Below are 71,359 nucleotides of genomic sequence, written 5' to 3' on the forward strand. Positions count from 1 at the left end.
CAATGTTTTATTTTCTTTATGAAGGTCTGACTCAAACTTCTCATGACTTATTTGAAGCTGCTTGTGCTTACCTCAGTTATAAATTTGGCTTGTTGACTCTTCAGTCACTAAAAATTGTTTCAAGCCATTGATCAAATGATGATGAGTTCCAGATAAGGTTATGCTGAAGAATGTGCCTCTTCATGGCCATTTAAAATCTAAATGGGATATTACGAAATCAAATGGGGCAGAAGGTATTTTAAAGGGGGAAATTTCAAGTAGAGGATGTGACTTTCCAAGACGTTTTTTTCTCAGCAGCTGTGAAAGCTCAGAAGAACTTCTTAGACCGGAAGATATGAGGACCCAGTCTTTTGTGAGCCAGTCAGTGAAGACGTTTGTGGGGAAATGGTGGATGCAATTTGATTTCCAGAATATAAAAGGGAAAAGAAGCCCCTGTTAGAAGGGCCTGTCTAGTTACTAAGTTGCAGAAATTATATGTTTTTTCATCTGTTATTTTGTAGTAGGACCTACAATTAAATTATGTCGGCCACAGTTTAAGAAAAATGGCTATTATAACTGATGATTAATTTAAAATACCTTCTTACCATCTAATGCCAGCAGGACAGCAGGCTGCAGTTGTACTAATGCTGAAAGCTGAAAAAGAGCACAGTCCCCCTTTGATTAACAGCATGTGAACAAAGGCTTCAGCCACTGAAGAGGAGATAGCAAAATAGGAACAAGGCTGTCCAGCAAGTGGTAGGGAAAGAGTGAGCCAACATCTATCAGTGGCATGGGTGTACAGAGCTTGGGAAGGTGCAGGCAGGTGCCTTGGCTGTGCCCATCTATCAGGTGATGCTCTACCTCAGTTTCCTGCCCTCTGCTTCTTACTGTGTGGTCCTGACACTTCCCTTGCTGTGTGGATCTGGCATTGTTCTAATGCAACATGAGCCAGTCCATCTTGTCAATCCAACAGAAGTAGAGTGAGTCACTCTTTTTGTCAGTCATTCAGTTGACATCTGTTGTCTGACAATAGAGGAAAGCTCTTTAGAATGAGAGTGGTCAAACACTGCAACAGGTGCCTAGAGAGGCTTCCCCCTCCTTGGAGATAGTGCTGGAACGGACAAGGTCCCAAGACACGTGATCTAACTTTGGAGCTGGACTCAGTGTTGAGACTGGGCCTGCTGTGAACAGGGAGTTAGAGCAGCTGGCCTCCAGAGGTCCCTTCCAACATGATTTGTTTTATGGGGCAGTCATGATTCCTGTATCTTGTATTATTTTATATTGAGAAATCTCAGTGCATCCGTGTCCCTGGCTGAAACTTTATCTGTCAAACATCAGGATAGTCCTGTCACCTTTATGCAATTTCAGTGTATGAATTTCTATGTTTGAGTTGTTATGAGCAAAGGGATTTCAGGAGGAAGTCAGTCCTTTTCAAATATAAATACCGTAAGGTTAATCCTATTATTAACTAATTAACTATAATTAACAAATATTAACTAATATTTGGCTAAGCCAAATATTCTAAAGTCAGGTTATTGAAGGTAAATTTATACTGTAAAACTTACTAAAGTAACATGTACACAATTAAAGTTTACAAGCAAGCTTAATTTTATGTTAAAGAGAGACTGCAATAATCATATAATAATACACAATAAACTTTAACTGATTCATCTCAGTGGGTGTTAAAAACATACTCAGATTCTGTCTCTGTTTTGCCTCTCTGGGGCATGCCTGTGATGCAGTGAGGCTTGTGGATTTTATAGGACATATAAAAGTTGTTATTGTGCTTAGCAGTTGGATATTTTTATGGTAGCAAGTCATATTTACGTCCATAGGGAGGCCCTTTGACATTGGTAAAGATGTGAAAAAAGGCCCTGGACTAAAATGAGTTAAGGCCATATATATGTAATTTAAGGAATGAAGGTATGAAATCCTTCAACAACAACAACAACACCAAAATCCCTAGTAATAAATGGAAAAGCAAATACATCTTAAAAAACCCCCAGAGTCTTATTCTGAATTGCATATCTCACCCTCCATAGCTGCTCATAAGTTGGCAGTGTAGCTGCACAGGGTATATTTACTTCCAGTTAAATGTTCCTCAACACTTCTAGAGTGGTGCAAAAGGGCTGTATTGTATTTGTTTCTTCTAAGTTGTGCAGCCAGATTGTGAAATGTATAAGCCAGAACATACAAAGGCTATGCAACAAAGCCATCTAAATCTTTTATTAATGATTTGTTATGCCAAGGAACTTTATAATTGTTTGAAATGGTTTTCATTTATTTCTACAGACTGACAGCACTATGGATTCAGGAACATCTGTCTTTTCTGCAATCCATAAGGCACCTATTTTGTTTTCAGTGGTTTACACAGGTATGCTCAAATAAACTCTTGAACATATTTTGAGACTCTTTCAAACAGACTTTTCAGTAGGTATGTGTTTTATAATAGTGCTTCAATGTATTTTGATGCTATAGAATCCACAGCTATAGAATCCTCATTGTGTTCAGAGAGGAGGGCAAACCCCTGTGTAAATTGTCTGGCTTTGGACCTGAGAGGTGCTGAACAGATTCTATGTGTGTTACGCTACAGTGCCCATGAAATACACATATTGCAGATAAATTTGTCTCAGGGTACTTGCCTGCAAAGGTTGTGTCTACCCAGTGAGAATCTGTACCACACTGGTAGTGAGTGCAACCTGTCTGGCACTACATGTTCTTTGCTGAGAGATTTTTTCTATATTCAGGGAGTTGTTCCAGGAATGTACACAATGACACTTTTCTGGGATTCCCTGTGATTTTCTTTCTCACAGGATGCCCTGTGACACATACATTAAAAGTAGTAGTCTACTGGCAAAACTTATGAAAGATCATCAGGAATTGAGGCAGATGGGACCTCCAGTGGAACTCAAAAATTCCAGTTTCATTCTTTGAATTGATGTGTAGGACAGCAGTCACCAACATAAGTTGTGAATCAACCATTCTTTCTTGAAACTAGATATTAAAAAATAAGGTTTTTTTTTCCTTCATTTTCAAAATCCCAGTTGTCTCTAAAACATGCTGGGTCTAATCACTGGTTTAGAGCAACTTAAGATCTCATTTTTCAGGAGTGGATCTGTGCCGCCTCACAGCTTCTATACTCAGTTAAAAATTATGTCTAAGTGGGAGTCAAATGCTGGCACCAGAAAGCAGGCAATTGCATCTTGGTGGTATTCTACATTTGTGAGTCCCTCTTGTGCCAAGTCAAAGCATGTGTGGAAGAGGAGTGAACTTGTAAGAGATTCTGTCCATAAAGCTCCACATGGAGCAGAGCCAATAAGAATCAAGCTTAGTCTTATCAGTACACAGACGTAATAATCCAGTTTATTTTGGATGATTGATTAATAGGGACATTGCTCATATACCCAATGCATGACATTTCCTATTACTTGTTCATATCATTTGAGAGTTAAAGGATATAAATACTTAGTAATTTCCCCGCAGTTGGGTTGCCACCTGTCTGCTAAACACATTAAAGGGGGAAAAGGGTGAGTTGTATTCCCTTTATGAATGCTGTAGCTATCTGTGTGACTCTGAATAACGTTTCTAACACTGTGAAGGCAAATTTTTCCATAGCAGTCTCAATACAGATTCAGCAATAGGGTCTTTTCTCCCTGACACAGCTAGACATTTAAAGGATGTTAACAAAGGCAGAGGTAGTGGGAAGGGAGTGATTGTCCTGAAGGAAGTTTACAGCATTCTGAAGATCATGCTTCTTTCCATATGACAAGTCACAAGAGAGCTAAGACTTCTATATTGGCAATCAAAATGAACATTTAGCAAACAGCTGTCAATCTCTGTATAAATTCATCACTTCCTTCATTAATGTTTATACCTGGCATTGTAGCACTTAATAAATAGCTCATTTGTGTGAAGAACTGGTGATGGTAAAAACAAAAAAAAATATCTGTAACAAAAACACATGCAAATTCCCCACCTGCATTTCTTTTAGTGAAACACCTGTTGAACTGATTGCAAAGCTATTCTGTGGCATGACATCATTCAGTTCTATGAAATGACTACCAATGTGTCGCTCACAGCACCTATAATTAGCTCCTTACCTCTAAGTTTCAGTGATTTGAGCAGCACACTGATGTAAATGTTTTAAATCAGCTCCTGGAAATGCCTTTGAAATCAAGCAGCACCTAACATGGGCATCAGCACTACATGTGTATGTCAGGCTTTATCCTACAGCTTAACCTGGGCCTTAAAATTGTGGAAAATACTTGGAGAAAACTCCTGAATATTCTATCTGTAAACACATAGCTGTGGATCTCAAGGGATCCTGGAGAGGATGAAAACTCTATTTGCTCTAGGTTTACTACCCCTGAATTACTTCATAGCATAATTTAGCATTTTTGTAGAGATATGCCCCAGTAGATTAAAAAAAGGAATGGTCTCTCATGGGGAGGAGGAGCCATTCAGGAACTGGTAAGCTTTAATGTCCACTGCTCTTGGGTCTGACAATAGAAGTACTGGAGACAGTGCAGGAAAGGGGCACAGACACCTTCTGCTGCATGCAGAACCACCCTGCACAGCCTGAACAGGAATGGTTTGTAATACCAGACCATACATGAAGCAAAATATTTTGTATAGTTTCTAAAACTCTAGTCTTAGTTTCTGGTTCTGGGGGGACAATATAGTTTCCAGTCACAAATGCTAGAGGGAAATCCTGAGACAGAAGTTCAAAAAAGACTACTTATTTAAAAAACAGGTAACTTGATTTCGGTGCTAGTGTTTCACAGAGCCCATTTCCTTCTTCCCTTGGATCAGTCTTGTCTGACATTTGTTTAGCAGTCTTGTAAAATTAAAAAAGAAAGAAGAATCCAGTGTGTGGGGTTTTATTATGACATAGGGGATATACATACACACCCCCCCCCCACCCCTGCCCCAATCTTGTACTTTAATGCTTTTGCAAACTAGTCAATATTTTCTAATTTTGATCTTATAATTACAGCTAATCCTCCAGATCTTCAAACAGTTGCCACAAATCAATTATGCTTTCAAGTCAGAGATAATTTGAAGCTTACAACTGTGTTGTGTACACGTGTGTGTGTGTGTGTGTGTGTGTGTGTGGTGTGTGTGAAGGAGAAAACCTGATATTTATGTGCATTTGTAGTCAATCTTCTTGGTTGTTAGATTTTTTTTATATGAAAGTTTGAGAACTATCAGCAGTCTGACTTGCAAATTTAAATGTCATTTCTTCCAGTGATGCCAAGATCAAAGTGAGCAGTGTTACAGGCATGTGCCTGACTGAGGACTTTACCAGAACTTCTAAGTCTCTCATTTTAATTGTTACCTAAATTACTCCAAATACCTGAGAAGCCATTCCAATTTGCTTTGAGTTACCAAGAGAGAAGCATAGGGGTATTTACAGTCATTGTTTAGGTGTCAATAGTACTTTTCAAAGAATCTCACAAAGCATCAGGTTGTGTGAAAATAGAGAAAGAAATACAAGAGTATCTGCACTTTTTAGTGGGTTGCACCTGGCCTACCTGATAGGCAAATTTTTGCAAGCTCAGTGAAGTAAAATGCAAAATTTGATCAACCTATTTTTCTAAATGCATGCATAAAAGTAACATTCTCTAAAACCAATCTACCCATGTGAGTCAAACTGTGGTAGTCCCAGTCATGTTAAAAAAAGTGTTACCTGTTATTGTTCTTCCCCTTTCATCTACCTGGAGCCATCTCTTCTCCAGGCTGAACAACCCCAGCTCTCTCCAAAGGAAGGGAAAAGTTGGTGGATTTTTTTCAGGAGATACTGGTGGAATGGGAGCTCTGGGACATGTCAGGATAAATTTGGGAGCCATGAAGTAGGGAGCTGACAACAGGTTAGGGGATAACAGTGCTCTTTTCAGTGTATTTCTGAAACAACTCACTTTTATTGCCCCTGCATGGATATGGATGGGTGAAGCAGGCAGTCTGTCAGCTGCCAGGAACCTGCTGCATATTTTCCTTGTTGCACTGAAATTCCCTGTGAATGAGTGTTACCCAGGAGTGGATCCATAATTTACATTTATGACAAATTAATGCAACACTTTTTGCAGTGCAGACTTGATCCTGTAAGTAACTCCTGTTCACATGAGCAGTCTCATTAAATACAAACCTCATTAAACACAAATACAAGGGTCATGGGCAGCTACAACACCACAGGAAATCAAATACACTTAAACACAGTTTGAAATCAGAAGTTAGCTGGTATGATGCTGACTTAAGATAGGGTGAGCAGTGCAGGCCTGGACAAAGTGCTGTATGTGATGCTCCAGCCCTTCACATGAGGGACAATGGCATTTCTGAAAGTAGTCAAGGTCATCATGGAAGTCCTCTGACACAGTTACAGTACAGATCCAGCTTGCCATACAAGTCCTTCAATTTTTGCACAAGCTATGCAGAAACCTTGTTTATGCCCTTGGACCAGACAATGGTATCAGACTTAGATTAGTAAATGTTTTGAATGTGAGCACAGCCCATGCCACAGAATCTGGGGCTGGACAAAAGTGTTTAAAATGAATTTATGTCTTGTGGAAAGCAACTAAAAATGCTCTTAGCAGAAAAGCCAGTTACTTGACTGGCTCTAGTAGCTATGCATATGCAGACATACTTGTTTGCGTAGGCCAAAGGGGAGTAGCATGTTGCAAAACTTTTTAAGACCAAAAAAAGAGACTGAGCTGAAGTGGATTTTTAAACCTCTTGAGAATGAACAATATGCCTTTTTAGTAAACCAGTTGTGCATAGAGATCAATGTACACAATTAAAAGACTAATCCTGCTGTAAGTTCACCTCAAGTATTTAATGAATTTCACATGATCCACCCACTTTTTTTCTGTACCTCTGCAATTACCATATCAGCAGCAATAATTCTCTGTTGTTCAAGTCCCAGATACAACATGGCTCTCACATTCTGGAACGTGGCATATTGTGCTGTTCTGTTTTTTTGTTGTTTCAGAACAAGATTGAATTTTGCTCACACACCTCACTGAATTTTAACCTACTCTTTGTTATCTTCTTGACCAGTGATTTGTTTGTCTTGATCCTTGGCTCTCAGTTTCTTATATGTAGTTTAAATTTTGTATGAAATCCATGTTATTCAAATGACTTTTTGAATCATTTGTAGTTTTCCCCTCTGATCATATTTGAAACTACTAATCATATGTGTGAAGCATAGGATCATCTTCTTTTTCTCCCTTCCACAAGCTAGAAAAGATGAATTAGCTTCTTTCCAACGGCAGCCTAAATATTTTCATGCAATATTTTAATTTACAGATCCTCTTCAGCAATATAAAAGCATCATGAGCACTGTCTTAATATTTTGCTTATGTGGGAAAGTTAGTTTGGCTATATAAAGCAGTAACTTTTCTGCCCGTGTGTATGCACAGGACAAGAGCTGATTATTTCAAATTATACTATTTTGAGTCCATTTTACTTGAGAAGTATATTTGCAATAGCTTAACAGGAAGAACTCCCCTATGACTTCATGCATTTGCAACTACAGAAGGCACTCATCTTGTCACAAAGTAGAATTTAGCAACTACAGAAGACACTCATCTTGTCACAATGTAGACTTTAGCAAATAGGAGAGTCACCCCTTTATCAACATTTAATTATACAGTGTTTAGGAAGTAGTTGCAGATCAGGCTTCCAATGCACTGTGCTTTGTTCAAACACTGATTAGGTTTTAAAAACCAACTTTCAAAGAACATTTGTTTTAAACAGAATTTTCTTTTAATCATACCAATGAGGTGATCAATCACTGTACATTGTGCTGTTCATGTGTTTACCAGGTCTTCCAGCTCTTTAGCATATATAGCTGATTTCTCTAATGTAAGAAAAAAATACAAACCAACAACAAACTGGTATACTTTTATCCTAGTCATATAAACAACAATAAGATGCAGAATATTAGGTAAATAAACTTTTTTTGGGTCACTCCTTGGTGACAAATACTTTAGCTGGTGGGTTTAAATCACAAGTTAAAGGTGTTCTCTGTCTCAGTGTGAACAGGGTCTACAAACTGAAAGACAGAGAATTGCTTCTATTTCCAGAAACATTTCTTGGGTATCATATTAAAGGATGCAGAAAAGTGCAATTTCTCTATCAGTTCCATAAAAAAACCCCAAACCCCAAGGAATTGAAAGACAGGCTGTTCTTGCACAGTCTTTGCCCCATGGCAAATGAGTTAGCATCTCTATTAAAGCAATTAACGTCTCAGTACATTTGGAAAACAAACAAGAGGATATCTTAACTTTATCTTTGCTTTCACATCTATACATGAACTCATCTCAAAGGCTCTGAATCTCTAAAGACTGCACAAATTTACAGTGGAGCAATTGCAGTAAAATGCTTGATACCAAAAGACTGAAAGTTTTATTCTTATTTCAGGCAGGATTTTAGAGGAACAGATTTTGAATTGCCTGAATTAACACATTGACAGATCTAGGGAGAATAATACCTTGTTGGGATGTGTTGAAATACGAGTACATGGTACAAAATCACCCTGTGAGTTATATCTCTTTTTTAGTCACACTGACATAAGCAATGATTTTTAAGCTATTGCCTGATTGCTGAACTCACTTTATTTATCTTCCTCAAAGTCTCTCTGGATCTCAGAAGCACAACCCTTCTTTTAACAAATATTACAAATTTAATCAGGGACCTGCCAATAGTTATTGCAAAAAACAATATGTGACACTGAATGTAACACAAGGTAGGATTTCCTTGGTGTACATCACTATGGTTTAAATGTTTAAATTGCTAAAATTAGTTTAAAATGTCATAATCTTATGCTTTCTCTCTATGTGAATATATATAAAAAATAATACTCAGTTCCATTCACAATTGTTCTTTCTGCCAGACTCCCACTCAGCTCACATGTCCAAATTCATCCCGGAGGACAGCAGAGCCAGAGTGGAAAAGCAGACTCAAATGCATAGTTTGAGTTCTTCCCTGCTGTCATACAGAAGCTCTTAAGTGCTGAGACAGGGAGCTTGTGTTTTACCCGGGTCAGAAGCTGAGAGCTCTGCTTCTTACGTGATAAAAAGCAGGATGCATAGCGTGGGGCAATCTAGTGGGAAGAAAAGATGCAGCTATAACTTTAATTTGCTGGTTAAAAGGATTCTGGCCTTTCTGAATCAGCACCCGGGCTCTGTCTAATCTCCTCCCTCCACTCATGTTGCAACAGAGAGTTGCCTAAGTGAGCTATGTTGGCTCCTTGCCACTCAATATTTCCCTTCACCGGGGAAACCCCCAGCTGGCTTTTAAAACCAGCTTTATGGCCCAGGATAGTGCCAAAGGCAGTATGAGGCGCCTCACCACCTTCTGGAAGAATTTGAAGGCAAAGGTGGGGGTCACATAATAGGAGACAAGCCCATAGCAAGCTATTCCTTCCACTTTATTAGCTGATGCCTCTTGTTTAACACACTGATCATCTCTGCTTTTTTAAAACTATTATTTCAAGGGGAGGTTGCCAGAACTGATTCGTTGTTTTTGGACAAGCAAATAGGTTGTGCAAAATACCTTGTCTGTGAGAACTGAGAAGCATATAAGCTTATAGAGAGGGAAGAAATGCTTTGGAAATGTGCTTTGTCTCTGCCATCTAGCACGCATATCCCTCCAAGAGGAAGGTCTGTGATTCAGGGGGAAAATCCCATGACAAAGCCTTCAGCCCTAACAATTGCATGTGAGAGAGATTAAGTCATGGGAAACTCCTGTGAATAGAGTTGCATGAATAAAAAGGAACATGCAGCAACACGAAACACACCAAGCTTCAGCCTTCACCACCAGCTGGAAACGTGGGCATGCTTAAGAGAACTGTGCACTGTGGTATCTGTGTCTTTCCAGCAAGCACAGACTTCATTTCAAGGCACACACACGGGACGATGGCCTGGCTTTTCATCAAGCATTCAACATGCGATCGGTGCCTTGTGTCCCCATGAAAACGGGAAGGAACTGGGCATTGTCAAAGGATTACAGCGACTGCTTCTCCAGGCTGGGGGAGCTCAGTAGATCCAGGTGGCCTGGAAAATTCGGCTCTGTCTTCAGGAGCTTTTAGGAAAAAGCAATGCAAATAAAAACAAAACTTAAATTTGCTGTTGGATTGGGTTTTTTGTTTGTTTGTTTGTTTGTTTTGTCTAGCTCGAGACAGCTCATGCGTAAGCTCGGAGCCGGCAGCTCCGGCCCCACCAGGCCCTGCTCATGTTTCTGGAACCATTGGGGTTGCCATGGAGCGACGTGAGCGTTAGAGAAAACGCAAGCAAGCAAACAAACAAACAAACGCGAAAAAAGACCACAAAACACCAACAAAACAACAAATACAGCTGTTGCGGCGAGGCAGGGAAGCGGTCGCAGCCTTTGGGAAATGTAGTCCGCCCGGCCGGCGACGCGAGGAACAGTGGCCACGCCGCGCCTCTGCTGGGCCTGCTGGGAGTTGTAGTTTTTCCCGTCCCCATCAGGGCGGCGGCCAATAGCGACGGGGCCGAACAAGACTACACTTCCCAGCATGCACCGCTCTGTCGGCGCTACGGCGCCCTTCGGCTGTAAACAAACATGGCGGCGGGTGATGGCGGCGGCAGCGGGAGGTCCTGAGGCTCTGTGAGCGCCGGTGTCCGCCGGGGCTGCGGGCGGGCGGGCGGCTCCGCCTGCTCCTCGTGCAGGGGCTGCGGCGAGGCGGATCGGGGCTGGCGGCACACATGGATGACAGTAAGGTAAGGGGCTGCGGGGCCCATCCGGGAGATGGAGCCGATGGTAGCCGGTGAGACTCTTGGTGCAGGGAGCCTTCTGAAATGTGCTCTTGAGGGGCTCTGCTTGCTGCAGCCGCCAGGAAGGAAGGGTTGCCCCCTTAGATCTTGCTTGCAGCTCTTCGGTGCTACTTCTGGCGTTTCCTTAAAGCTCCAGGCGTGGGCCAAAGGCTGGATTCCACCAGTGGTGTGGTGCTGTGGCCTGTGCTCCCAATAGCACCCCGAACTTATTAGATAAATAGCCACTTTGCACAAATGGTGAGGTACGAGGGAGGCAGCAGCAGCAGCGTGGGTTGCAGCCTTGTACTGGGTGCTGGAGCTTGGATTCTTCCAGCATTGGAAGAATCTCATGAGAGCAACACAATTGCATCCCTGAAGGTGCGGGGCTTCCAGCTGAGCAGAGCCGAGCATGAGAAGATGCACAAGGAACACATCTTCCCCTTGCTTGTACCTGAAGCAGGTCCTGCAGGGACAGCTGCTGTGCCCTCTCAGGGCAGCCTGTTGCAGCTCAGACTCTCAGCCGAGTTTGGGTATTTCAGCTCTCTGTAGTGCTGGTTATGGGTTAACCTGGGGGTCATGCTGGAGACACCACTGGAATTTTACTAGAATAAAATTACACAGCCCATGATGATCTGCCTTAATTCAAAGGGGGGAAAATACTTGACACAATTTCTTATGGAATAAGGAAATTTAGAAGCGAACAGTAATTTGGCAATTTATAATCCACAGAATTAATTGTAAGGCTATGGAAGGTTTATGGTGATCTGCTATTTTAACAGGTATATTATTTTATTTTATTAACACCTTGTCTGAAAGCTGTGAAGGAGGTCGGGGGAAATCTGCATCACTGATGTCTCACAACTCTGGGAACTGCATGAAAGTTTGTGTAATTGGAGCAGTTGTAGAGAAGATCCAGAAAATTTAGTTCTGGAAGCATATATAGTTCGTGAGCATTATATGATTTTTATTTATTTTTGTGTTCTCCTCTATGAGGCTTAGGCTGTTTCTACTACCCAACTTCCAGATTTTCATTAAATTCCACTGACTCACACTTTCCTCCTTGCTGAGGGAATTGCCTGTGAAAGGACTGCCCCTGCAAAAACTCAATCAGCTAAATTGTGTTGGTAGTGTAGTGAGCATTCTATAACTGCCTGCAGCCAAGTTCAGTGTTTTCCTTTGTGTTTGTCACACAAAGTTTTCCCTAATTCATCATGCACTTTAATTTAGACTTAATCAGGTTTAAGAGAGCATTAGAAGAATTTTTCTTGTTTACACATTCCTCAAAACTGGAAGGAAATAACAAGAAAAAAAGGGAGAGGTAGAATACCTTAACATCAGATCTAGAAAAATTTCATGTTTCATTTTGGAAGGATGTTCTTAAATTATTCACACACACAAAAAAAATCCCTAAAACATTACCTCCTTGTCTTGTATAGAACTGCTTTAAACTAGGGTTTAAAAGTGTTCAGGTACTGGCCTCACTTGTTGCTGTGGTTTGAGTGTGGAAGGGAAAGAGTTTAGTGATGTAGCTGTTCCTTGGCAATTAATTCCTGTTAAAACAACACTTGTGCATCTGTGAAGTGTTTGGACAGAGGAAAAAGGAGAAGCTCTGTTATGGTGGCTTCAGCCTTTAAAGGTGAAACTTCTTGGCTAGTTTACAAGACAACATATAACATATTATGTACTTTTTATGTGAATTGGGAAGCAGACAATAGGGACTAGGGTAAGAAGTTGATAACTCTTGTTAGTCAACACTGAGTACAGTTTTATACAGCTAACTGCAGTCTTTTGTTTTAATTACAGAGGTTTTTATAGGTGACACTGACAAGACTTATTTGGGTAATTAACTTTTCAGTTTACAGCTAGAAATGAGAAACAAAAGTTTGTAATATCAGATCGCTTTTATTATTCCAGTGAAGTCAGAAACAAGCAAACCAAAACCAGATCACCAAAAAAGGTTGGGGTTGCCCTCTTTTATTACAAATATTCTTGCCTTACAGAGAAAAGATATTGTATTACTATATTTGTGGAATCAGCAACTGTTGATGTCTTGCTGTGGTGTTCTTGCAGCTTTCCTTTTCGAGGGAACACTTGGTGTTAGAGCAGGAGAAGGCTCTCAGCAAAGGGCTACACCCATGGAGCTGGGTTGCTTTCCACACAGTCTGGCTGTGAGACATCAAATACTCGGTCCTGTGTGGTCCTGAGTCATAATTATGGGGATGCAGGTGTCCCTTGGAGGGAGTGTGGGAGCAAGCCAGGTGTGAAATCTGATGTTTCAAATATAGAGCTTGAGGGGTCTTTGGATATGAGCTGTCTTGTAGCCTGTGACCTTCAATGGTGGGGCTGATGGGATCAGGGGGAGAGCAATCTCCTAGGCAGTCCGGGAGTCAGCTCTGGGTAATGCTTTGAATGCCACAGCAGGGACAGAGCTACTGTGGAGATGACCTCGGTTGTTAAGGTGTGGGCTGTTATGTTTTCACCCTTCAAGGCTTTTTCAGAGTATGCAGGTTCTCAGTGTGCTGGAGAAGTCTTCCATCTAGGATCATGTCTGTGAGAAACGATGTCTCACTTTTTAAAATTTTAAAAGGTTTATTGAACTACGGCAAGGGACTGAATAAGGAAAAAGGGACTTCGCTGGGTGTTTAGCTGCAGCCAGAGGCACACTGCCCACACCGTTAACAACCCTTAGATATGCTATTGATAAGCCAAGCCTCTCCCCGCTTGTACATATGTCACTCCTCCGACCCAGCTCCTCCTTCATCCCGCCTCTCGGAGTCTGCAGTCCTTCCTGCTTCAACCTTCCCGGTGGTCAGAGATAACTTTCAACATTATAAAACTCATGTATATATATATAAACAGATCTTTAGAAAACATCTTTCAACCTTATAATATAAATTCAATATTCACGAGAACCAGCATCACACTATCCATTTATTACAATGTCCACACATAAATTATTTTCATTGCTGCTTGCTTGGAAATACAAAACCTTAACAGCTTTGGTTATAATTTGATATGAGCAATTCAAATCATTAAATCTTTTAAGAACCTCCTGCTCAGCATTGTTCAGATGACACATATTTGCCAGGAGTGAGTGAAATTGAGGATATTAAAGCCTCTAAACCAGCTAGAAGAGTTTTAGTTCCTTGTTACAGTGGGCTGGGAGGATACACATGGTAGAGTTAGCTGACCATTCCTGAACCCAAGTTCTATCAGAGACAGGTTTTAAAAAGTGTCTGGTTTCTGTTAGTGTGAACTGAGAGAATGTGTAGGGCACAGTGGTGGACATAATTCCTGTGTGAGGCTCTGACTCCTTCCTTGGGGAAGAGCAGGGCTGTCACCAGTGGAGTGGCAAGGTGGTGTCTGAGTGACTGCTGCCCTGAACTTCAGCACTTACCCATCTGGGTGCCTGCATAATGCTTCATGAAAACTTGGTATTTAGTCCTAGCTCAGGCTTTTTAAAAACAGACATTGCAGCAAAGACAGACAGTATTCTTTATCCATCTGTGCTGAACATGGCATTCTCAGGACATGAAGCACTTTGTATGGTGAGAGTTTTAGGATTCATTTCTGTTGACACATCTGCTTAAGACTTAGATCGTGTTTGCTCACTACATAGTATCTTGCATTTTTGGATCATTATTGGATGCATATTGTCTGCCAGTGAAAGTAAAATAATTGTTTTGAGCATATGAAATGTCATGAAATGGAGGAATTACAAGCATGCTCTCTAGCTGGGCTTTTTACTGCTCCTGTGAGTGGTATGCTTTGAACTGGAAAATCAGAAAACTTCATCTGTATTAGCAGACTTGTGTCTGGCTTCATTTGCTTTCTGATTTTTGTAAAAATATATGCAAGTGGAAATAGATTCTTCCGCTCTCTACTGTAATGCAGCACTTAGGTTTTATTTCTTACCAGTCATTTTTATAGTTCTATATAAATTCTGTAGATGATGACCAGTTCCATGCTGTGTTAAGTTCTGCAGATGTATACTTTCAGCTGCCAGTGCAATGAAGAGTCTGCTTAAGATGGATCTCAAGTACTGGTTGATGGAGCTGCTTGTTTATTGGTAAATGAACTCAGAGCTTCTGGGAGATGCTGACCTGGTCAATGTGATCAGCATTGCTGGTCAGTGGTGCTGAGCAGTGCCTGGAGTAGTGTTACTTTAATCTGCTAAACTGATTCCAACTTGCAGATGTCATGATGAGGCCAGCTTTATCCCAGTCTTCTGTCTGAGGGGGTCAGCTCCTCAAGGCTTTGAGTGCTAGTGGCTGTATTATGTGTGCATCTCCTTCCTGAGGAGGACCTCTCTGCTGTGCATTCTGGCAAGGATTTTGGAGAGATCTGAATGTATGCTTCTAATAAAAAAAGTCCAGAAGTCTGAGGAATTTTCTATATCAGGTCAAGTAATTGCAGCTATTTCCAACTCCAGGTACTATAACTTTGTGCCTCAACACTGATGGGAGGCAAGAATGAGATTATGATCTAATTAGGGTATTAAAAGGAAACTGTGGAATCACAGAATAGGCTGACTTGGAAGGGACCCATTGGGATCATTGAGTCCAACTCCGGCCCTGTGCAGGACACCCCAAGAACCACGCTCTGTGCCTCAGAAAAGAGTTACGTTCTGTTATCTGAAGTCTGAGTGAACTGAAATGGGAGCTAGGTCAGATCTCTAACTAATGCATGCCTTTTTAAATATTTCTATGAAAAGTTTTATGATTCATCTTGTGATGAGTCTTGACTGTGTATGACTCCCTGAAAAAAACCCCAAATCTCCACTGCTGAATGCTAATAGATCACATCCTTTTATAAACTCCAGAGGAATACAAAGGGACTAAAAATGTTTGCTTGGTCTGTTGCCATGTTCAACATCAACTATCACTTCTGCTTTGTCTTCTTTCTGTCACATCAGCATAGCAACTGAGCAGGCAAACAGGACTAGAAGCCAGGGAGATACGGTAATGCTGGATGGGAGCAAAGGATTTCTCAGGACTTTTTTCCCAGCTGGGTTGCTTAAGGTTACAGCAGGAACTTCTAAATACTGGTGAGGGAAAACTGACGAGGTTTCAGGATTTGATTAAATTGCTTAGCATTACTGCGTTTGCAGCGTGATGTGTAATTGTGTGGTGAGCTCCAGGAGCCATGAAGACTAAAGTATGAAGCTTTGGGGATAGTGTGAAGGCAGATTATTAAGGTGTTAGTGCTTAGAGTCAAAAAGGAAGGAAGCTTTTCATTGTCTCTGTAGGCCTGGTGGTTAGGGCCTTGGCAAGTAATCATGGTTGAATGGTTGAAGAGGTACAGGCCTTTTTCCTGCCATAAGGGAGCTTGTGTGCAGGGCTACTGCCGTGATAAAAGATCTTGGAGGGAGGGCAGTTGGCACACCTGTCTGTAGAAAGAACCCTGGAGTGACCAAAGGGAAAGCAATTTGTGGATAATGGTGGATCCAGGATGCATTTGCCCTGTGCTAAGCAGTCTTTAACTTGCTGATTGTGAGAAATGGTGTGGTGGGAACCATTCACCTGCCTGAGGCCTTGGGGAGAGGGCATGGCTGTCAATGCTCCTGTGCAGGATTAGGACTCAAGGTACTTCTTTATTTACACAGCAGTGTGGGGCGTGTTGGGGCCCCAGCCTTGAGTGCCAGCTCACTTGAGTTCTAGAGGGTCAGAACCCATAGTGGCCAAGGTTTTTTAAAAGAGCTGCAGTGTATGTCTCTACAAGACCTTATCTAGCTCTTGAATTCAGAGATTTACTTTGAACTACCTTGCATTAGGACAGAAAAGCCTCAGGTGCTAAAAGTCTTCGGAAACTGAAGTACTTTGGCTGTAGTGTGTATAATGTAATATCCATGAGTCTTCCAAGTGCAAGTAATAAGAGATAGCAAATGGTGAATGCCTACAGCCCCACCTGGGAAGATTCTGTGTGGTTCTACCTTCTGCTGAGCTGGGAGTATGGATCACAGCAGCCATAGCCAGGAGTGTGTTGCTATGAGAGGACAGACCTTGTCATGCCTGAAAGAGGACAGTTACTTTCCCTTCTTTAGAGCTCCTGCTCCCTGCCTTGGCTACATCTGGTTAGTTTTATCTCACTTTGAACTACATTAGATTTTCTGGACTAGAAAATCTTAAGGGGAGTACCTTGATAAAGTAAAGAATTATTTAAACTGTATTCAGCAGTTCAAGTGTAAAAGGGCTTTATTTTTTTTTCCTTTGCTTTTCTGAATGTACTCTGTTTGTTTCATTATCACAAATGTCCATTAAGTACTTTCTGTTCTTTCATTTGCTTATGGCAGGCAGCTACTCCTGAATAAATCAGGAGGGACAATACAGAGAGGGTAGGATTATGTTGGCATGTGATTGTTGACTCACTTTCCAAAGAAAGAATAGGCTCAATTGTATAATCCTTATTTTCCCCCCTCTTCATTCTGGCGCATAAGTTCACTATGTTAGTGTTTTTATTGCAGCTTGCTAAGTTTGCAGAACAAGTGACTTCTTTGAATGTTAAAAATTACTTATTTTGTAGCTCTTCACAGTAAAAGTGTCTTTTTTTAATTATGAACTCTAGTATTTTGAACACTGCTTAGTAGAAAAAGTCTGTCTGTATCAAGGATGGTGAAATACTAAGGCAGCAGTGAAATTCTTATATGCAGGTGTTTGTGTTAGGTGTATTTCTCCACACCTCCTCCAGTCAAACAGTGTGGTCAGAATGCTAATAAAGAGAAATCCTCGCTTCAGAGGAGAGCTGGGGTGTGTGGCTGATGTAATGCTCACTGGCTGATACTGCCCAATGACCAGTGAACTAAGCTTCACATCATATTTAAGATTTTCTTGTGCCATGCCCCTATGTTTAGAGTAAAATATTTAAGTGGGGAAGCACAGAGTAAATACAGAGGAAACTTGTTTTGTTTTGGGGTTTGTATTATTATTTTTTTTAATTTGTAGCAAGACAAGCTCTCAGACCTGTAAAAAGGGAGCCACAAAGGAAAGGGGAAGGTGATTGCAATACCTGCATTCCATAGGGCAGGAAACTAGGGAGTTACATTTCTGCAAGGGGGATCTGCATTAGGAGCAGGGAGAGTTCAGCACTGACAGGTTGTATGAGGAAACTCACCAGGCTGTGGAGTAATGCTTTGAAGGTGAACATGGCCAGAGTGGTGATGTACTACTGGAGCAGAGGCAACAGAGATAGGACTCAGTGTGACTGAGTTCCATGTTTAGTAAAACTCCTCAAGATTCCTTTGAAAGAAATCTAGCCCAAGGAAGCTCCGGTGGCTAGTGAATAATTCTGAATTTAGAGTAGGCTCCATCTGTTGACTGCAGCAAAACTAAGTTTTGCATTATATTGATAGAAACAAATAAATATTTTTTCTAAATTGAAGTGTTAATTTCTATAATATTTCTATATAATATTTTGAGACCTGCTAGAGCAGGGGCTGTAGGTGATGTGGAAGCAGTTTCACTACAGGCTGATTATGCCTCCTCAATACCCAGATACCCTCATAGATACCTGAGGTAGTGTGTTCAGGTCTGGGCTCCCTAATATGAGAGAGAAATAGAGCCACTGGAGGGAGTCCTGAACGCTTCACAGCTCAGCATTCTTATTTCCTATGTTGCTTCAGGATGTATATGCAAGATTTTATACTTGAGACTCCTAGTAGTTACAGTCACATGGTTCCAGCATTACATTTGCAGAATAGGATCTTTATTGTGCCCTTCCTTTCCAGGTGGTTGGAGGCAAGGTAAAGAAGCCAGGCAAACGAGGTCGTAAACCAGCCAAAATAGACTTGAAGGCAAAACTTGAAAGAAGTCGTCAGAGTGCAAGAGAGTGCAGAGCCAGGAAGAAGCTGAGGTACCAGTACCTGGAAGAGCTGGTTTCAAGCAGAGAGCGAGCTATCTGTGCTCTGAGAGAAGAGCTTGAAATGGTAAGGAATTATCATATAACCCAGCCTTCAGTATTATCTGGGACCTGTCCTTGTGAACACTTGTTCTCGGGACTACAGTGACTGACAGGGGCATTTGGCTGGCCAGGAGGTATCAGAACATCAGATGCATCCAGCTGTTTGCCTGCTTTGGTGTGTAGAAGATGAATTCATGTCACAAGTTATCTGCTGGTTCTGAACTGGAAGAAAGTGCCATTACCTTTGAGTCTGTTGTCTTTGAAATGTTTGGTTTTGAAAAACCTTTGACAGAGGTAGATTGTGGGATGAGGTGTTGAAATATCAAAGGGCAAACATACATCCACAGGGTGTCATTGCTTCTCTGTTGGGGAAGTGGGTTCTTGCAGCATGCTCTCTGTGTAGGTGGTTCTAGGATGTCTAAGATGGGGGTCTTGGCCAAATAAGCAGCATTAACCAAGAAGGTTTCATCTGGAAATACAGATACAGCGGTGTCATTGAAATATCACCAGCACTGAGGACACCGTCTTGACCTGGCTTTAGGTTTGTTTGAATGGGCGGGGCTAATCACTACAAGTCAGCAGGTTTAGGATCGGGTGAAAAGCCAGCCAACCAGCCACAGGTTTTTGATGTGCTTCAGGGTTTGACAGTGAAGGATTTAAGATGAGGAGAGTAGGAATAAGGTACATGTGCTTCCACCGTGCCTTGCACAATGGGAAAGGACCTCTTAATAGTCCATCAGCCCCAGAGTCATGTGAAATATTTGTTTTTTTATAGACCATGAACTGGAACGGTGTTTTTGCATGCCAGCAGCAAGAAATTGCACAGAGTGTTCCATGTTGTTTAATAATTACAGTATTCTGTCTATTGCTGCCTCTGAGTAGCAGTTTATTGACTGCAAGAGGCTTTGCTGAGGCCAGGTATGTGGCCATGGCCCACGTGCTCAGCTCATTAGGGCTCTGAAGTTTCATAAGAGGCTTCAGCTCAGTACATTCAGACCTTAAATGAATATACCGGAATGTAAAGATTACAGCCCTGTTTTGTCTGCTAATGTGATCCTGGCAGTTTGCTAAGGCCTAATGTGTTTGCATATTTCAGTACAAGCAGTGGTGCATGGCCATGGACCAAGGGAAAATCCCCTCGGAAATAAAAGCCCTGCTAACTGGAGAGGAGCAAGGCAAAGCACAGCAGAACTCAACCAAACTTGCCAAGGCTGCAAAGACAGAGGCAAACAGCAGCAATCCCTGTAAGTATCCAGCCTGTGATTAATTCCTGTTTTGTTACATCTTTTGTGGTGTAGGAGGATGGCTGTGGTGTAGGAAGAAACATAAGGATGTGCTTTTGGGCACAAATAGTTGATTGAAGCAAAGAGCTTAGTGGGTGGTACAAAGACTCTGTGTAATGTTTACATGGACAACACAGAAATTCCACTATAGAGGAAGCTGGGCAGTTATTTTAAAAGAGGACTCTTTGTGTATCATCAAAGCCTGTGGAGACCTGTGAAGACCTTAATTTCTTACAGCATTTTCTGGTTTTTTTTTTTTTTTTTTTTTTTTTTTGTTTTGTTTTTTTTTTAATGCAAGCTAAATGGAGCACATAAAACATAACTGAACTTTAAAAACTTTACCAAGAAAACATTATTCTAGCTGCAAGCACTCCAAGAGAGAAATGCTGGATGTGGGATTTTCTATGGAGTTTTCTTTCTGACTCCTTTGTGCAGGGAATAGAATAGATTTCTTCTGGGAGATGGAAAGTGAAAAGACCATGTGATACAAAGTCGTATTCTTGATATGTATATGCAAAAGGAGAGAGTTCAGGTGTAGCATGGGCAATTCTCTATCTTCTAATTTTGTAATAGCTTGTGCTACAGGCTACAATTACACTTCATTGAATTTTTTAAAAAGTAGGAGTTTCTAGCTTTATGTTTTCAAGAATCAACATGAAAACCACTTTTTCAACCATAACAATCTTCCCCTGCCGGTGCATCATTCTCAGGAGGCTGATGCAGAACCTTTCGCACTGCAGCAGAGGTGGCTCGGGAGCTGGCAGGAGGAAGAATGCTGTTCTGAAGAGTGGATGCATCTCCAGGTGCAGGGGAAAAGGTCCCAGGCTGTTCTCTTCTCTTTGCTCCTCCTCATGTGAAATTCTTTGATTGTGGTGTTCCTAAGGCTTTGTGGGGTGGGGCTTTTGTGGCAGCAAGTGTTGGTGTAAGTTGGAGCCTTGTTGTTCCTTTCACTACACTGCCCTCCCTAAATACAGCTATGGCAGCTTGTTCCCAGCACAAGAGTGGGGCTGCTTTTATATCAGAGCCCAAATTGGGCTGGCTTTGTGTTTGGTGGTTATGTGGTTGTTAACTGCTGTGGGACTCTGGGAGGTTCTGCAAAAGAAAAGCAAGAGAAGGATCTCGTGACAGCTTTGCTAAAGCCAAATCCAGCACTGTAGGTTGAGAAGAAGGAGCTGGATCAAAAGCTTTCAGTAAGAATATTTGTAGCAATGTCAGTTGTAACCTAAATGGAGTGTTGCTCTCGGCATCCATCTGTAATGCAGCATGTCTTTTATGTGACTGGGATTCTTAAAGAGGTACTAGATCCATTTCCTGTGTGTCCTGGTTTAGGGCAAATTGCAGAGGAAGCTTCCAAAAGGGTCCCTTTAGAAAGCAGATTCAAGTGGACCCTCCCCCAGCTGATTTGGCAAAAGATTTCCTTGGAGAAAAGTGGAAAAAACCATGTTTATTTAACAAAGTATTCACAAGCATAAGAAACCAAATAATATTGAACAATAAAACCTCCTGTTGTTCTGAAGAGATGGCAAATTCAGAAAGTCCTTGTCATGGGGTGTAGCTCACATCCCAGGCCCTGGTGGGCCACATGTGTGAGCTCCTATTGTTCTTCTGGGTTTTCAGTCCAGAACAGGTTTCAAAGTTCCAAGACAGAGAAGCCGCAGTCCAGGGAACTTCTCTGCCTCAGCTAGCTAAAATCTAACTAAAAGCAAAAGAGAGCTCTCTCCCACTCCCTTTCAGTGCTGCAGGCAACACAATCCAGGAGAAGGATGCGGGTGAGCAAGTGAAGTTTCTGCAAACAAACTCTGCTCTTCTTCTTCCCCTCCTTGTGCTCAGAACCAGTGTTAAAGGTGCAGGACTCAAAAATATCCAGCATAAACAGAACAGACTGGGGATACAAGCATCATAAAGTCACTCTAGGACACTGCTTCTGCCCATACTTCTTCCACCAGGTACATTTTCCACCCCCTATGCTCCCGGAAGAACAGTCAAGGCATGTCCCTACAGCCTGCTTCCAGGAGGGAAACGGCAGCCATTCCTTCTCACCACTGGGTCCTGATACCTTTCCATAGCTACCAACATTTTGAACCCTAGTACCTCTCTGGATAGCAACTTAATGTGAATTCTGCTATGCTATCCTGGTTTCCCAGCCAAAGACAATGTCAGGAGCTGGTAGCAAGGAAAGCAAGTTGCATCAGTTTGGTTTTGTAGTAAGAAAGGTGATGGCAAAATTCTCGTGGGCTGATGTACTCATCCCAGTTATTGGCAGATAACCTGCCACTTTCCTCAGACTGCTCTTGCTCCCGGATTTGCTTTTTGTATTCATATGATGCAATGTGGAGAGTGGAGCTCAGGATTTTCAGAGGGGGTTTGGCTTGCTTATTCTGTTTTGTTTATGACAATGTCTTTCTCTGTGTTTTATGAAATGCATAGAACGTTTTTTAATCTTATGTTTCAAGCATTGTTTCATAGAATAAATATTATAATGAATTACTTTGCTACACCGAGTGTTGCCTTTTTTATTGAACTAATTGGGTCTGTTTAGCATTGTCTCAATTCAGGATGGGATGAAAGCACTGAAAGTAATCAAGTACCGTATTTCAGTGTACAGCACAATTGTTTCTAGAATTCTGTTCTAAGTAGCTATATAGTGAACCTTAACACGTGGTTTTAGGTTTAGTCTTTAGACCGTGCAACCAGCTACTTAGTTAGCAATTGCTAAAAATGTTGCACAGACACATAAGACAACATGTTAAAAGAGGTTTAGTCACACTGAAGTAGAGATGGGGAGGATGTGAGGGTTCATGTTGTGTTGTCCGTGTCTTATCCTCCCCATCCCCATCTGAAGGTCTGCACTGCATTTTGTCCTGAAAGATAGCAATAAAGTCTACCCATAAATTTGGGGATTTTTGTTGATGCTCAGTCCTTACCTGATCCTTTTCCTGGATTTTCTGGAGGAAGAAAAGCCTTAGGCCAAATGATCAGAGCTATATTCTGCCAGCCTTGTAGTTGGACCTTATAACATACCAGAAGTGTAATGGATTATTTTGGGTTAGAATTAGTCTTACACAGTCCATTTTCAGGTGTAAACAATGTATTGTAATTAGACACATACTTCAAATGTTATGCAGATACTTAAGTGTCTTTCAGAATCAGGGATGTAGAAACCAGGCAGAGGAGTTATGGGTTGTGATCAGAACAGCTCTGCCCAGTGCTTGGTAATGACAAATGCAGCTCTCATCTTGCCAGAAATACCCTGCTTGCTTTCTTCCCTCTTTCTCTGTTTCACATGCTGTGATACTGAACAAGAAGCCTCTCAGCAGAAATGTTTCTTCTCTGGATTAAATGGAGAGTTGGAATTTCTCATTGTGAGCAGGAGTTTCTTCTGTTTGTTATGGTGGCCCCTGCTTCTTGGCTTAGTCAGCACTTGGCATTACAAGGCTGTGTTTGGCAAGCTGTGTGGCACAAATAGTGTATCCATGTTCTGACAGGTTTCTTGTGCTTCCTGCAGATGGACAGAGGCCTGTTACTGCCTCCAACATCCTTGATTGTCCTGCAAGCAAAAATCTGTGACACATAGTTACAGCTCCAGCTGCAGCTTTTTCATCTGCTCTAGATACTGTAGTTCATTACAAAATGTAGGATTCCCAGCAGCAATCATTCAATAAAGTTCCCTGTCTTCCATCATAAAGCAGGCTGTGCTGTGTTACACATTTTTTGGCCTTAGCTGGATTCCTGGGAGTCCTTTATTTTGAAACTTGAAGTTTAGCAGTTCCCCTTGGAAACCAGCAAGTGTTTGTGATTCAGGCTTGTTTGCTGCTCTAATGCTCGTACTCTTCATCCTAGTTGGGGTGGCTCCTAGGAGTGATACAGCCAAATCCTCTGGTCATCTAGTTCCCTAGACAATGTAGGTTGGTATAGTCTTACCCTCTCTTTGTGTAGGCTGGGAACAGCCTTTCACATGTTTCTCGTCCAGTGAGTGAGCACAGCTGGCTCTCTCTCACAAGTACTGAAGAAAGGAAATGAGCCTGGAAATACTTCATTTTCCCACTTGTCATGGAAATTTAATCTTCAGCCAGACCCATTTGTGAGCTAAAGGTGGGTATCTCTTGGAAACTGTCCACTATCCACAGTCTTAAAAAAAATGCTGTCTATACTATTTGGTGTTTACCCCAACACCAGAACTCCTGATAGGGTTAAGTGTAGACTGAACTCACTGGATGATGATGGACTAAGCACTGTACAGTTGTACCAATCCTTTTGGGGAGTGTAGCCCAAGGATGGACCAGATAGTGGCAGCTTCATAAGAAAAACATGCAGTAGGTCTTGTCTTTTTGTATGCTGTATATATGCTGCATGCACAGAATCCTGCGGTGGACACAGTTAGTTGACTTGTCACTTAACTGAGAATATTTTGTAATTACGTGTAAAAAAAAATATATATTTTCTTTTCACAATCTGCTTTCATAATCTGATAATAAGTGTTTGTCAAAGAATTTCCTGGTAAGTAACTTCTATCAGGGTTTATTTTAATGTATTAGACAAATTTCAAAAAGCTTTTCTCTTTCTTGACAGCTGAAATCTGGCCACCTTTGAGAGTGCTTGTGACTGATTGTTTTTCCTTTTACATTTTAGGGTGAAGACTAACCTACATCAATAATGAATCTAGTTTTTCCTGAAGAGCTGGAGAAGATTTGGGATTATAACTCCATTTGCTACTTTCCAAGAAATTGTAGTCTCTATAATTGCCTATTAAATTACTGTTAATATAAGAAGTACATGTTTGAGTCTAGTCTTAAAATGCAGAGAAATCAGAGGAAAAGCTGAAGTAAGAACCATAGTCCTCCTCATTGTGCTCAAAAGTTACAGCATGAGTGGCAGAGAATGGGCTAATGTAGAAATCCGTGTTGGAGGTAAGCAGGGCAGCATACCAGTTTGTGAGTTCCTGCTCTTTGTGTCACTGAGCATTAATTTCTCCAAAAGTTACATCAATAAATGGATTTCTTACATGACTCTATTGTGAATTTGTATGAGAAAACATAAGCTTCTAATCCACAGTTAACCCTGAAATGTCCCACAGTGAATAGCACATCAGTGGACTAAAATTCAACTGATGCTGTATTTGTGCGATGTTCAGATTTTTGTATGTAGGTCTATTGTGGATTTCCAGTGCCTGAGGGGAACCTGCAAGGAAGATGGGGAGGGGCTATTGACAAGGGCCTGGAGTGGCAGGACAAGGGGCAATGACTTCAAACTGACAGAGAAGGTTTAGATATTAAGAAAAAAATTCTTTACTGTGAGGCTTATAGCAGATTGCCCAGAGAAGCTGTGGATGCCTCATCCCTGAAGATGTTCAAGATCAGGTTGCATGGAGCTCTGAACAATCTTAAAATTGCAACTAGAAAATGCTGTCATTGGTCAGCTAATGATTTTCAGCAGCACTTTGTCAAAAAAAAAAAAAACAACTAAAAAAACTGAACTGCTTTTTCATGTTTTTTGTTCTGTTTTGTTTTTCTTTCCCCAAAAAACACTTGGAAGGCAAGAGTTTTGCTACCATAACTAGTACAAGATTAACTCTACTTTTTTTTATGTCAGCCTGTATCTCACAACTGGCTTAATCAACACTGCCAGCACTAACTATTGCTTCGAGCAATTCTATGTATGATCTCTATGTTTGGGTGGGTATTGGTGACATTCCTAACTGCTGCAGCTGATTAAATAAATGTGTGAATAAAAGACTACAAGTGGATTATAAAATGTGCATCTTCATGAGACAGGCTCTTCAGTGTGAATAGAAATATCCTGTGAAGCGTTACTTATTCCCATACCTTCTTTCTCATGGTAACTTTCAGAGTACATTTTGATCAAGTTTAACAGTGCTGCCAGCAGCAATTCTGGGTGTTCCTGTGGCAGTGCATTCCAGCAGTGTCCTCCAACTTCACCATCCTTATGTGACATGCTCCGAGTGCCTGCTGATGTAAGAACAGTCCTTTCCTGCTCCCTACCAAACACAGAGCTGGCCATGTTGCTAAGTCAGTGTTTTCTGGTTTGCGTTTCTGAGCTTTTTCTTTCCTCTCCCCTTTGAAATCTCCTTTTTGGAATGCATTCCTTCTTTGGTACAGGGTAAGACTATTCTGTGAATCTTCTTTCTTTCCCAAGTGGCCTGGCAGCTATTTTCAAAAGGTGTCAAGGGTTCCTCTTTCCAGAGGACTGTGCATGAGTTACTCTGCTGTTTGTGCCTCTGCACTTCTGTACCACACCCACCAGCTCGCTCTTCTGCAGTTCACACTCTGTGACATCAGTGTAAATACCCCTTCTGCACTGTCCTTAATAATAGCATCACCCTTTGTAGCTCAGGACCCTCTTGATTCTCAGCCTAGCACAGGCAGTGCTGGAACTGGCTCACCCCAGAGTGGTTTTTGCTTTCTCAAGCATTCTGATGAGCTGTATGGTCAGGAGGAAGGTGACAGCATTAGCAGACAGCAGTGATGCTCATGTTGTGGGCATGTACTGAAACAGTTTTGCAAAGTGTAATTCTTCATTCAGTTGAAAGGTTGGGATTTAGATGATTCTGTTACTTGTATTTCTGTGCAGTTCTAGGTTGCCCAGCATTTTCAGCAGTGGTTTCAAATGAACAGGCAAATTCAGTTTAGGATGACGTATCTGAAACAGCCTGTGGAATTAAGGGATTAATTAAAAAAATTATGGCCCGAAGTCATTTATCTCATGAACATAGCCCAGAAAAGTTTTCATCAAAGTAAGTACAATAATAGTGTTAGTTTTCCATTTAAGTCTGGAATCGTATCTGGGATCTCAGATAGCGAGAGGGAAAGGAGGTATTTTCTAGCTTTCTAATTAGTTAATTATTCTTGTGACAAGTCTGTGTGTAAACCTTCCCAAGGTGATGGTGCTGCAGGGATCTCTTGATGAGAACAGTGTTATTATTCTCAGCTGCATTTCTCATTACTTTATTCTTAGGGTTCCTCACTTTCTGAAATAAAATAGTAATTAGCTTTTTAATTACTGGTACATCAGTGGAGCCAGTGTTGCTTGCTGTGGGTGTTTGAGAAACAGCCAATTAGCTGTTTCTGCTTTTTGGATTTATGTAATTTTTTCCCTATTTTTTTTTCCAGTATTCACTTAATGTCGTCATATCAGTTCAATGCCACTAAATGAATGGCTTTGTTAATGGAAATAATATTGCCTACACATGCTGGCAGATAAAAAAAGGCTGACTGACAGCTGGAGAACAATTACAAAGGTTGTCTGAATTAATCCCTCTGCCCTCAGTTACATGTGGAATGAGCACAGTTGCAGTTCTGTGAATGTATTCATATAAAAATGTAGGCAGAATGATGAATGGCCTCTTGTGGTTGCTTGCATTCACCTTGCATTTTTTTCTTGGTCATCTCCTTTGCATGAAATAGGGCATTTTAGGAAACCAAATGTGCCTGTTACTAATACATCTTAGCATTGGTCTGTCAGAAATACCTGACCAGCTGTAATTTTAAATATCCTGTTAACTTTAAATATCCTGTTAGCATGGATTAAAATTATCTTCTTTATTACTGTAAAACTTCTTTTTCATTAGCATATAACTGTTTTCGGATATCATTGAGAATTTTATAAAGTAGCAATTTCAAGCTAGTTATAAGGGATGGAGACAAGTGCAGGGTTTAACAAGGGTTCTTCTAAGTGCTAATTTCTTTCTGCTGTGCTTGATTGGAAGGTCTACATGGAGGTGGTAAGAGTGGAGGATCAACACTGGTGCACTTCAGTTTTATTTCTGATGTCGGGAGGCTTCCAAGGAGCACTGAGAGCCTTGGAGGACACAATTTTACTGTAGCAAGGGACAGGGAAATCTTAGCTAGTAATGTTTCTCCTGTAGCAATCAGGCTACAAGGAAGAGCCAAGTACTTGGCAGCAGTTGTTTCTCCTGGATAAGGTGAGATTTGGAAGCCTGGCCCCTTGCAAAATCCTCTTCTGCCTTTCAAAGAAATAAAAAAATATTTCCCTTAAAGATCAGTCTCCAGTGATTTGTTACCTGGCTAGGAATTTCTTCTGGCAATTAACATGACCAATGTGCAGAAGGGATCTTTGAAGATGCAGTCATGCTGTGGGCCACATCCTCAGCATCCCTTTTCTTACAAAAAAAACCCCCATACAACCCAAGAACGAAGATTCTGACAAAGATGCCCTGAATGAGTGTGAAAGACCAAGTTAGTAATGTGGCAAGAGCTGTCTCAAGAGTCAGCAAAAAGCCAGAGGACAGATGAGCTCCCAGCAGTGAGTTAATGCAATCAGGGCTACTCCTGGTGCATTTACAGCTAGCTGGTGACTAATCTGATATCTTGCTATCTCTGGATATTTCTTAATAATTTTCCTTCCTCTATTTGGATCAATATGAGAGGGACTCTGTGGAGTATGTGTAGAAGTAAAGATGGTTAATCTCCAGGGCTGAAGAGAAGAACTATAGTGCCTTTGGAAATAAGGTGGGTGATTACATCCATCCATATGTGGCCTCTGCTGCTGAATTCTACATGGCCTCAAAAAAAATTCAAGTCTTTGATCAGTCCCTCTTCACCAAAAGCATCTCTTCCTTTTATTGGTGCATGCAGAGAAAAAGCTTGTGTCTGCCGAGGTATGAGACAAGAACATATTTAATTATTTAGTGATGTAATATTTTTTTCTTTTTCTATCCCCCTGCAAATGTGGGACCAAGTTGAGAGTTGGTGTGAAACAGCTGAGATGCTGCACACACAAAGGAATTACTGCTGAATTTTTCATTTCTGAAAATTGTCCAGGAACCTGAATATTGTCCAGGAACATGTTTCATGAAACAAATTAAAGACTTTGTGTGTATTAGCAGTAGTGTAGGAAAAAACCTGTGGTTTAGTCCAGACTGCTCATCAGGAGGTGACATTTATACTACAATCTTCCAGTAGGTGTTTTACGTTTTACTAGAAACCAGTTCAAATAAAGCTGCTGTAATTTATAATGGCCTATTCTACAATACTTGCTAAGTTGAAAAGAGCCAACTAATAAAGACATATTAACTTACAGAATCACTTAGGGAGTTAATAACCCTTTCTTTGAGTATATAGGCCTGGCTTTAATAAACATCAAATCTGCTTTTTGTTCTTTTAAAAAGGAAGGATCTGATATTGAGAAGGGCTGAGCATTCAGAATTTCAGCTGCAATTGGTGGCATATGTTCAGCACCTTGGAACACCAACTCCTAAATCAATGTAACTTAAATCTGAATTTAAATGGGTTGAGTTGAGGAGACTAAAAAACTCTGGGGATTCTTAAGTGGGCATATGGAAACCCTTAAGTCCAATTATTGATGATAGCCACGTTGGAGTCACTTCTGTGCAGCTGGTGGAAAAATAAGTACAAGTAATGTGAGTGTCTGCTTCTCACTAGTCCCAACCCCTCAACTGGAAATTTTTAAAATATACTTAACCAGAAATCCAACTTTCTGCTGAAATAAAAAGGAAGGGACATAATTTGACAATTTGTAATAGGAATTCCCAAGGGCAAGCCACTTAATACCAAGTATAAATGGCAGTGATGGAATTTCTACTTATCGTGTGTCAGCTTAATGGAAGAAAAAAAAAAGTCTAATGGTTGGCACTGTATCGTTCTTACACAGGAAACATTTAAAACTCAGGGATGGATGGGCAAGAGACCCAGGAGTGCTTTCTTCTAGAACGTCTTTGCAGATGGGGTTGAGATGTGTTGTGAACTGTGAGTTTATTCTGTTGGTTTAATGTCTATATTGATCAGGCAAATTCTACAGATTTTTTCAGTTCTTGTTTAGATAGTCCATTATCTGCCTCCTGTCTCTGACACCTCTGGGGCCTTGGCAAACCAGGAGATACCTGGCATTGGTGCTACCAAAATCATCTGTCCTAAACCCATCTGTCCATCTGCCCATCATCTGTCCTAAAGTGATGGAAGGAGTGAGAGAGCTTTCCCCTTGCTCTTGTGTTTTTAGCACTGTAGTCTGGGTTAAAAGAAGCCATGGCAAGCTTCATGCTCACTCTTATACAAGTGACTGGGATTTTACTGATGTGGAAAGGTGGTTTAAAGAGACCCAGCCTCCAGAACTTCACTCATGGTTCACGCAGGGTGATTAGAGCCCATGATGGCAGTGCAGAACTACCAGCTCTTTCAGCCTGGGGACAGTGTGTCCCTAGCTGTTGTGTCACACCTTCTGTAGTGAAAAACCTTTTGAAAGGTGGGGAGACATAGTAGACTTGAAGAAACAAGTGTCCTCTGTGCCTCTGGACTCTGGCCTAGCAGGAGGTAGGTAACCATGACTCTGTGGTCCTCTGTGACCTCAGGGCTCATTTTATTCAGTTCCTTCTGTTTAATAAAACTACTCACCAAAAGAACAACTGTTGTGTTTCAGTCTCCAATCCAAAGGTAAAAATAATGTTGCAAAATTGATGTGGCCTGCTTAGCCTAGATCTGTTTTTATTGTGTCAGAGGCAATTAAATGGCAAAGAAAAACTAAGCATATGGTGGTGGTTCAGCAAGAAACAAGCAGGTCAGAATATAAAACAGACAGAAAATACTGGTCTTGTCTCACTTTCAAGGTCCTCTTGTCTCCTAATTCATGGGAGTTTCTTGCTAGTGGCTTTAATGAGAAATACCAGATCCTTCTTTAATGGGGGTTTCTGAATTTGTGAAATACACGCTGGAATTGTTCCTGTTGTCAGTGTGGGTTCTTCCAACCTTACTTTGTGTCGTAGAGGAGGAGGAAGTAAGTTTTTTACCAAACATGTGGCGTTATTTCTCAGCAAAAGGAATTCCCCACTCCCACATTACCAGCAGAAATTCTCCTCAGGGGATGTCAGCCTGGGGATCCAACACACATGTGCTCTTGCTCCCTGCTGATGGCAGAAGGATAGATAGCCCTGTTTATTACACCCTGTAGTATCTGCTGCTCTTGTTCTATTCACCTTCACTGCTGCAGCACTTGCAGGCTCCAGGCATGAACAGGAACCCACGTGTGCCACATTTGCTTTGAAAGCAGGGAAAAAAAGATAATCCTTCTCTGAGGGGGTTTTGACCAGGGATGTCTCTTACCTGTAGACAGCTGGGAGCTGGAGATTTTGAAACAGAAGTATGAGGAGGGATAGCTGACATCTGAACACTGTCTTCCATTGCCTGCTTTAACACCTGGGATCAAACTGTCCACAATACTTCTAGGATGCCCTGAGTGTGAAGTGCCTCTGATAGCCTGGACTCGAGGATGCTTGGCCATGCTCTGAGGAGAGGCTGGTCTGGAGCCAGTTCTGTGCAAGAAATGAAGGAGTTGGGTAAAGAAATAACGGAGAATTTGTGACGGAGGTTTACAAACCCAAGACTGGCCCAGAGAGACCAGCTATGAGGACCAACTATTCACCATGTACTGACTTTGTCAGAGCTAGTTGAGAAGAAGAATAGTAAGAATGTACTTGAGACTCTCAACTGAAGAGGTCAAATCCTTGGTTCTCAGGCAAAGTGCTCCTGAAATGGGCAGATGGGCTTTGAGCAAGCAGAGTGGAGCTGTTTGTCCTGTCCTTCAGACTTTGCGACAGGGTCATTCTGGACCTGCTCTGGATTTACAGAATGGCACCACTGTTTGGCAGCTACCCTGTGAAGGGTGTTCATTCCTGCCAGTGACAGATGGAGGCTGAGAGGACGTGTCAGGTCTCCTTTCTCTTTTCTGCTTTCTCTGCCCTGTCCTCAAATAATCAAGGCCATGGTAAACAATGGGGTAATGGGAAGGGCAGACCTCCACTCTGAACCCTACAGAACTCTCCTGTCAATTTTGTAAGAAGTGAAAAAAGGAAATCTTTGCAGGCAAGGAGTGCAGCAGCCTGGGCTGCACTTTCCTGGGCTACCTTTATCCAGCACAGTGAGCAGAATTCACCAACAGGATGCTAGTGCTGCCCGGATTTAGAGGATAAATAGTTACCTGTGTTTTTGAGGGTGTTCTACTGGGCAGCACAGTAGCAATGCTATAGGAATTGAGACAATAAATCAATATTACACACAAAGACTCAACCCAATTCTTATTAATGAGATTAATAACTCATTGAAAGAAAAAAAGGGGGAAAATTCTCTCTGTTTCAGGAAGTACAGATGATTTTGGATGAAAAAAATTTCATTCAGAAAGTCCATTTTCAATGAGGATTTAAATTTTAATTTTAAATTTTAATTTTAAATTTTTCCCTTCTTCCTCCTCTTCCTTTCATTAGGTCCTTTTCCTGCCAGACCCTTGCAGTCCTTCCTCCTGCTTTCCACCCCGTCTACAGACACTGCCCTGCCTGAGCACTGTCCACACACAGCCTTTGTGGGTAGAGAACATCAGCAAATTGGTGAGCACAAGGCAAGAAAAGGGGTTGGAGTGGGTTGAAAGGACAGGATGGGTCTGTGAGCTGCCAACCAGCTCTCTGTCAGGTGGATCATAGCTGAGCTTGGGGAACCTCAGGGTTTCCAAGCAGCACAAAGTGATCATCACACACAGTGAGAGTCCAGCACACATTCTCTCATTGCTGACTACACCACCCCCTGAATGATAACATGATCAGTAATCCATCTGCTTCTTGGATGATGTTTTTCTTGCCTGGATGCTCCAGCCACCTCTGTATTTCTAAGCTAGCACTGAAACAGTTTCTGGGACGTAAGCATGTTCCTTCCTCCTAGTGATACAAGTGGACCTATGTCCCCTAGGGAGGAAGCCCAGTTTGCCTCCAGAGCATGTCCTTCAAGAGGCAGGACCCAAGGTGTCCATGCCCACAGACCCACGTCTCCCTTGCACAGCACCTGTTTCCCATGAGCTTGTTAATGCTGGGGGGCACAGGGGCCTGCAAAGAAGCTCCTGCCTCTCCCCCTGGTCTCCACTGTCATTCCCTGTCCTAGCAGGACTGAAAGCCCAGCCATTCCCATTGGACTGTTTTCTCACTGTGCTGGCAGAGAAAGAGCAGCAGGAGTCAGCTCCACCTGCAGCCACAGGTCCCCCAGAGGTTGTGTCCTCTGGGACACCTGTTAGGGACCTCTTCAAACATGCCCAAACAGTGGAAGGTGCTGCCAGCATGAGTCTACAGAGCTTGTGTTCCTGCTGCTGTTTGGAAAAGGCCACTCTTTGCTGCAGGTTCCAGAGCTGTGCCTCAGCCGAAGGGGCGCAGACCAGGAGACACGGCCAGTTTCAGATGTGAGGAGGCCCCGGGTGCCTGGCACAAGCGTGGCCCCTTTTGCTCAGCAGCTCTTCTTCCCGGCTCTGCCACCTCAGGGTGGGTGCACCAGGCTGGGGGCAGAAGCAGCTGGAGGGGCTGGGGAAGGTGAAACCAAGGAGGGGACTTTTCCTGGGCAGTTTGGACCACGAGGCCTCCGGAGAGGCGCGAGGACAAAGACGCAGAAGCATCCAGTGCTGACCTCATGCTGACCCTGCTGGCCCAGTGGGAGTTTTGTCACTGATGAGGCCAGTGGGCTCAGGCTAAAGCCAACAGCCCCCCTCCATATCGACATCTTACCTGTGGGGTCTCAACAGATTGGACAACCCCAGCACAACTGTATTTGCAGGGACATAATGGAAGGAAGCCTCGATGGCTTTGGGCGGATTTAGGCATTTATGCACCGTGGCCCATCCTGTAAAGGGATTTAAATGTGCAGTTTTTCTTTCTTTCCCTTTTCTCCCAACAGATAGAGAGTGTAAGGACTCTTGTTTTGCAGATAAGCACTGCTTGTGATTCTGGGAGAGGAGTTTCCCAAAGCAGAATGTAGTAACTGAAACGAAATAGAACAAATGCATCAAACCCAAGGCATTTAATAAAATAAAACATCTCTTCCCTGCCCCCCCCTCCCCTCCCAAGGCTGGGTTAAAAATATGTATCTATACATTGGTTCAAAAGGAGACAAAACTCCTTCTTCTGGGGGTACAGAGTAACTTTTCAAAACAATGAAGCCCACTAGACAAAAGTATTTGGGGGATTGGATGGAATAGGCCAGGCAAGCTTTCTTTCCTTGGCTTCTCTGTTAAAAGCATCATAGGTGGAGTCTTTGGGGACACTTTTGGCTGTAGCTGGAATATCTGCAATACCAACATGATTTTTTTTTGCTATCCTGGAACTGGTGGTGATGGTGTATGCATTGCTTCTGTAGCATTTCATGGCAGACATGCAAAATGTTTCTTTCATCCCTCTTCTGAAGTTTGCATTATAGATGGAGTAGAGAGTTGGCTTAGAGGCTGAGGAACTGAAAGAGATCCAGGTGATGGCCAGGAAAAGCAAGGAGCTCTTTCTGTAATCTGTTTCCTGTGGGTGCCACAACTGTACCACAAAGAAAGGGAGAGAGGACAGGAGAAACATCGAGTTTAACATTAAGAACATCTTGATGGTTTTCACTTTTGTTCTTGGAACAATATTTGTTGTTCTCCTGACAGTCATTCCATCCGTGCCTATTCTCCAAATGTATTTAATGACTTTCTGGTAAAAAAGGATAATGAGGAAGGATGGGATCAAAAACACCAAGAGGAGGTGGATAATACTGTAGGCAGATCCTTGCCAAGAACCGGGGAGGAAAAAGTTGCAGTGGTGATCACTGCTGGAGCCATAGAGAAAACAGACCGGTGATGCAAACAGAGCACCACAGAGCCAAGAGGCGAAAATCATTTTTTTGGCTTTCCCTCTGGACACTTTGAAGCTCAGGGGATAGACAATGGTGTAGAACCGATCCACGCTGATGGCGAGGAGCACGTAGACCTGGACCCCGGGTGTGAGGTACTGCAGGTACCTGACCAGCCGGCACACCCCGCTGCCCAGCATCCACCGCCCGGAGCTCAGCTGCAGCAGCAGGAAGGGCGCGCTCCCCACGCTGCTCACGAGGTCTGCACAGGCCATGGACACCACAAAGTAGTTGGTGGTGGACTGTGTCCTCCTGCTCCTGTGGATCACTAAGCAAACGAGGAAGTTTCCCAAGACAGAGATCAGCCACAGCGCTCCCCAGACCACGCCGGCAGCTGCGATTTCCCCTGGCCTCAGCCCGTACTCTACCAGAGAGTGGTTCCTGCTGGAGCCAACCCCCGGGGCTGGAGGTTCTGCCATCTCGTAGTCAGCAGGAGGGGTGGAAGCTTTGGGGCTGCTCGTGTTCTGCAGCAGGAGCAAGGTGAGGAGGAGAACAGGACCACTGCTGTTATCCATGCTGCCAGCAAACTCGGCCATGTCTTTTGATCAGGCTGTAAACAGAGAGGAGAGAAAAGGTTCTCTTGAACAGCTGTGTATGAAAAACTCATCTTAACCTACAAAAGAATATTCTCAATAGTAGAAATATATACTGCGACTTCTGTATTTCTCGGCTAACACTGAAATACAGCTTATGGGTTCCCCTGTAGCTGGTGGTATGACAGGCTGTGTCTGGGGGATCCCACCCCATTCTCTGGGTGGTTTGAGTTGGCTGCCAGCCTTTCATGCCCTTTCACGCTCTTTCACTTTTGTTCCCCACAGCCCCACTCCACATCTGTGCCATATGCCCCATGACTCCAACCCTACCTTCATGGGGGGATGAGGAGGGCAGGACCCTGTGGTCAACACAGAGGGTCCCCAGGTAATAAGAGGCCTCAGTCCAGAGAAATATCTAGACCATTACCATGTATGTAAGCCCTGACCAGACCAGGTTATAGCCTCATTTTTTGTGTGCTTTTCCTTGGAGCAGAATGTCTGTGGTGGGAAGCCCTTCCCTTGGGGCTGAGGCGCTGCCCAATCTCTGGGATTGAGCACCCTCACCACCAGCCCCACACCTCTGCAAGAATGACTGTTTTGATCTTGAGTGGTCCTTAGACCCTTGTGGATGAAGTGAGCTGAATTTCTGGGAGCCCTTCAGCTGAGAGGCCTTCAGGGTGTGCAATTTGAGCCATTGTTCTTGTCCCTGGAGTACCAATGTCCCTGCTGGGTTACACCAAATCTATTACCTGTCAAATGTGCCTGTGAACTACAGGTTGTCTGAGGGTGTTACCTGTATGAAATTGTTCTCCCGCACCCCCCTGGCAGACCCACCACAGAATGTGACAGGTGTGGCCTCCTGTTCTATGACTACATTGCTAGATAGTTTCCAGTGTTGAGTCTAGCCAGATGGTTGGGTTGGTTTTAGCCTGTCACAGGGATAAAATGGAAAAAACCTGAAAGTTAATGGCTGTGAAAATGCAGACACCCTGTTGCTTGTCTGATGTCCTTTCAATCATCATCTTGACATGCAAAGCCTTTTGCTCACTAGACATACAAAGTCTTTTCTATGGGTCTACTGTGAGAATGCTGAACTACAGAGCTTGATCTGTGCAAGATAAATCAGGATCCAGTTAATGACCAGAAGATTAAAAAGTTCATCTGGGAAGCCAAATGAACAAGCTGAAAAAACCACCATCATCCTCATCAGCTTTCCAAGTGATCCAGATTCCCAGGTTTGCTTTCTGATGGGCTTTTTTCAATGCTTCTCTGATGCTTTTTGCTGTGCCTACTCTGGCTCTGCATCTACTACCTATTATTTTCTCCTTGTCTGCCCACTCAGAGTGAAGCCTGAAAGCACAGAGCCACTGGATGAATTTGGGATCTTGCCTCTTGTGCTGTTTTGCCATGTCCCCTTCAATAATGAAGTGCAAAAGGTCATCAGATGTGGAAGATGAAAAGAAGTAATAATTGCTTGGTATGGTTATAGAAGATTTTTTTTCTCTAGATTTTTAGAGCCTGTACTTACTGTGACTGTGTCATGTGAAGGGGCACTGTCAGCAGGTCATACATTGCCCCTTGTCCCCTCCTCTGATGGAGGGCTGTGAGTGCTGCCCAGCCTGGCCTTGCCTTACCCCTCATCCTTGGTTGCCTTCCCTCTTTGTTTTCTTAGAGGCTTTGCCTCGCAAATGATTCCTAATTTCTCAGAAGGCTCCTGCTTGTCTTTCCCTACCCTCCTTTGGATGGATCTGCTCCTCTGGAGAAATCCTGCTGTCACCAGGTGTTGGCAGGGTATTTGTGCTGCTGTGTCTGGCAGAGTGGCAGGATGCATTGTCAGTGCAACCTGCTAAATTACCTATTAGAATTATCATTAATAAAATAATACACGTGGAACCTATTAACTAGATAGAAAGGAACATTTTGGGATAATTTTCTTCCTTAATTTCCCTTCTTGCCATTCAGAAGTATGTGCAATTTAAAAATAGCCAGCTGTACAAATTAAACTTCAGAGAAGAATAATCAGATAAAATGTTTTGGCCAATACTGAAGAAGAGTGGAAGTCTGATGCAAGAATGAAATGGCCTTTCTAAGCTGTTAAAATAGGCAGACTTGCTAACACTGTTCTCGTGGTATTTCTCCTTGTGAGCCAAATCTGCTCAGACCAGACACATTTAGTTTTGCAGGTGGGTAAACCCCAAAATAGTTACAGGGTTGTAGTGCCCAGACAGTACTTTTTGGCTTTTTTTTTTTCCTGCTGCATGTTGACTAGGAGTCAGCCCAGTCACTGTTCACAAGAGAGCTTGGGTTACCTTCAAAGATGCCTTGGAGAAGATAGGAATTGAGCAGCCCTGGGCAGAGAACAGTGTGTGACCCCAATGGAGAGCAACCAGTGGGTGTCCAGAGGGAGGAGAATTCCAGGAGGTTCATCCAGCTGCCTTGTGTTGGAGCTTTGCTGGCAGAGGAGTCAACAGGAGGGTGGGAAGAGCTGCCCACATTCAGCACAGGTGGTTCTTGTGTGGTGCTGGTTTCCTCTCTGTCAGTGGAAAAGGAGAGGCACTGTGTAGAGGGGCAGCTAATACTGATTTTTTTTGATTCTTCTTTGGAAAACTCCCAAGTCATTTAACACACTGCCCATGAGGCACAGCTGAAAATATAGGTGCAGTTAGAGGGAATTTAACTAACTTGAACCTAGGATTTCACTGGTTGTACAGCGGTTACTTGTTTTATTTTTCAAAAAAGTAAAATAACATCTGATTAACCACTGTGCTCTGAGTTTCCTGCATTCCTATTCATAATAATTTTTTCTTTAAATTGACCAGAAATTAATTTCTTTTATTTTAAATTATCTCTATTCGAGCCCATTTCCTTATGTGACACTGAGAACAGGATCATGCCCTGATTCAGTTCTAAGAGCCCGAGTGTTTATGGCCCAACATATATTTTTCTTCAGTGAGCAATTCTGGTTTTTATGATTCTGTTTTTTATAGTGGAGACTTGAACTTCTGCATTGGGAGTAATGCTCCAAAAGGAAACATGACCATAAAAAGCTCAGCATAGGCACAACTCTTTATGGGTCTGAGATGCAAATAACTGGAGATACCATGGCTTGCTACATTATTTATCCCTAATTCTCATGTCTGTGTTTGCTGCATTGTTTGCTGAAATATAGTTTAAGTGTTAGTGAACCATTCAATTTGCAAATATCAGATCCATAAAAACCAGTGATGAGTTATGTCAACTCCCTTTGTCCTGAAGGTCCATAAGCAAAAATTTAGAAACACAGCAAGTAAAAATTACATAAAGCAAGTAGGTGAGACCTAATTACATTTTTAATTAACAAAAAATGCTTCTATTAATTTTCCCTTTAAACCAATAAAATACTGACCTAAATGGTTGCTTTCCAGTAATTACGAGTCTGCATGGATCCAGCAGTGCCAAAAATCTCACTTTGTCTTTCAAGCATTTTAGAGTGGGCATCCTTTTGAAATTGGTATGTGGCCTTTCTGTATTTCTGTTTAAAACCTACTTTTTGTGCATTAGCTTTGGAAGAGAAAGAGTATGAGAGATGACTCATAATCATTGAAGAGGGATTTCCTGGTGCCAGAGTTCCATTTTACTGACCTTAATTTGCAGTTTAGAAACCAAATAGCTCCATTTTCAGCTGATAGCTCTCCAAAACAGATCTGTTACTTAGATATTAACTATTTGAGCCACAAGAGCTTCATGAAATAACTGCCATGTATACTTGGCTGTTGCACAAAGCCCATATGGGATAGTCACTGTGTGTTAGCATGTTCACTGTCCTGTCTGAAAATGCAATGCCCATTGCAATTTGGAAGAGCAAAACCTAATAAGATTCACAAAGGAATGCAGTAAATGTTTTTTTTTTTAATGTTTAATCAAAAGAAAAGGCATTTTTTTCCCCCAACTATAGTTTTTCTGGATTAGAAATGCAGCTAAATAAACAGATCATTGTACATTACTTGACCTAAGCACTAGCAGAGTGGCTTTATTATTCAACATATTTTACCTCTCTGCATCATAGCTGCAAAACACCAGGCGAGCATTGGCCCAGCAAATTATTTGAGAAGAATTAAGCTGGTCATTTACTCCATAAACTTCCCTCTCTGGAGAGGAAAAGCTGCCAGACTGGAAGAGAAATGCTTCATCTTACTGAGTGTAATCAACATTAGGAATGTGAGTAAATGAAATCAGGATGGGGGAGGGGGGCTTTTGTCTGGCTGTGAGATGCTAGAAGGTGACATCCACCCTGCCTAAATTCAGCTGAACTGCCCTGTGAGTGCATTGTGCCAATGTAGAAATCCCTGTGCAGAAGAGCGCAGTATTTCAGCCTCTCTCTGTGTCCCTTGCTGTGCAGAGATGACTGTTGTGCATATTGAGGCCATTTAGTCCTGCTTCCAGTGGAGGAATGCAGATGCACATGCTTCTGCAAGCACACAGTTTCCATGCCAGTCCTTTCCTCTGCTCTGGTGCTCATAAAAATGCTCAGCTCTTTGCCCTGCTCCTCTTACGAAGGTGTTTCTGTTCTCTGGGCAGCTCTTGTGAGCAAAGACTGAAAACCTCTTGAGGTGAAGTGTGTTCCTCCTCACTCTCTGCATTCCATTGTGTGGGGATGGGAAACATCTGCCCCTATTTTATCAGGAGAATAACATGTTTTGAGTGCAGTGAAGCCTTTGAAATCTGTGCCCACATCTCACATGCTGCTGCCTGCTCTCTAGCTTCACTCAGCTGGTGGAGATCCCTGTCCTGCAGAGTGGATAACCAAGGATGACCTGACTATAGGCATGCATTGGCTCATGGATGGCTCAGTGCTGGTGTGGACATGGCTCAGGTGATCGTAAAAGCTTCTGAGCTGAACTAATTGAGTGAGCTGATCTCTGTTTTTGCATATTACACCAGGATGTGAGGGCCTAGCCTGTAGTGAAGGGTGAGGTCATGGGAGCAGGAAATATGGATGGATTCAAATAAAAGAAGGAAATGTTCTAATTTTCAGTACATCTAAAGAATATCTGCTGTATGCAGGATGAAATTCAGGGCACCCAGGCAGACTCTTAGCCATCAGCCTTCTTTGTCTCTTCAAGTTCTGACTGTTTTAACAAGGTATTAAAACTGAGGACAAGGATATAATACTGCAACAGCTGCTGGGATTGGAATCAATTTTTATTTGTTGTACTGGCTGATCGAGGAAGAATTCTTTTTCAGATTCATCCTTCTAACTGAACTTAGTAAGGAGAGAGACATGTAGTAGCTAACTGGAACAAGAGCAGGGTCCATCAATTCCTTCTGGGTCTGTCAGCTCACACCTGGAGTAACCACTGTGATCTGGAGCACTGGGTTAAGGGCAATTCCACAAGGCATAATTTTGATGAGGAGGATTCAAACTGAGCAGGACTCAAACCTGAACACAAGTCACAAGTCACTGCATTTTGACTGAGTCTGCTTAACAGTTATTCCCATCTCCTGAAGTTCATTGTGGTCTTAAATGTTCTGGGGGCAATAGCTTTTCCCTGCATCTGGAGGCAATGAATTTTTCTCATGTATTTACTGGGGGTTGAGACTGACCTAGAGGAAGTCACTGTAGGTCTATTAACCTGGGGTAAGTTGCTAAAACCTAGTAATTATTCATGCACCTAAACCTTGAGATGTTCTTCTCTGTTGGCACTGAGAAGGAGCCCTTACTAACTGCAGATTCCACCTACACCCAACATCATGCTCTGGTCCAGGTACAGGCAGTGGTAAAATATGAGCCAGGTTTGTGCTAAGTGTTACCCAGCTAGACACCCTCACTTCCTCAGAGGGCACCACACCTTTTAGAAATGTAAAGTTACACAGTGGTTGCAATTCTCTTCTTAGAGCTGTAACTCTTGCCTCCAAAGGACAGCCCTGCAGGTTTAAGTGCTTCAGGGCTTTATTTTATCCTCCCATTTCTGGGATTAGTATGCAAAACTCCAGGTTAGCCCTAAATGTCTAAAAATAATTATCTGAAAATATGGCAGAACCCAGATCTGTGCCCAGTGTGACTGTGGGGCACGAAAAAGTGGGAACAAGCAGAAGGAGGACTGACCTAATTTCCAGCTTTGCTCTAACAACAGCTTCCACCTACTAAAATTGTCCAAGAAGAGTGTAGAGAACCTTGCAATACAGCTTTGGAGGTTTTTTGTCCTCCCTAATGGGGATTGAGTCTTGGGCATGGCTAGGCTATACCCTTTCCTGATTCAGAGATAAAAACATAGATGCTCTCTCCCACATGCTTGCATTAATTTTTGGCAACACCAGGCCCTGCCCACAGCACATTCTTCTGCTTGATATGAGGAACACGGTGCTTACCAGGGCTGCTTTGCCATGGTGGGTGTTCACAGATAAGCAGTGGTGAATCTCATGCCTGGGTGGTTTCTCTGCTCATCTCTTGGAAATTCTCACCCTCTCCCCCACAGGGAAAATGCACAAGCAGCTACAGCAAGGACTTTGGCAGTTTTAGCTCACTCTCTCACCAGCAGGGAGCACAAGTTCTCCCCCTAGGACAACTTGAGGAATTTTTGTTTTACTGTTGGTTTTGTGTGAAAAGGTTATGCAGAAGGGAATTCTTGACAAGAAATCTTGTGGAAACTGTTTTCTCATCACACAAAACACTAATGTAGCAACAGGATTTTTGCACTGGTGTGAACATTTGTGCTGGGATGTGAGAGTTCCTGTCACATGGCTCTTGACTGTTCTTGGAAACATGGAATTGGTGCTCACAGGGCACGGGTCTCTGTGCCAGACACGGTGACAGAGAGTGGGGTGGCAGTGCTGGCTTATAATCAGAGATGCCTGAGATGCTTCCAGGAGGACTTATCTGGTAGGAATAAGAGGAGCAGACCTGCATAAGTAGTAGAACAAAATTCACATGGGCCTCTGCCAGAGGATACAGCCATTAGTAGGAGCATTTCAGTCTCCCTATACCAGCTTGGCTGGAGAAGCTGGGGGGGCTGAAGGCCATGCACAGCCCAAAGTTGGGTTGGAAATGCCTGATGTGGAGATGATTGTGGGGAGTCTCTCTGCTGGACAAGGCTCAGGAAGGATAAAGAAGCCACTGAGGCAAGGTGTTGGGCTGCTGATAGCCCCTGATCTGGAGATGCCTTTGTGGACAGGCTGCCAGTTGCAAGAACTGTGTGTGCTGCCTGCCAGAGGGAAAGTCTAGGGAAAGATGGAAGCTGCTGGAATGCAGAAACCACAAACACGCAAGGATGCATCATGTTTTGGTGCTGCGAGAACTGGTGGGGAGGGTGAGCTGGCTCCACCTGAGGATGTTAGGGGTTTGTTCCGCATTGTCTGACTGAAATTGCTCTCTGTTAAACACCTGAGAGACTGCACCCGGTGGAGCTACAAAGGAAAATGCAGGTGGAGGTCATATGGTGTGAGCCAGGTGTGGGAATTGCACTGCACATCTCTGCAAAGAGAGGCCTCACAGGAGAGCTGTGGGGGAGTGAGAATCTGCAAGCTCTTACTTTGAGACAAGGAGCACAACTCCCCACATGCATCCAAGGTGTAAAGATTCCTCCCCCTATTGAGTCACCTGAGACCAGAATGCTTAAAATAAATCAGAAATCAAGCTTACTCATAAATCAGGTTTCAAAAAAAAACATAAATACATATTTAGACACCCAAATAAGCTTTTGAGGATACTTCTGGGTTGGCAACCAGTTCTTCTGCAAACCAAGCCACTTGTTTAAGTGGTTAAGAGTGACTTTAACAACAAACCTTCAAGAACCACATCTGAGAACCTTTGCCAGAAAGAACTGGCTATGAATCCTGCCTCATACAAACAAATGGCCTTTTGAAAGCAGAAGGCTGCTTGAGTTCCCCGTTACTCCGTGGAGCCAGCATGCTGTTTGACGTGCTGGAAGCCAGCTGGGTAAATGAGAAATATTGCTATGCATTCTCAGAGAGTCTATGCCTGAATTAGCTAAACCAGAACATCCCTCTTGCCTGTGCTGGCAATGGATAAGCAAAGATTGCTCTGCCTCTGGGGTTTCCCTGGGTAGCTGCACCAAGGCACCCACACGGATAAAGGGAGACAGGGCTTTCAGAAAGGATGCTTTCAAATTAATGACTGAAAAATACAAAAGCAGCTGTTCTATAGCAATGACATGAGGAAGGAAGAAGCTGTTTGAATGTATTTAGAGGCAGAAAAACTAGATGAGCAGATTGCTCTGCTCCATTGCTGTAAAGTAATTTTCTGTTTTCACTGAACTGATGATGTCAAGAGATTGTTTCAAACAAATAAGTAACATAATTGAAAGATAATGACTATAGATAGAGAGAATATAGATTTGTCCAGAAAATATAGGGAGTTACTCTGCAGTAATTCTACACACCCCCTGCTTTCAGCAGAATACGCTTAAAATTCAAGCCTCACAGAACATTTTCTCCTGAGGAATGAGTCCTCTTGGCTAAACCCCAAGTGATTCAAATGCACATAAGTAAATACACATAGGATAAATTAGTGGAAAAGATCATGTCGTTTGCCTCCGCAGGGAGAATTACTCCTTTAGCTACAGCCCCTATGCATCCACATACCTGCTCCAAAGCTTAATCCCAAAGGCGCTGCTCTCCTCCTTGCTCTGCTGGTTATCCCAAGTGCAGCCACGTCTGGGAAGGTGCCGGTCATGCTGGGAACCACGGGGTACCTCCGGCTCTGCAGCTGCCTCTGCCCGGCTGTTTGCAAAGCCTCCTGACGGGAGTTACGGGGTATTCCACCCCTCTTCTTCACCGGAGGAAAAAAAAATGACGTTTCGCAGGGGTGGCCGCTGCCCAGCTCCTTTCTGGGATGTCATGTGGGATGCGGATCCTGCGGCCGCCCCCCGGCAGGTCCCGGGCGCTGCTCCCGCCCCGTCGGGGCCATCAGCACCACGGACAGCGCCGGGCGCGGCGCACCGGGGGACAGCGGGGGACACCGGGGGGACACCGGGGGGACAGCGGGGGGACAGCGGGGGACAGCGGGGGGACACCGGGGGGACAGCGGGGGACACCGGGGGGACAGCGGGGGACACCGGGGGGACAGCGGGGGCACAGCGGGGGACACCGGGGGGACAGCGGGGGACACCGGGGGGACAGCGGGAGGGCCCCGGGGCTGGGCCCGGCTGCCGGCGCTGACGTGCCGGTTGCCATGGCGAGCGCGGCGGCTGGAGAGGATGCTTTTCTCCCACGATGGTCGCCATGGGACCCCGCCGATTGAAAGGAACGGAGCGAATAAATAAAAGGAGGGAGGTGGAGAGAATATTTAACTAGTTTCCTCCGGGAATTTGAGCCTTTCTTCTTGGGTTTTTTCTTTTTTTCTTTTTTTTTTTTTTTTTTTTTTTTTTTTTGGAATTCCCACGCGGATACTGAAACTCAGATAGCCTGGTCTCCATTCCTCTGCTTTGCCCCCGATTTAAAATTTGGTACCTTTTTTATTCTATGGGGAATGGCACAAACACCATTTCCTTATGTTCTCTGTCACATACACTTTATTAAGCAAGCTGGAATAATAACAATCCTGCCAAAATCTTTATCAGTCGCCTCTCAAAAATGTTTTTCCGATAGAATTGCAAGGGCTCCAGAAATTGTATTGCACTGCAAGTTTAAGGAAGGAAGGGATCATTTGAATCCTGACAAACTTTCTGCCTGTGAACTAAGCAAGAAATTTGTTTGGAGCATGGATTTCAATTGTTTAGGGATTTCTGACTTGAAATGCATTGATAAACCGAACCAACAAAGGCTGGGTATTTTCCTTTGTTTTCCCTCATTTTTCAGTGGAGAACTCCAAGTACATGTCTATAATTATTTTTTTTTTACTATGTGTTTCTAGTGGAGTTTTTTTACTGAAAAATGCTGTCAAGGAAGAAGCCATCAATGTAGTTTTTTTCCACCACTAATTGGCATGGTATAGTTCAGTTTCCTGTATTTTACACTTTTAAGTTACATTACTAACAGTGGACACCCTGAGGATCAGGTCAGAAACACAGAATAATAGACTAGGCTAGAAATAGGTAAGGTGTGGGCAGATTTTTTTGATTGAATGACATGGAGAATGTCAACAAGAAGTGTCTGCTCATCTTCCAGTGGAAGAACTTGGAAGGGAGCATCAGATGAAGGAACCTGATTCAGAACACAAAGAAGAGAAGTAGAGAGGGCAAGGATCCCCCAGTGTGAATTGTGCCACTAAAGGGTAGCCCACCAAGACGAGGGCTTTTTTTGTTGTTGTTTGCTGTTTTCACCTGTTCAAATCCCAACAGTGGTTCAGAGAGTAGTGAGAAATTGCCCAGAGCTGAGCTAAAACCAGGTCTTTTCTTTGTTGTGCTCAGTCCTCTCTAAGGTCTGACCTTGCCCCTCTAAGGAGTGAGCACAGACATGAGAAAAGAAAGTGAAATTCTGGGATAACAAGCTCTGGGAACAACTTGTATGAGCCCACTGTGGAAAATAGTGACTTGCCTGAAGGAAATATGACGCAGTCTCATTGGTGTTCAGGAAAGTAGGGGGGTGTCTAGGTTTCTGTTCAATTAAAGCTTCTTATGAGCTTGTTTACTTTGCCTCCTCCCCAGGCATTGCATGCAAAGCGGGAGTCACTGGCCCTTGGAGTGAGTGCACTGTACTGTGCATCCTGATGGATGCCATTCCGTGTGACCTACATGCACAGAGAGCAGCTGGGATGAGTCAGATCTCTGTGGCTGAGGCTGCCACAGCTCCTGCAATTCTTGAATTAATGTATATGTTTGAAACAGAGCAGGAGTGATGCTGAACCATTCATTGAGAAGCAGCCGTAAGATCTGTAGCAGCTTAAAAGAGGAGCTCATTCCCTGGAGACATTGAGCCCTTGCTTCTTACTCAGAGAGTGTTTCCAGTCATGTGGTGATGTCAAAGTCAGGTCAAGAGGCTGAGGACAGAAAGGACTGCTGGCAGTGCCAGTCAGGGAATCCTAAGCAGGGAGGGAGCTATGGCATCAGAAGGACACATAGATAATCCAGTGCTAAGGAAAACAGAACCACAATTTATTATTTCAGTCTGTACACACTCTTGGCTGAACATGACTGATTTGACTGTTGGGGTGGCTACCTCCTGCTCAGCAGAACAAAATCTGTTTTACTTTCATGATAGGGCCAGAGAGCCCAGGATGGCTCAGATGGGGTCAATGTAATCCAGGGGCCTTGTATAGAGCAGAACTGGGGATGTGAGCTTGTCTTAAATCAAACCAAACCCAAACAATCCCCACCAAACCCCAAATTTATGACTTGCTCTCATCTGCCTACTGTCAGATAAGAATCCTGGATCCCGACAGGCTTCCACGGCTCTCCTTGGAAGAACTATCCCCATGAGAAATTCAAGAGGCAGGATTAGTTCCCCACAGTGCCAGCCCCGCTTTGTAACAGCTTCACCTGAGGGGCTGCAGAGGTGGGAACTGGCTCTACATGCTGACTGTAAAAGGCAATCCTCTTCCCAACAGCAGATCTGGTTTCCCAGGGATGTGGGGGGTGAGAGGAGTTGTTTTTTAGCTGCTGTGTTACGTGCCCTTGGCCGGGTCAGGGTCATGTCCAGCCCTGAGTGTGTGCTCCAGCTTGGCACAGCAGCTCAGGGGTCAGCCTGGCTCAGTGCCATGGACAGGGGCCTCAAAACAAACAGGAATTTAAACATGTAGTCCTACCCCAAAGCTGTCTCTTGTGTCACACAGAACTGCTGCAGCCATAGAGGCATCCTGCCACATCCTGTCAGACAGAAACCCTTAGTCCTAAGCCTCTTCCACCCAGCTAAGACTTTTACATAAAATTTTGCCCCGTAAGCAAAAAATGAACTAAACATTGAAGAGACCAAGCCCTCCTTGCAGTAGATCTTTTCAGATACTTTTCAGAAAATCCTTGACTTGTCTCATTTTTGGTGAAAGAGAGTGAGGGCTCCCCATAACTTTCTCATCTTATGCACTTTCCTTTCTCATGCTGCCTTTTTAAACACAAAGACACTTGCCTATGCTGTGATGGGGCCTGTTTAGCAAATCTGGAATTGAGCTTGGGAATTCCATGTGCTCCAGCTGTCCTTGTTCACACTCCTCTGATCAAGCTGGCTGTTGCTGATAACTGGAAAACCAGGTTCAATTCTTCCCTCTAAAAGATGCAGTAGAGGGGCTTTACAACAAAAACACACCAAAGAGGTGCTGCAGGTGTGTTTGCTTTGAGCCTGCTGGCAATCTCATTAAAACCAATAAAAAGGCTCCCCCTGACTTCAGGAGGGAGGTAATTTCCTCCTCGGAGTTGTCTGAGTTACGCAAAGGAAACAAGGTCAGGTTTTATCCTAAATTTGTTTACATAAATAACTTATTCCAAGGTTAATAACTGATGAGTCAATTCTTGCAGAGCCCCAGAGGTCAAAAGGTTGCTTATGACAACTGATAAACCACCCCTGAGTGGTGCTCTCCCAGCATCCCTGACAATGCTGCTGATAGGCATATCATGCTTATCCATCAGCCTTTTATGGGCTACTTATAAATGCCACATCACTGTGAATCTCAGCTAGCAAAACAAGCAACTCCTGTGTCAGAGAGCTGTGCACAAAGTTTGGAACTCATGCAAGTGATTTTTGGCATTAGCAGAATGCTCAGTTGGTAGATTGAATATTGTGAAATGTATTTCTGGGAGAATATGAGAGATGCTCCAGCCACAAGGCTTCCTCATGAGCAATTAGAAAGTCAACTTACTTTATGGCTTAAAATTACCATTGTAAACAGAAAAAAAAAACCCCAAAACAAACCCAAAACAAACAAACAAACAACAACAACAACAAACAACGGAAGGGAGGAAGACAGGGAGGGGACAGCTTACTTATTTTATACAAAAATGTAACAAATGATGGACAGGCCCTGAGAATGGACACCAGGCTTTGCCACATATTGGCTATTTCCCCCGTCACCTCTGAATTTGCTTTTAAAAACAACTGTGAGGCCATTATACATGTCTGTTATAAAAATAGCTATAAGCTGTCACTCACTGGGGACATCAGATTTTCTTACTTGAAGAGATATGGTAATTTCTTTCCCCTCACAGTGCAAAATAACTGAGGTTATTTGTGCAGCACTCCGGCCCTCAGTTTGAATCCTGCCTTGGAGCAGCTTAAATGGAGTCACCCTTTGAAGTGTCAGCAGTGGCACTGCTGGACTCGGACCTTTTGTCTTCCCTGGGTGAAGCAGATGCTGCACACCCCATCCCAGTGCCAAAGGGAAGATGGGATGGTGCCGGAAAGTGGGGATGGCTGCGGGGACATCTGCTCCCCTCCTCGGTCGAGCCTGGGGGCAGTGAGGCTTTGGCAGGTGCTGATCCCAGAGTGACCTTACAGAGCAGGGGTACTTGGTGCAATGACGCCTGTGTCAGGATGTAAATTCCTCTCTGAGCATCAGCTGAGCGCCCAGGTCATGAATCCTTTCTGGGACAGGTTCAGGTTTTACTCCTCGAGCTAGGAGAGCTCACAGACATCTGTGGCTCTTAGGAGTGGCTCTGGCAAGGCCCTGGCAGCTCTCAGCTTGCCTGGGGAAGGACAGAGAAGGATACACATCACAGGGACTTCCACCTCTTCCCCATCTTCGCAATGGATTTTCACAGTCGTGGCAGAGAAAATTCTCACGTGAATGAAACTGTACAAAAGAGAAATGTATTATTCCGGAGAGACAGAGAAAAGAGTGGCCACAAGTGGTTGTTGTCATTTACTGTCCATAGTCAGCTTGCGTTTGGGAAAATGATGTTCAAAGGGATCTGTTCCTTGTCCGAACATCCTGGCCAAGGATGCTCCACCACCAGGAATGTCACCCCAAGGATTTAGAAAACAGAATAGAAATGCAGCAAAAATCTGCTAAGGCTGCACTTACGCTCCCTTAGTGGCACGCCACTGTAACTTTTCACACATTCAGCCGGACAAAACCCCGCGGCAGCTCCTCATGGCTCGCCTTTACCAAGCTCCCTGCAGGAAGAGCGAAGTTCCCGGAGCGTCCCCCGGGTTTCGGAGCGCGAATCGCTGCTGCCCTCCCGCGGCCCCGGGAGGATGCTCCGCGCGTCCCGCAGCATCCCGGCACCGGTCCCCTGCTCCGCAGGGACGAGGGAGAGCCTCTCCCCCCCTTTTCACACCTCCTCCCGCTCGGACACCGGAATTTGAAGCCCCATTTTTAAATCAAAGAGCAGAATCAGCTTAACAGGGTTGGTCGCTGCCCTTTGGACGAGCGTACTTCTCTCCTTGAGAGGGTGGTGAACTCAAGACTGCCAATGCAGACTCATTGAATCCGTGCAATGACAGTGCCAACCACGACCAGGTTCCCTGAAACCCTTTTTCCCCCCTGCACTTGCCTATTTAGGCCTCCCCAGTGACTGTTTGATGACCCTTCAAGAAGCCTGTTATCTCACTTTTTTTCCCTATCTCGCACATTTACACTCATTTCTTGCAGCACCAAGGGCCAGAGTTGTCTGCGTTGCTATAAAGAGACTTCAGGAAAGGAGAATTATTACTGAAAGATTGTTGAGACAATGGAAGTTTCAGATTAAACAAATGTACTGTGCTGGGTGACAGCTGGGGACGTGGTGGTTAGATTCTGTACTAAGTTTAAGTCTGGAGTAACCACTCCAGTGTATTGGAGAGCAAAACTGGCCTCACAATTTGTTGAAGAAGTACAGCAGAGGAAGAGCTTCAGAAAGAGCTCAGTCAAGAGAGGGTTGGTCAAAGCTCTTGGATTTCATTCTGTCTTCTCTTTTCTGGTAGCATTTCTGAGTTTGGCTTCTCATACCACATTTCTCTATTTTTTGAGGGATGTTTGGATTTGCTTTTATAAAAAAGACCTGTACTCTGCTCTCACTTACACTGTCATATGCCTGCCTACTTCAGCCTAGTTCAACTCTACTCAAGCTTCCATAAGCAAGAAAGAAAATCACAATTGGTCTTAGGGTTGCTGAGCAGCAGGTGAGCCACCACTGGCTCAACAGACACCTTGAATGCTGTGAACAGACAGACTGGGGGCTGTCTTCTGTCCTCATACACAAAGCCTGCTGACATCAACATCTGAGGGTAAAATTTGGCATCTCTTGCCTCTGCCAGTCCCTCAGTATTGAGAGCAGAGGACAAATCTCACTGCTGGCAACCTTGTGCTGGGGCCACGGCATAAATTAGCTGTCCCACCTCAACTCTTCCTCCAGGCCCTACATATTCTGATGGAATTCAGCACGGTGGCAGTATTATTCCCCTTCTTCCAAGCCAGCACCACGCAGAAACACCTCTGCTGGCACCAGTCTTGATTTGCAAATAAACCCAAGTTTTGCCCAAGTCAGTGATGCTGTGTTGGTTTGTGCAGCTGGTGCAGCTGGAGGACTGAAGTTAAGGGAATTTTAAAATTCTCAGGAAAGGAAAATAGAGGTGGATGTCACCCCTGATGTTAATACTGTCTGACCTTTTTTTCCTGTACATTCTCCAGTGTACCATTTAGCATGTGAGCACTTCAGGGAAGAGGAGAGGAAGGAAATACCCTTAGTGGGCTCTTTTGTCAAATAAGGTAGATTTTTTGATTTTTTTTCCCCCATGGACAGCTGTAGATTTACCACCGCTGACTTTACTCTTTCAAAGTGTTCAGCCCTCCCTTAAACTGTGAACTTGGCTTAGAAAAGGTTGTAGTAATTACACCTGAGTGAGATTAAATCCTACCCTTCCACTTGTACTGGATGGTGTGTTTTTTAAGGAAATATGCCTGTAATCTGTGTAGAGGCACACGGCCTGTCAGGTATGAGTCTCTGTAGGTGGAAATTATGGATAATCTTATTGGAAGGGATTGAAAATGATTTGTCTTTGGATCTTCTGAAATAGATTGGTCCCAAGACACCACAGTGTTGCTCTACCCAACGTTAGGACATTGTCTGTGTTCTTCCCCTCCTGGGACTGACCTGTAGCCACTTTGCCAGCTTGGTTAGACAGCTGATAAGTGCATTTAGGGGCCAATGCTGCTTTTATAAACAAGCTGTGAAGCCCATGGTGAGTATCTTTCGAGATCTAGACTAAGTAATTGAATGGGTGCAGGTATAATCAAGTTGTCCTGCTCTGGGCTGGAGGTGGCTGCCTGCAGGGGGGGTGATGGATGTGATTCAGTTGTGCAAGCCCTGTTGCTGAAGTGCTGAGCTAATGAAATGTCAGTGGCAGTGATAGACTGAGTTAGAGGCAGATGGGATTTTGAATCTGCTCCTGCCAGTGCTCTCCTGTTATCTGCAGTGAATCATGCACAGTTGTGGCTGCTGGAAGATGAGCTCTGGGGTCTGGGCTAAAAAAGAGCAATGGGAAGTTCTCAGCTCCTGCTCTTCAGGCAGGAGAAAAATTTTTTATATGGTGAATGAGATGTGTTGCCTTGTGCTAAGTTACTCAGAGAAGGGAGCAGAATACAACTCTTACTTCTTTTTAATGACTCCTTGCAGGGAGCCAAGGCCTGACAGCCTGGGAACAGGAGGTCTAAATACTCCTTCAGTCTTCCAAATCACAGAAATATAAGAGTCTTACAGATGCCTCAGTAGGTGGTTTAACTATAGCCTTTAATCCTCCTGTGCCTCAGCTTCCTCTTTTTTTAAGATACAGATAGAGTTTGCAGCCCTGCTGGCTGTATAAATGTGTCAGGGACTGTGATATTTTCTGCTATCTTATAACTGTGGTGGCAAAATACAGAGGCAGGGCATTACTCTTCATTGTTAAATTTCCAGACCTGGCATTTTAAACTAGTGTATGTTTTGGAAACAGACTGAGGGAGGGCTAGAGATAGAGGGGACTTGCTCAGCCTGGGCAGAGAAAGGGTAAAAAGGCTCATCCCAGGCTTCCCCTCTGGTTATGGGGCTGTGCTGATGGATTTTGAGGGGGAAACCTGCGGGACTTCCAGGCAGTCTGCTGGCTGCAGCACTGAGCCTAGAAGGTCTGAAGCTGAGGAACAGAGGTGTCAGAAAACTTGTCAAAAACACCATGAATCTGCTCAAATAGCCTTCATGAAATAACAAAAGATGCACCTTGACATTGCTGAACATGAGGGATGAGAGAAGGTCACAGAAATCTGGGGTCCTGCAGCAATGCCCATACAGGCCAGCAGTATTTTTGAGCTTTACTGTTTTGTGCTGTACCCTATAGAAGGCATGTGATTAATCCATTTAACCTGTGGGTACCAAATGCTTGACTTAAGGAGAGAAAGGATCTAATATGGGGGTTAACACCTCAAGTGGATTTCCTGGCAAGACTAGACCTGAGATTTTCTTTACAGAGACCAGTTAGACTGCTTGGTAGAAATGGAAATCAGAAGACCTGGGCATGGTTAAAGGAGGAAACAAGGGAGGGATGGTGTAACTTCAGGTTTTTCTACGGGCTACAGGAAGATAAGAATATATTTTGGGAAGTGGAAGGCTCTTTTATAGTGATGGGAAAGAATTGTGCTTTGAAAACCATGATATGAGAGGGATGGAAATGGAGGATATGTAGAAATAAAAGGCTCTGAGACCAGGAGAGTGCATTTATGAAATGTAGCTGAATGAGGAATAATATAACAATGAGAATGAAAAGAGCTCAGCATCTACAGCAGCTCATTCTTACTTTTCTTTAATATTTTCCTGGCATAACATGGAAGAATCACAAAATAAAATTGCCACGTCATGCTGTATTTCAGCTTCTATCTGGGTAACCCTTGTTCTGCTTCTGATACAGAAGTCTCCAAAACCTGCTTTGAAACTGAGGCGTCATTTAATCCCTGTATTGGTGACAGCATCTCTGCACCCTGTCCGCAGGGGTGTTTGATCGGCTGCTGAGTGAGCCTCATCCTTCAGTGGAACTGCATCAGCGATCTTTAACAAGAATTTGGAGATGTGAAGTGACCGCAGCGCAGTACATGCATTCACACGTGCACGTTTATCCGAGGTGAATTTCCCCCAGCGCTGGCTTTGTCCTGTTCTACACCTCCAGCTCTTTCTCCCCTGGTGGAGGAGGAGGGTGAGAGGTCCTCCTGTGGCTGCTGCCTGCTTGGAGGGTGAGATGAAGGCTCCGGAGCCCCTCGGTGCCCAGGATGCCGCAGACATCAGTAGTGCGGCGGGCTCGGCAGAGGGAGCCCCGCGCTCGGTGCTGGAGCTGAGCCGGGAGCGCAGCTGGGGCATCTCGGAAGGGACGGGCGCCTTCCTTCCCCTCCCTCCCGGGGAGCCCGAGCTTGCCGCTGGAGTGGGAATGCCCCGGAGGATCGCACGGCTCCCTGTGTGAGTGCTTTATGCTGCCCGTGCAGTTTCCGAAGCGCTCGGAGCCTGCCCCTGTGGTGCTGTGCTCCCAAACTCAGCTCTCCCACCATATCCCTAGGGCAGCTGTCATTCTGCTGGAAAAAGTCATAGAGGAGAACTATATAGAGTCGGTCTGCATTTATCTCCAAATTTGTTTGCTATTCAGTGGGGTTCTATTACTCTGAAACTGCTCCAATCCCCTGCTGCCTGACACTGGCCCTCCCACCAAAGAGCTGCTGTGTGCTGGGGAAGGAGGTGTTTCTCCTGTGTGGCAGCTCCTCATGTTAAATATTAACCTACTGCTGCTGATTTTCCAGGCCATTTTACTCTATCTTCAGTTCTCTTGACGCACACGGAGAATATTTGGAGTGTAATTTGAATTTTCTATGCCTGCCTGCTTCACTGTCAATTTTTTGATTGAAAAATCAGGCTTTCAGCTAAATGAGCATTTTAAAGAAACCTCTTACTACTCATAAAATATTTTTGGTCAAAACCTAACATGTTGTAACTTGCATATTTGTGACAGTCATTGCATGAAAATGTTTGCTTCTCGTGTTAACAGATTTTTTTTTCCCCCAACAACAATTAGGACTCTATTTTGGAAACTTCCTGTTTTCCAAAGAATTTTCTGTTTGGGAAGCCTATGTGCCTAGGCCTGACTCAACAAAAGATGTTCACATTCCAGGCCAAGAGGCAGAGCAGAGGATGGGCAGCAGTGGTGTTTTTGTGGCTGTGCATTGTTCAGGACAGCAATAGTTAAGAAAAGATGACTCTGAAAGAAAACAAACAAAGAACCAACCTCGGTGACGTATGTAATGGAAACATTTCCTGCTTCTTTACCCCAGAACTTCAAGGTTTGGGACATTTTCAGGTGGGTCTGTTCTGTTTGACTTACCTGAGCTGTTGTGTGTCACTGGTAGGCAGGAGGTGAAGTCCCAGCCCAAGGCATCAGACATGATGTTCCTGTGAGCTCATCTTTTGTTTTCCTCACTTCTTGCCTCTCTTTTCTCTTTGCAGTGAAGGAGGAGCCTCTCCTCTATGGGGTCCCAAACTGAGTTTTGACACACTCACCCTACAACTTGAGCTACAACTGGTTTGCCTGTTCCAATAGGTAAGAGTGAAGAAAACAAGCCCTACTAGAAAATGAATTGGCCTGCCTGTGATTTTAAACACAATTTGCCGTGTAATTTGATTCCCTTTAAGACAGGCCAGCTGGTGGAAGTCTGGCTCTAACAAGAACTTGAGAGGAATCTCAGCAGGTTAACATGCTTTTAACACACCCTGCTCCATCATTCATGAAGGCCTGTTGGAGAGCAAGCAATTGTGCTAACGGTGCTGTCTGCTCTGCTGAAGCACACGAGGCACTTTCCAGCCTCTACCACCCCCCTCTCTTCTGAAACAGAGAGTAATAAACTGGAGGAACAGCTTGTGAGTCTCTGTCTCATGTTCAGTTGTGACGTGACTGAATGGGACAGTTTCCACCCTTAAATAACAGCATCCATGCAAGCGTGACTGCTTTGATGGGTAGATCTCCTTGCAGAGGTTTCACCCTAGATCAGAGCAAGTCAGCCACGACCATCATGGGTAATTGCCAAAATCCTGATGGGAGAAAAGAGGGACCTCGAACCCCCTGCCCCCTCTGGACTAATGCAATTTGATTTTCCTTGTAAGCACACCAGATCTCCTCAGGGGATCACAGCAGCTCTCTTAAGTTGAGCTGGGTGAGCCCAAGGGCTAAAATCCTCATGGGCACTCCTGCCTGGGCTGGCAGGCAGCTCATCCCACAGAGAGTAACAGCTCCATGGCATTCCTTCCTGGATATGGGGAACTAGCATGGATTTCTCCCACAGAACAGGCAAAGTGTGAACACTGAGGTGGGCTCTATGGGAAACGGGAAATACAGACGAGCTGCTTGGATAAACAGGAGGGAACAGCCTTTTTCCCAGTGCTCCCTTGGCAGAGGAGCTGGCTGAGGCAGGACCTCTCTGCCAGCCCTTCACCACCTGCTCTTCTGCTATTCCACCAACCCAGCCAATGTGCAGTGCAAGGATGCATTTGAATTTCACCCATGCCAGTCCAAAAAACAAATTAAAGTCTTGTAGGGCTGACTTGCACCCTTGACTCAACCCCCATGCCCTATATATCCCCTGCAGGAATGGGAAGACCCCCAGGCAATGTTGGCAGCCCCTCCAGCTGTACTGCTTTGGGGTGAATAACACAGCACAGCTGGAAACCCCCAAGGAGAAGGAGATCAAACCACTCCATGGAAAATGTGAAGATGTGACCAACAATCCCAGAAGGAAGATGGGATCACCAGCCCAAATTACTTTCTCTAGCCAGGCTGAGCACCGAGGGTGAGGAGGATGGGCTTGAACCAGGGAGAGCAATCTCCTGAGCTGCCTGCAGCCAGAGCAGCCCCAAGGCTGGCAGGGCTCGTTTCCAGCTCTGCCTCCCAGGAGAGTGCTGCTGCTCTTGCTGGAGGAGTGCTCATGGTGTGCAGCCCAGCTGGCTGAGGCCCCAGGATGGTGTGGGAGAATTTTGTGGCACTAGCAAAGGAAGGGGGAACAGCTGTGGGGCGGGTGCCACCCCTGAGGAGGCTGAGACACGCTGAGGGTGCTTGGCCCAGAGCCTGGTGGCTGTGTTAAGTAGCCACTGGGAGGTCATTTATCATACCCTGTGCTACCAGGCACCCTTCAGCAGCAATTACTGCTCTTTAACAGCTTCCCAACAATGCTCCCTGCAAGCTGTTCATGCTGTCAGGACCTCAAAAACAAATAGAGGGTGAAAAATCCCAAACCTAACCAAACAAAAACACAGCTTTGCAGGGATTTTGTGCTTTTCTTTCTGAGTCAACAGGTGTTCCTAGTCACCCTGCAAAACCACAGGAAAAATATCTGCATGCCACTGAAATGAAGCAACTCCAAACCAAACTCTGTGAAGATAATCCCATCTTTTGCTTTTGTTTGGTAGAAATGAATGGGAAAAAAAAGAAAAAAGCTTCAACTCTGGGTTTTCATGATGATAGAGTGGGAGCTTTCACCACCATCCCTGTTTTGGACTGCATCTGATGCAGGCTCATGGAGACAGGGGACTGTTATTGGAGCTGCGTGAATAATCTACAGCAAGTAACTGAATGGAAGTGTTTGGCCTTTTATCTGTTTGCAAGCTATCTGTGAGCCTGCCTGGATGTTCTTGAATGTGTTTGTTGTTTGAGATAACACTGCCCATAATTTCTGTGAATAATCATTTATTTGTGGCCTGCCTATGAGCATTTAGATAGTCAAAATGTCATTTTTGTTCCATGGTTACATGAGTGCAACCCTGAGACTTCCACCAAGAGTACTCATAGTCAGGAGTGGTAAATTCACTTTCTGTAAAACCCTATTGAAATCTTCTTGGGAAATGTAAGTTCATCTGCAATATTTGTGGGGGGAGGAGGGGGAATGGAGAAAAAATGCAGTTAAATAGCAGGGGGGATTGGTAAAGTGTTAAAAAACATTTCCAGGAGATTCCCCTGTGCCCCTGGAGTCCATGGTGGTCCATGGGGATGCAGAGATCCAGTGCAGCCTATGGAGGAGCCCACAGTGGAGCAGGGGGGTGCCCAAAGGAGGCTGTGACCCTCTCGGAAATCTGTGCTGGGACCCGCAGACCCATGGAGAGAGGAGCCCATGCTGGGGCAGGTTTGCTGGCAGGACCTGTGACCCTGTGGGAGACCCAGGCTGGAGCAGCCTGTTCCTGAGGGACTGACCCTGTGGAAGTGATCCTCATGGCAGCAGTTTGCCTGTGAGATGGACTCACACTGGAGGAGCTCATGGAGAACTCTCCCATGGACAGACCCCATGGTGGAGCAGAGGAAGGACTCCTCTCCCTGAGCAGCAGCAGGAACAACGTGTGATGAACTGACCATAGCCCCCATTCCCTGTCCCCCTGCAACACTGGGGGAGGGGAGGAGGTAGAGCTGGGAAGGAGGAAGAGGTAGGGAGAAGGTGTTTTTTAAGGTTTTATTTTATTTCTCTGCTGTCCTGCCCTGACATTGTTATGAGCAAACTCAGTGAATATCTCTAATTCAAGCGTGTTTTGCCCATTATGGTATTTGGTGAGTGACCTCCCTCTACCCTTACCTCAACCCACGAACCCTCAGTTCCATTTCCTCTCCCCTGTTTGCTGTGTGCCCAGGGGCCAAGGCCAAGGCACAGCAAACATTCCACCCGTGAGCTCTGTGAGCCACCTGAGCTGGATAGCAGAGGGGCTTTATAACCATCTTGTCCTCCAAAAAACTGGTGCAGACTCCACACCTGGAGCACTCTGAGCCCTGCCATGTTGTGCCCACTTGTCCAGGAGCATCACAGGCAGGTTTCTGACAGTCATCAAACTCTGCTAGCAGCTTGGAGTGGAGTTCTTTGGCAGCAGTGCAGGCAGGACCAAGAAAACTTTGTGGGAACACCACTTGTGTTTGTCTTCATCCACAGTTCATTGCTTACTCTGTGTGGTTGGGTGGTTTTGTGATAAGAATACCTTGAGGGATAAATTAAATAGGGGTGTTAAGGAAAAAATAGTCAATGCCATAGGCAGGCTAAGTACCTGCACCACAAATGTAGATTTATTTTCAGGGGAGAAACAATATTTTGCGAACAAAACAGGGCATGAATTAATTTTGGGTGTCTGTAAAACTTTCTACTTCAATTCCTTCAACAGAGGCTTGTTGTTTATCCATTGCATTCTGAAAGCAATGTACTACCAAAAATTATTTCTTTTGCAAATATTTCCCAACTCCTGAACCCTCTGTTTCCAGCTTTTCTCTGAACTATTGTATGTGGGTAGGCATTTCCAAAACATTAGATCTCTTTTGGTTCCCCAAAGAGCAGTGTGGGCTCCACTTTTCTTTTACTTTGTTACAGGCTGCTTAGAAAGCTGATGGACAGCACATCAGTGACAGTAAAATCTAAAGTAGCATGAGCAAAGGTGTGGGCTTGGGTTTGGGAGATGGAACAGGCTGTGACCTCATGCAATTCTACTCTGTTTCCTTTCCCAGGCTTTGTCTTTACCACTTAGAACCATGAACATGTGGGGTTTTCTATAACACATGAAGAAAAGAAAATTAAACTTTGTAATGGAAGGGTGGGGGGGGGTGAATAGCACTGTTCATTCTTTCACCCTTCCTGCTCTTTCTCTCTGTGTCATTTGCTAGGTACTTTAATCCTCTTTTCTTCTGTTCTACCCCTCATTGGGACTCGTTTATTGTCCCTCTTCCTTGATTTATTTTTTTTCTTCCCCAGGCAGATTTTAGTAGAGAGGAGTCATTTGAAAGAGTAAATATCTGCCCATCCAGCCTGTGACCAGTACAGACTGAAATGAGTGTTGCACTGAAGATGAGGCTTTTTTTGTGGAAAATGAAAACAACAATAACATTTTCTCATATTATTGACATTTTTCAGAGGGTATTGTCATTGGTAGAATGAACTAAAGCCAGAATTTAGGCTTTGGCTATTGGAATGTTTAGATGAAAATTTGCCAAACTCCTAATTTATTTTTCCAGTTCTCCAATTAAATAAAAAATAAAAAACCAACCAAAAAAAACCCCAAACCATGATTATTTGAAGAATCAAGAATCTTTCCCACACAGCTCCCTCCTTTCCCTGCCTTTTTGGTCAAAGAACCAATTTTCCACTTGCACTAATTCAATACACTCACTTTGTTTCAGAAGCCACATTGCAGTAATGCTGAGAAAGGAGTCCAGAACCAGCTGATTTAATGCTTTGCTCATGGTTGTTTTTACCCTTTTTATTTTGCTTTACCTGTTTTCGAGCTGCATTTGTGGGGAATGTTTTATAAGTACAGACAGCACTCTGCAATCCTGCTTTGATGTTGAGCTGTATCACCTGAGCTCTGGCTGCAGGGGTGCATTGTGAGGTCACCCCATTTCTCAGCCAGCTAATAACTGGTGGTGGAGGTTCTTCAGTTTTTCCTACTGTGGAGGAGAAAAAAAATCTTTTAAAATTCTTCTCAATGAGTTAGGTTGAAAGACAGTCTGTCATTTTGGGGTCTACATGATGTGTGTGTATGCGGAGGGAAATGAAGGATTGAGATTGATTTGGACCTGACAAAAAGTAGTGTGGAAAGTTGGTAGTGAAGTTATGGAGCTCCAGACCAATAATTAAGCTGTGTGAAGGCTTCACCCTTTCCTCTCCTGCAGAGGAAATTAATTAATGTAACTGACTTTAAAAATCTCAGGTTCTGTTTTTTAAGTGATAAAAGGCTTTAGGGTCAGGTTTCAAAGTGAGTGCTGTGAAGGGATGTGGTGATGGGATCCAAAACTATTGTACAGGACTGCAGAGGGTCCTTGGACACAGCATTTCCATGGGGAATGAGAAAGACTTATTTAAAACCAGCACTGACTTGCACCTTAAGCATGCTGCTGGTGTGCAGCCCATCTGTCCTTGCCTTGCTTCAGCACATCACCAGCTCACAGCACCCAGCCTGGTTCCACAGTGGGCTCTGCCTCAGCCTTAAAGCACAGGGATGATGCACATTCTTCAAGCAAGATAAAGGATGCTGATTCTGGGGGAGGTGGGATGCTCCTTTCTTGGTTGTAACCCTAAGGGATTTGGGAAGGGAGACCTGAAGTGGAGCACAGACTGAGTGCAGGAAGCATGAGGAGGGAGCAGGGGCTCACTGCCAGAATGTCCTCAACAAATGTTGATATTTAACAGTATATTGGATTGAACCATCTCCAGGACAAACCTTTATGCCCCAGTGGGTTGGGAACAGTGCTTGAATAGGGCTGCAGTGAGGTTACAGAGCTTTACCCAGGTCCTAAGGCATTAAGTCACCCTCATTTCCAGCTAGGTCAATGATGTCAGTGTCATTTTGCAAAGAAATGAGCAGGCTGGTTGGCTTTAGTGCCCCTAGGCACACCTTGTTGGTGGGGATGCCATGGTTAGGTCACCAGGAAGGTTAAATTCCATTTCTTAGGCATGACAGAGACTTGGCCCAAGATGCCTGTGGGGCCTGGCAGCACCCAGGACAAGGAGTTAACCATGGAGCTGGCAAAGTGGGTGTCTGGCTGCTTCCTTGTCATTAACTGGGGACACCTGGTCACAGCAGGGCAACTCAGAGCAGGCTAGGAGAGTTAGTTATGGAAAAAAGGTTTGACTCTAACCCCTGCTAAGAATAACTGTTTCTTTCACAAGCAGTGTGCAAAACTGAAGCAGATTTTGCATAAAAATTTTTGTCCATCTTTGTGACCTTAGGGATTTGTGGCAGAAATGCAATGAGGAGAAGCTCTGGGGGTTGGGGTACCCCTGTGTTTCTGTGACTCTGAAGCAGTATTTAAACCCTGCCCAATTCCTGACTCTTGCAATCATAAATTGTCTTAATATGAATCTAAATATCACCAACTTCTGCCTTAAGTTGCCACTGATTAGTTAAAGACACAGTCCTGGAGCAGAGTTGGAACATATGGACAGGATGGTCAAGGCCAAGATAGTCAATAATCCTTGTGGTTCTGTCTCCAAACTTTCTTCTCACAGCCTGTCCCAGCAGGAGCATTCTGTAAATGGGCACTTAGGATGTGCCCAGCATGGGGAGAATTTGGAATAATGTTGCAGTCTTACCACCAGATTTTTTATACCTGAACAACAAGCTTTGTTATCCTTCTGGTCACTATCTAGGTGAGGCTGTGCAGACAAGATTTATGTGTTTGCAGTTATGTCTCTCAGATCTTCAGCTTTCAGCTGCAAAGACAAAAAATCAGTGGCTGAAATGCTTCTCCTGAGGACTCTACAGATCTTGTGTGTTGGTACTTCGTGATCCTAGAAACACTGTAGAGCTTGGCAGGACTGGCCTAAAACCAGCAGTGCCTCAGACCAGGATGGAAGTTTGCTGACCAAACAATGTGGAAGAACACTTGACTGTGCTTTAATTTACTGTCTTGCACTGCTAGCAAAGCTAGGAGCATAAATCACAGTGATTAATAAATCTGTTATGTTCTCCTTTATTCCAGATTTGCAAACTGCCCAAGCAATTTTCTCAGCTGCATTTGTTTTTCAGAATTTTTCACTGAGTAATTTCTGGAGATAATTCTTGTGTTTTTATCTTGTCTGGGAAGTTGTGCTGAGTCTGACATTGGAGCTGTTTTCATTAGAGACATAAATCTTTCTTTTGTTGTTTCAAAATCACATTTCCCATGCTACCATTTGCAATTACAGATATGAAACTTGCTTTCTTTGACTGCTCTTCAACATCCATTTATCACTGGCTGCTTCAGCTGCTGTTGAAATGCTGGTAAACTGTATCACCCTCACATTTGGGATCAAACACCCAACACAGGAGCATGAATTTACTTGCACAGAAGTTAAAAAACGGGAATGAGCACCTGTGAAATTTTGGGGATGGGGTGGTGGGTAAAGAAAAAAAAAATGAACATGGACTACTACTTCATTCTGTACTTTAAAAGAAGGTGTTGGCTACCATGGCCTTTTGGAGGGAGGAGAATCTTGAAAATATATCCTGAGAATGGTTGCTAGGTCAGGAGTCTCAGGGAAAAGCAGAGGAGAAGTGTTTTATTCCTTGCTCATAAATTGTCTTAGGCACTAACCTGCTCAGAGAATTTTGGGAATGCAGAAATGGAGATTTCTTGTTTCTGGGATCAGGATTCAGCAAAGAAAAGGCTCTCCAAAACAAATTTTGTAGCTGGGTACCCAAATTCCTCTGAGGTCTTACTGGCTACAGCCTCTTTTACCTTGTTTGATGTAAGTGTAAGGCTTTGGGGCACACTGTTGTGAAAGGAGAGGCTGGGACAGAAAAACTGCAGGAAAATGCCTTAATGGAGGAATTTTATTGCTGCATATTTTAGTGGGGTAGTAGAGGGGAAATTTCCTGACAAGCTTGAATTCTAGGGCACTCACTTGAGTTAAGCAAAGGGTGGCAGTGGCAGTTGGTGGAATAAAAGTCTCTGAACTCAAAAGCAAGCCAATGCATGCATGCAAAAACATTTGCAATTGTTTAGTAGAACAACGACAGCCTTAATAGTACAGCATTAGGCAGAGGGCCAAGAGGCAAAAATATTTGTAAATAGGGTTTGCTAATTTTTTCCACTGGCAAACATAGCAAAAGAAGGAGGGGGGAGTTAGCTCTCTGAAGAGACAGTCAGACTGGGAGCACAGGTCCCTCTAGGTTTTTGAACAGAATCTCTCTGCAATCCATGTCCCAAAAGCAAATAAGCTTATATTTTTTTTTTTTTTTTTTTTTTTTTTGGTGTGTGTGTGTGTGTGTGTGTGTGTGTGTGTGTGTGTGTGCATAGCAGGGGAATATAAAGAAGATATGGTAAGGAGACATTCCTCCAGCTCAGAAACAGGAGCTGTAGGGTAGCAAGAAATACAGAAGGAACTTTCCTTTCCGTAAAAGGATGCCCAGGACTAACTGAGAAGCAGTCAGTGCTGGATATTTCTTCCTGGAGACCTGTCCTTTGGAAGGCTGCCTCACATGTTGATGGTGGGGAGCTGATGGGGTAGCTGTGTCCCTACCCCAGCTCTCCTCCCTCCCCTCCATGGCTTCTTCTGCCTGTGGCTGTGGAAGGAATTCTCATCCTAGAGAGACACTCTGGAGCACACTGAGATAAAGGGATTTGGGAGGTTGGCAGCAGAACCCCTCAGCAACTGGGCCTGGGGAAGATTTGCTGTCTCCCTCTGACACGTGGCTCAGAGATGTCCCTTCCACAAGCCCTTTCCATTTAGAGAGAAAATCCTCTGTGCAGGTTCTGTCTGTTCTGTGGCTGTTGCTGCTGCTCACACCTGGGTGGTGAACCCGAGCTGTGTGCTGTGGACAGAGGAACACGTGGAAATCATCAGGGGTGTCACTTCTATAGGAACCAAGAGACTACTCAACCTTTGAGTACAAACTAACAGAGCTCTTCCAGTTTGTTTTTTGTTCAAATAGAAGGGCTTTTCACAGGAGTATCAAAGTATGGACTGACATTTTGTAACAGCATTCGTCTCCATAATGACACTTGCCCATCAGATCTACTTTTGCCTGTGTTTCTCCTTGCCGCAGCAAGAATAGGCTTGACTGAGACACAGCTTTACTGCAGAAAAGAACAGGCTATAAAGGTTTTTTTAAAATTCAATTATCTCCTCAAATTCAACATCTTACTGTTAATGTTTCTTCTTGATCTTGAAGCACAATAATTAATCTCTTTGATGTGCACACATTTCAGTATCGAAACAGGTGATACTTGTATCTTGACTGGACAAACTGAAGCCTTTTGAGGTTCCCTTTTGAGTTAGAGTTTATCTGAAGACTCCAATCAGTTTGGCTTCAGATTAGACAAAACTCAAGCTGTGAATAATTTGTATCTAAACAGTGAAAAAAGAACTCTTGCAACACACACTGTTCATGTGAATAATATAAACTCTTACAAAAACCCAGAGGCGGTTAATGATAAACCTCCAGTTAACATTTACCTTAAAAAAAAAAGGCATCTTAAAGGTGATGAGAAGGAACTAATGGGGTGATGAGAAGGAACTAATGTTTTACACAAATAACCCCAGTAATTCAGCAGAACACTCTACATCAGGATCTGCCATTCTCCCTTCCTCTGAAACAGTCTGACCATGTATAAGTGAAGAAAAAGAACAAAGGAAGGAGTCCAAGGGAGGGCTTGCACGCTTAGCACCACTTTAAGAGGGGACTGGGAGCAGAGGAAAACCAAAAGGTGCTAAGCTAAAATCACCACATGATGCCTAATAGTGTCCTGCTGGCCTATTTAGATTTTCTGTAAAATGTTTTGCACCAAGAAGTCCTTACTTACACAAGAGCTGAGAAAATGTGTGACTGTGAGGAAGAGCTTTTTAAAAGCTCTTTTTTAAAAGCTCCTTTTTAAAACCAAACACTGTGCTGCATCCTCGATGGTGTATGGAAGTCAAGAGTGGGTTCTTGGGGCAGTCAGACAGTTTGGTGAAGGTCCAAGCACAGGTTTTTACATCTCCTTTTCCACTTCTCCCCTGCATGCCTGAAGACTTCATGTTTTACTCATCTGGTTGTGGGAGGATGAGCCAAACTCAGTTCACTGATGTTGCACTAATTAGGTGAGCATGCAGCACCTTTGCACCCTCCTGATTTGGGAGGGGATGTGGGAGCCACTCAGGAGTGAGACAAAGTAGTTGAAACACCTTTGGCCTCCACCAGACCTCTTCTGTTCCTCCAGTTTGGTCCGGGGGCTCTGCCACTCGTGTTTGCCTCCAGACTTGGGGCTGCAGAAGCCTAGGACTAGATCCTGTGAGTTCAAGTTGTACTTATTTAATAATACATTTAATAAATATTGAAAAAGGAAAAGGTCATGGGCTGACCCTGATGTGAAGGTTTTTCTATTTTCAGAGAGTACAGAAAGCTGCTTGCAGGGAAAATGAGAAGTAACCCCCAGCTCACTGCTTTTGTGGCTTGTGACAGAATCCCACTAAAAACAACTTGTGATTTATTTCAGCTGCATAATAATATTACAAAGTAATAAAAATAAAGGCATATTTAATGATGTCCCTCCATTAAATGGTATGCCCTGGCTGTCTACCAATGGCTCTGCAGACCTACTGGCGCCTGTGTCAAGACTCTTTTCTTTCAGCATGGGGAGAGACATTAAATACCATGATAGAGTCCCATGTACCACCAGGTTATGCTGCACAATTCATTTCCATTAGGCAAGTCATTTTTTCCTTTCCTTGGCCATTGCTACTATGTTATGCTAATAAATATGCTTGTGCAGTGGGACTCAATTTAAATAAAGACTTGACAGTAACTTTGCTGGACACAGCCAGAATGGGACATCTGGGTCTCATCACAGCCAAAGGTCTCTTCCCTCACCCTCTCATCTTCACAGCATATCAGTGCTCTCAAGAGCAGCTCTCTTCAAGTCTTCAGAATGCATTTGTTATTTTCATTATTAGCTGGAAAAACATCAGGCAATCCCCATTCAGAAGAGGACAGGGAGAAGGATTTTCAATTACAAAGGAAACTTGAGAAAAAATGAGGAGAGGAATTACTATAGTGGGATTGAAATAATTTGTTGACCTCCTCCTCCTCGAAGTTTTCAGAAGCATTTAACAAACTGTATCAGATCATTTCTCCAAAACACAAAACTCTGCAATCTCTTGGGCAAGAGCACTAGGGCTGTGCTTACTGTCCTGGTGTACAGTGAGATGCATGAGGTGGATCCTACCCCAAACAGCAGTTCAGCAGGGGAGGGCTGAGCAGGCAGGACTAGAGCTCACCAAAGGCTCTTGTTGTCAAAACCCAATTTCTGGGGAGAGTACACTTGCATGTGCTTGTTGGAATCTCCATTTTCTGTCTTTTCTGAGCTATTTGGGAAAGGCTGGAAGTTTCTCTCAAGCATCAGAGTGAGGTGAGCAGCTTGTACTCCCATTGCTGACTGACTGCAGAAAGAAATGCAGTTGTGTGTTCTCGATGTTGCGCAGTGTTAGGTAAAACTACTGCCAGGAATGGTAGTGCCATGACGATTCTTTCTGCCATGGAAAGGGCTCAGTTCATCTCTGGCTCAGGGATGGTTTCCCACAGAGTTACCAGAACCACTTTGGTAGTGCTTGTGCTCTCCTTGAGGTTTTCCCATCCAAGGATCCTGCAATTTTGACTGTGGTTAATTATTCCTAGAGGGAGCCTACATACACAGCATCCTCCCACATGAAACTGCTCTGCCAGATGAATCCCAACCTGTTCAGAGGAGGAGAACAAGGACCCCGTGGGCAGGGAGAGCAGCTCTGCCCATTTACTGTGTCTTGGTTTCTGCCATTCTTAAAACAGACCTTGAGCTACCTATACTTTTAGGCTGAAGAGGCGAGTTTGGCACTGTCACTTTTCTATTTATAAATTAGTAGCCAATGCTGAATGTGTTTTATTTATTTTTTTCCTCTTCTCTTAAGATATTGTTTGTTTTGTCATAGGAACAAAGCATGAATGATTACAACAAAGTTTCTGCCAAGTGAATTTGGTGCACTCCAGAGAGAGCCCCTTCTCATGACAGGATTGTATCCACTTATCAGTAGTGGAGACCTTTTTGAGAGAGGCAAAAAGATGAATTATTCCAAGAGTCTTCTGGCTCTTCAAGTCCTCAGCGACGGAGGAGGAGGAGGAGGCAGAGGAGAAAGAGAAGGGGAAAGGGAAGGAAGAGGGAAGAAGGAGAAGGGGAAAAAGAGGAGGGGTAGGAGAAGGAGGAAGACAGGAGGGGGAAAGAGGAGAAGAAGACAAAGCAAAAAAGAAGGAGGCAAGAAGAAAGGAGAAGTAGGAGAAGGAGAAGCCCAGCATTTTTCCTTTCTCACTTTACATGTTTGTGAAATTGCAGGTCAGCCCAGTTCTTTGATAAAAACACAAGATCCCGAGCAGGGGGTGTGCGACTCAAGGAGATTGGCTCTCCTGGTGCAGGGCCGAACCTTTAATCTGCCTTGATGGCTTCTCCACGACCTCTTTCAAAAGCTCTTTTCCTGCACTGTAATGTTATGCCAATCATAATTTGCATTTCTGAACGCATGAAAGAACCGTTTCCTGTCTCTGGTGGAGAAAAGGAGGGGGAGGGAAAAAAGTATTTAAAGTCGAACTGAGATGTTTCTTTTAAAGCCTACTACAGGCAAACAGGCGGCGTTTGCATTGCGGGCGCAGCCCTGGGAGCTCGCAGCCGGGAGGTGTTAACAGGCTGCGCTCCCGGGGCCACTCGAGCGCCAGCTCTGCGACCGGGGCGGGCTGATGGCACAGCCATTCCATCCATCCATCCATCCATCCATCCATCCATCCATCCATCCATCCATCCATCCATCCATCCATCCATCCGTCCGTCCATCCGTCCCTCTGTCCTTGCCGGGGAGGGAAGCGCGGAGCCCCCCGATCCGCAGCGCTGGGAATTCTCCTCTCTCTCGCAGCCACCGAGCTCTTGAGCGGGTTCTGGAACAAAAGCTCTTTGACAGCGCTGGGATGCCAGGTCCCTGTGTGGAGGTGCCGGTGTGTGCGCTGCAGCTCCCCCCAGCACTCGGCTAATCTCTATTACATATCTACAGACAAAACAGCTACTTGGCATCGTGTGGCGGATGTCTGCAACTTCTGCCAGGACGCTGAACAGGGGCCAGGAGCTTGGGTGGAGACAGGAGCCAGGAGGTCATCTGGGGTTGCTGCTCTTTGTTACAGCTAAATAACGTTGTGGATGCATTAAGCTCCTTTCCACACACCGATTTTATTTTTTTTTTCAATGCCTTCAATAGTATTTATTTTCCACTGGGCTGGATTAATGTTCAAATACGCAAGGCAGAGCAGTCTGCTCATTGTCACTTAGCATGAAACCCTGAAAATACTGATTTATTTTATTTTTATTTTCTTTCCCCCAGAAAAATGAACCAATATACTTCCTGCAAAGATTTGCTCTGTGAGAGCAGCAGCTCGGGTGCTTTGTCATTTCCTCACTTTTAGACACTGATCAGACAGACACTTTCACAAAACTACCAGGTGATCTCATTATTGCTCCCTAACAGAAAAAGTTTGTGGGTTTTGCTTTTTTTTTTTTTTTTAAATAAAGCTGAAAGTGGGCTGAAGCAAATTGTGGCACCTGGAATTGCAAATTGCTGTGGCTGGATCCCAAAACCCTGCTGAGCACAGGAACATTGCTGGAACATGCGGACACTGAAAAATGGCAAGAATAAGATCTTCATTTGAATGCAACTGGTGCTGTTTAATAAGTTCTGTGGCTGCATGGACGTATCTCCTTGTTCTGACCAATTACATACCAGAGTCTATATACATACGTACACACACACACACACACACACACACACAGACACACACACATATATATAATTGAGTTGTTTCTGTGGATCTACTTCTTAAAAAAGCCTGCAGATGAAAGGAAGTTAACAGCTCAGCAATCCAGATGACAATTTCTTCCTATGCCAAATTACAGGAAAGTAGTTACTTACATGGAAAGAGTAAACCATTTACTATCAAGAAAATAATGTTTTCTTTTGGACACCCTGAGAAGTATCTGGGTGGGTGAACATGTGGAGTTCAAGGTTTCATGGCAAACACTTCACTGCTGAGATTGATGCTCCCATGGCTTCTTTCTTTGTTCAGGTGTTTTTTACCCAAACATGTGCTGTCTTTTGAATTTCACCTGTCCCCTGCTGCCCTGCCTGAAGTTCACCGTCATGGGAGATGTGTTGTTAAGGTTGACATAACCAGGCTTTTTGGTGGTGGGCAACAGCCCTACTCTTCTCCAGGCTGGACAACATATGTGAACATATTCATTCCTTTCTTCCTTCAGCACCTATTATTTTAACTAGTCATTTCCCTGACAGATAGCACACAGTAAGATAGAAAAATTACAGGCTCTAAAACTTCACAGGCATTCTCAGCAACCACCTCTTCTGAGCCTGGCATGATGTGTTCGGGCTGGAGTGAAAAAATGCCACTGGACACCACAGAAATCCCATCATGGATGTCCTTGGCAGTCCTGGGGGAGGTTGTAGCACATCTTCTGCAAGGCCCCTCTCTCAGGAAAAGCTTTGTGTTGCTTCCTTGTTACATCAAAGGCATCACAAGAGTTATGTGTCACCCACCTGCTGCTCTCCTTCACCCCTGGAACAAGATTGCTTAGTATTGGGCCAAACAGTGCTTGAGCAGACATGCAAATATATTTTCCCCCTGGAACCTTGCTGGATGAAAGGTGTTGTTACATAAAATATTTTATTCATGGCTATGTTTATCCAGACTGTGACACCCTTTTCCAAAGACATTATCTAATTCTAGCATCTGAGAGGATCTTTGAATAAGATTTTGTGGTAACCACAAATAACAAAGGGAGGAAGATTGTGGAAAGGTAAAAAGGCTGATCTTGATTTGCAGCAGGCAAGATAAAAATTCCCTGAAGTCCCTCACCTCAGTCCTACATCCCAGTCTCTTTGTGTCTTTGTGCTGCTTTGCTCTTTAATAATGGCTTTTTTTTTTTTTTTTTTTTTTTTAGGACAAGACAAATTGTCTAGCCACAAGAATTTAAACAATGCCTTTAATCTGAGTGAAGAAATGTACTGCACTGCTTGGCTGTGCTTGGCTGCCTTAAAGTCTACTATTGCAGCTAAAGGTGTATTTGTAGAAGGGAGAGCTGTAGCTTAATATAGCTGCACCATAAAGTTATTTATCCCTGCTGTGCTTGATTTACAATTCTCAATAACTTCCTTGTCATTTTTCTTTTCTGCTAAGAAACCCCGAGGTGGTGCCTGCAGAGGTGGAAGCAGGGGGTAATTCAATGCTCCTCACCCCTGGTGTTGCCCTTGCCCTTCAGCCAGACAAGCTGGTCGATGATTAATTTTAATTCTTCTTTAAATAACCTGAGTTTTAAGAAAAGGGGAATTTCACCACACCTTTTCATTCTGAAGTGCACTGAACAGCTCAAATTTTTCTTGACTGGAAATAAACATTTTCACCCAAAGGGCTGGTGACATCTTGGTGTTATTTTTTACACAGATCAAGTGCCTGACATGGGCCTCTCCCCTCTTGGTCTCCAGCTCTGTGCTTCCTCCCTTAGCCCGAGACATCCTGCTTTACAGGGCCCCCACATCACTGATGAGATCTTGTGTGCACATCTCTGTCAGGCCACACAAGTGGGCTCTGGAGGACATTCCATAAAACCATGTGAAAGGACAGGGATTCAGGTCACGTCTCATTTGCCATCATGGGTGGGGCAGTGCCAGATGCTGCTCTGGGACCCAACCCAGACCCATGTCCTGACAGACTGGTGGGAGCAAAGGGGATCAAAAAGTGTTTCCCATTAATTCCTGGAGTCTTCAGTTTCCTCGACACACCAAAATGTGCATCTTGTGGTTCATAGCCTTGTGAAGAACTTGATACATGGCTTGCAAGGTCAGACAGTTTGGCTGTTCCTGGGTGCACACATTTTCTTATCACACATTTGGGAGGGTCTGTGCACTCTCTTAGTGAAAACAGCTCTGCACACAGATATAAATCCATGATTTTAATGATATCCATGAAAGCAGGGAGACAGATGGCCTCTATTACCCCGTGTAACCAAACACAGGATGCAGATGATCTGAAACAATTAGAATGGGAGTTTTCCTATCTGAGAGTTTTGAAGAGATTTCATTCATCATATGCTTAGTGGCATAGCTCCAGCTCCAAGGATGTATCTGAGGCAGAGATTTTAAAATATCCATAATAAAGCTTTTCTGCTCACTGTAACATGATTGCAAAGTGTTAGTTTGCATGAGCCCTTAACACCAAAAGCAACTGATATGCATCACTCCAAATCCTTTGAGTTTCCCTTTCTCACGGGAGTCATGAGAGCGTTTCTCCACTTCCTTCATGCCAAAACCCACCCTGTTCCACTTTTTAGGAACAGTGCAGCAAACACTTGTCTGGGACACTTCTTTCCAATGACCAGCTCACCTTGGCCCAGCAGTAATGGAGTGGGGGAAAGCTCCTGTTTCCAGGCCTAATTGTGTGGGAAGAATTGGCCTGTTCCAAGGAAGCTGGGAGAATGTTTGTTTGGCAGGTGTGTGTGCGCTGGCTTTACCCCATCACTGAGGCTGCTCAGCACTCTGGAATGCTCCTTGCCTGCATCAAGGAAATTACTGGGCAGGGAGAAGGTTTTTGTCCTATAAACACAGCTGATCACATGTAGCCACCACCTCTGAGCACCACCTTATAAGACAAAGGGATGAGCTGGGAAGAAATAATCTGAAAGAGGGACATAGAGAATCTGAATCCTTAAATCCATATTTAGTTCCTGAGCTGATTTTTTTGTCATAAGTGTTGCTTCTGAGTAACTCCTCCTGTTCAGTAGAAGTCACCATAAAAAGAAAATCAGTGTATGTGCATGCCATGTATCATAAATCATTTCATCACACACTGAAGCATGTCCAGCCCTGGGTGAAAACCAGGCAGATGTTAAAC

General features: G+C 43.9%; 2 protein-coding genes across 6 annotated transcripts; one reads left to right on the forward strand and one right to left on the reverse strand.

The window, feature by feature from the left end:
* Positions 1-10,561: 10,561 nt before the first annotated feature.
* CREBL2 (cAMP responsive element binding protein like 2) lies at positions 10,562-24,936 on the forward strand. Of its 5 annotated transcripts, XR_009933147.1 has the most exons (6): positions 10,567-10,718; positions 18,475-18,672; positions 19,744-19,891; positions 20,641-20,747; positions 23,867-24,022; positions 24,560-24,936. XR_009933147.1 is itself a non-coding variant. In XM_062491788.1 (4 exons), the coding sequence occupies exons 1-4, from the start codon at positions 10,704-10,706 to the stop codon at positions 20,243-20,245; spliced, it is 378 nt and encodes a 125-aa protein (XP_062347772.1). In that variant the 5' UTR covers positions 10,562-10,703; the 3' UTR covers positions 20,246-20,634. The 5 variants fall into 5 exon arrangements, 3 of the variants coding, with proteins under 3 accessions (XP_062347772.1, XP_062347773.1, XP_062347774.1); XR_009933148.1 differs by lacking the exons at positions 23,867-24,022; positions 24,560-24,936 and adding an exon at positions 23,436-23,859; XM_062491788.1 differs by lacking the exons at positions 20,641-20,747; positions 23,867-24,022; positions 24,560-24,936 and adding an exon at positions 20,229-20,634 and having other exon boundaries at positions 10,562-10,718.
* An 8,951-nt stretch (positions 24,937-33,887) lies between these two features.
* Positions 33,888-35,123, reverse strand: GPR19 (G protein-coupled receptor 19). Its single transcript, XM_062490898.1, has one exon. The coding sequence runs from the start codon at positions 35,115-35,117 to the stop codon at positions 33,888-33,890; it is 1,230 nt and encodes a 409-aa protein (XP_062346882.1). The 5' UTR covers positions 35,118-35,123.
* Positions 35,124-71,359: the final 36,236 nt, after the last annotated feature.

This window comes from Cinclus cinclus, chromosome 4 (genome assembly GCF_963662255.1).
Source record: "Cinclus cinclus chromosome 4, bCinCin1.1, whole genome shotgun sequence".
Lineage (NCBI taxonomy): Eukaryota > Metazoa > Chordata > Aves > Passeriformes > Cinclidae > Cinclus > Cinclus cinclus.

Bases quoted from the DNA above. Each gene is read 5' to 3' on its own strand.
- CREBL2 (XM_062491788.1), top strand. The intron at 18,673-19,743 runs GTAAGGAATTAT...TGCATATTTCAG, and splicing joins TGAGAGAAGAGCTTGAAATG to TACAAGCAGTGGTGCATGGC.
- GPR19 (XM_062490898.1), bottom strand. From the start codon at position 35,117: ATGGATAACAGCAGTGGTCCTGTTCTCCTCCTCACCTTGCTCCTGCTG.